At 43.9% G+C, this 56520-nt stretch overlaps 1 protein-coding gene across 6 annotated transcripts; it reads right to left on the bottom strand.

Moving 5' to 3' along the window:
* Positions 1-14855: 14855 nt before the first annotated feature.
* On the bottom strand, positions 14856-49814 carry DNAJC27 (DnaJ heat shock protein family (Hsp40) member C27). Of its 6 annotated transcripts, XM_066386320.1 has the most exons (9): positions 49540-49814; positions 43716-43798; positions 42077-42154; positions 39192-39261; positions 33464-33518; positions 32706-32899; positions 31950-32072; positions 29841-30001; positions 14856-18563 (listed from the first exon to the last, which is right to left on the bottom strand). In XM_066386320.1, the coding sequence occupies exons 1-9, from the start codon at positions 49624-49626 to the stop codon at positions 18431-18433; spliced, it is 984 nt and encodes a 327-aa protein (XP_066242417.1). In that variant the 5' UTR covers positions 49627-49814; the 3' UTR covers positions 14856-18430. The 6 variants fall into 6 exon arrangements, with proteins under 6 accessions (XP_066242417.1, XP_066242419.1, XP_066242418.1 ...); XM_066386322.1 differs by lacking the exon at positions 33464-33518 and having other exon boundaries at positions 32706-32870; XM_066386321.1 differs by lacking the exon at positions 42077-42154.
* Between the last annotated feature and the right edge of the window lie 6706 nt (positions 49815-56520).

The raw sequence follows: 56520 nt of genomic DNA, 5'->3' as shown, positions 1-56520 counted from the left end.
CCAACCTCAGCCCAAACTTGTCAGGGCTTTGATTCGAAAGGTGGAGGGAGATGACCTCAGATACTGGAGGAGGGTAATTTAAATAAAGCGGCACTTTCCCCATTGTTTTGTCTGGATTCCAAACATTTATTTATTTATTTTTTTATTCATTCATTTTTTTTAGAGAGGAGAGAGAAATGGAGAGAGAGAGAGAGAGAGAAGGGGGGAGGAGCAGGAAGCATCAACTCCCATATGTGCCTTGACCAGGCAAGCCCAGGGTTTCGAACCGGCGACCTCAGCATTTCCAGGTCGACGCTTTATCCACTGCGCCACCACAGGTCAGGCCATGTCCTTTTTAAAAAATAAAAATCATGCCTCCTTTAACATTGTAACAATTAAAAATAAATGTTTGGGGCCTGACCTGTGGTTCCTGCTCCTCCCCCCTTCTCTCTCTCTCTCTCTCTCTCTCTCTCTCTCTCTCCCCCCCCCCCCTCTATAATGAATAAATAAAATATTTTAAAAAAAAAGGACATGTATTAAAAGGAAAAAAGCTGATAAATACTGTTGGGGCCTGTTTGGGTGCAACGGACACCCACAATGTATCCTCTGATTCTCTCCCCCTTTCCTGGCGCACCTTAGCTCCTGGGATCCGTGGGTTTCCTGCTGGGTCTTCTGCCATCACTCATGCCCCCCACCCCTCGCTCCACCCCACTATGAAGGAGATGCCTCTGGTGGAAGCCCCGTTCTCCTGCCCTGACTACTGGCCTCACTGCTCCACTCTGCCCTTCCACAGGCCTCTTCTCTTTACTGTGGGCACCTGTTGGGCAGACATGCGCTGAGAGCATGCAGTGGATACTCAGCCTGGCCAGACATCAGGAAAGACCCGAGGAGTGACCTAGCCCCTGCCCTCAGGACACCTGCGAGCTCTGCCAGGTTACCAGATCCACCTACAAGACAGGCCGTCAGCTGTGTACAGGTGGCAGTAAGAGGGGACCTGAAACAGGGCCTTTCAGGGCTGGAGGGAAGTATCTGATCGTGTGTCTCGAGACTCCCGACAAAGGCTCAGAGCAAGAAAGCACCCCAAGCACATCCCCATTTCAGCTTTGCATTCTGGGTAATAGCCATGGCCCTTCACTGTGGGTGCGAGAAGGACAGCTGCAGCCCTCACTGGGTCTCTGTGGGAGCCAGAGGCTACTGAGTAAATATTCCAGGCCCTGCCAACAGAGGGAATCAGGGAAAATACAACTAAACTACTTGGAAACAGGCAGCCAGGCACAAGAGTCTCATCTGTCTCACTCAGCTGCTTCTCCAGTACTGGCACCTAATAGGTACTCAAAATAGTCATTGAATGAACAGATGATTGCCCTAAGAAGAAATGGCACTCTGTAAGCACTGGCTATCCCTGAGGGGAGCAACAGGCCTTATTGGTTGATGCTGAAAATGTCCTGGTCCAGGAACAGTTAAAAATAACCACACTCAAGCGAAAAGGGTGGAGGTGCCATCAGTTTCCAAGCTATACATTTTGTATTGTGATCTGAATGACTGGCATGCATGCTTTTGCAATTAAAAGATGCTGTAGATCCATCTTTAAAACAGACACACACACGCATACACCCTTGTAACCTGGGACCTTGAATGGCTACATGAGTGACTTGCCTATGAGGTACCCTAAAGTGAAGACAATCAAGGGCTTGGGTAGAAGCTTGAAAGGTGTCCTGAACCCACACCACCCCAAGATCTGCTCAGATAGGATACATCTTTCCCAAAGAAATCTTTTGTTTGTATGGTTTGAGACTAGAGATAATTGCTGAGAATGACCTGTTATTAGATAAACAAGAGTGATTTGCCCGCTGGGGAAATGTGGCTCCTGACTCTAGCAAACAATAGATCAGAGCAGAAACCTGGTGTCCTGGGAAAAGAGAAGTGGGAAGAGCTAAGATCATTGGCTCCCCTAGTGCTGCCCCAGGAGAGCCCTGATTGGGGCCTTAGCTGAAAACAGAGTTGGAGACGGACGGCCGGTGGTTTAATTGGCAAGTGACTCGGGAAGAGAAGACAGGAAAGCAAGTGGGTAGGTGTGAGGCAGAGCAGTCACTGCTGTGGGCAGTGGGGAGCCATCCCTCTGAGGCCCTCCAAGGAGCCCCAGAGAAGTCACCTCAGAATTTTCCACTGGAGCTAGAGGAGGGGAGTATTCGCCTACCTGCTTCCTTCCCCCACTGGTTAAGAGTCACCAGCCAGGGTGTCTGCTCCCCAGGGCTCCCAGGTGTGTGCAAGCTTCAGGGAGGGGAGGTGGTGGGTGTCTGGGCAGTTGCCTCCAGGGTGTACCTGCAGCAGGGACAGTGTAGACAGACGGCTGAGAGGGTGGCACACGACACTCAAATGTCTCATACAAGGACCAGGCCCCTCGTCGACTCCAGCCAGCTCAGAGGGCTGGACTGTATCACCCAGAGGAAAGACATGTGGTGCAGTGGAAAGAGCGGGCCCTCCTTAGCGAAGAAACCCAGCCCTGTGCACTGGCCTTGATGCCACGTGGGACCTCAGACAGATCACTCAGCCTCCCAGACTTCAGTGTGCTTATGGTGTGATGACATAGCGCTAACCCCTGGACAGGGTCATTGGGAGGAAGAAGGGATTAATAGGAACCCAAGTGGTTGGCAAAGCTCCACAGAACAAGTCAAATGGAAATTACTGTCCATCTCACGGCTGGTTCCCTGAGCGGCTCCGGCCGTTTCTGACACACACAGGGCTGGCTGGGGTGCCACCTCCCTCAGGCTCTCTGTGGTTCCGCTGTCCCTCTGTCTAGCTCAATGTCTCCTGGTGCTTCTGCCTCCAGTTTGGGTCTTCCTGACTCTGCCCGGGCCACTCGTCAGGCCACTATGTGTGTATGTGTGTTTATCAGGTGGGAGGAGAGATGTGTGAATGGGTGTGTTTATGTGTTATATGTGAGTTTGTGAGTATTATATATGAGTAGGTTTTTTGTGAAATGTGTCAGTGTGTGTGTGTAATCCATGTGTAATTAAGCATGTGTACAATCAATGTGTATGACCAGGGTGCACGTAAGCATGTGTGAGCAGGTGTGATGAGTGTGTGTGTGCACACACTCAGAGCACAGCCTCACTCACCGCCCTGTCCCTTGCAGATCCAACTCTGGCCCCCCTTCCTCTCCATCTCCAGCTATTCCACCCATCTGCACAGGCCTGGGCCCGTGCCCCTAGGGCACAGGGAAGACCTTATCCTGGGCTGAGCAGGTTTCTGGGTCTGTCCGCTGCTGGAGCCAATCTCAGGAGCAGGACCAGGCCCCCTGTGCTTCCTGATGGGTGAGAATGAGTGTTAGCTGTGCCCATTTCCTGGGAGATCCTGCCTTCTTGTATAAGGTACTACCAATGTCCCTGGTTGTAAAGCCAGAAGCCACGGCCACTATCACAGCAGCCCGTCCCATGCAGGTTCGCATTGGATTCGGACAGTCGGTAAAGAAACAATGGAGCCAAAAACTGATAGGCCATTTTCTTTAATTCTAGCTTGCACCTGGCGGGCAAGTAAAAATACACACTGGGCTCCAAAACCCACTCACATTCAGTGCTCTCAAAGCAACTGACTTATCCGAGTTTCCTAGAATCAAAGGTTTCTAGCTCACCAGACTTATTCACCTCTGTTCCCCATCTCCTTCCTTCTCCAGCGTCAAACTGCACAAACTGGCCTCTCACTCAATACTCCGCCATCTTGGCTGCTTCTCCTGGCCACATGGCCTCTTTCTGCTCTCTACTCTGCTCCCTCTGCTCTCTCATGCTAATCATTCCAGGAACCAAGAGAGCAAGCTCCCGTTCTGCCCCTATTTTATAGTGTAGAAATCCAAACCTTTAATCCAATATACAAAATAGGGAAGTCTCTACTACAAAGTCACCTTCTGAGGCATGATAGGATTGTACCACCCCACATCAAAAAGGGTGGGAAAGGCTTAATCCCAAAACCAAGCCCCAGGCTACAAGGATTCTGCCTGCCTTTAGCTCACCCCCAACACACATTAATATCACCTGGGCAACGTCCTCCTTGTGGGCAGCGCCATCTTTAACAAAGTGAGCATAATACAGTTTATCTGCCCAACACCGGTTTTTACAGATGAGGAGAAAAACTAGGGGCCAGACATGTGAGGTAACTGGCTCCTGGCCCCACAGCTAGGAGGAGGCAGAGGGAGGGTGGATTCCATGTGCACTGACCACGCACAAGTCCGGTTGAGCTCAGGAAGCTTCCTTCCTCTGGTCAGTTACTGCTTCTCCAACCAATGGGACACTGTGCTCTCGGGCTAGCACGGAAACCTGGAGAATCGTGGCTTTCTGGATGTTAGAGCTGAGGTTCGAAACATCCTTCTACTCCAGCCCAGACCTGGAAGCTTCAGCCCGGACAGGTCACACTGGGGGAGAAGAAGACACACACCGATGTATGGAGTGTGAAGCAATGTGTGAATGCTGAGTAATCCTGAAGCCTCTGAGGAAAAGTCATGTTTCCAAAAGCACTCAAACCGGGCCCTTCGGGAAGAGGCACCATAGAAATATGTGCTAACAAGCCCAGCCCAGCCTGCTGGGGATAAGGAGGAGCAGAAAAAGGTTTTAGAATAACAAGACAAGGCTGGAAAAGGTCCAGGTGGGAGGAGATGGAGCTTCCACCTCCACTGTCCTTCTCATGGGTGGAAAGTCACCAATGCCCAGAAGAGTCAGGCTGAGACCCCTGGTGAGGGGTGATGCTGGAGGGGCTTAGAGAAGGCGGGTGAAGACCCCCTGTTGGGCAGATAAAATGTATTATGCTCACTTTGTTAAAGATAACACGAGGAGGCCGTCGCCCAGGTGATATTAATGTGTGTTGGGGTGGGCTAAAGGCAGGTAGAATCCTTGTAGCCTGAGGCTTGGTTTTGGGATTAAGCCTTTCCTACCCTTTTTGGTGTAAGGTGGTACAATCCTATCATGCCTCAGAGAAGTGACTTTGTATTAAGAGACTTCCCTGTTTTGTATATTGGATTAAGGGTTTGGATTTCTACACTATAAAATGGGGACAGAATGAGAGTTTGGGCTCTTGGTTCCTGAGGTTAGCATGAGAGAGCAGAGAGAATAGAGCCAGCAGTGGGAGGAGGCCACGTGGAGAAGGCCAGGAAAAGCAGCCAAGATGGCGGAGTGCTGAGTGAGATGCCAGTTTGTGTAGAGTTTGTATCTGGGATAAGGGAGGAGATGGGGAACTGAGGAGAAGAAGGCTGGTGAGCTAGAAACCTTTGATTCTAGGAAACTCGGATAAGTCAGTGGCTTTGTGAGCACTGAGTGTGACTGGGTTTTGGAGCCCAGTGTGTATTTTTACTTGCCCGCCGGGTGCAAGGTAGGATTAAAGGCTATGGCCCATCAGTTTTTGGCTCCGCTGTTTCTTTACCGACTGTCCGAATCCAATGCGAACCTGCAAGGGCCGGGCTGCTGTGATAGTGGCCCTGGCCCTGATTACTGGCTTTACACCCCCCCAATGCAGAGAAAAACAATTACCATCTTAACAGCTGCTCCTCCTCTCTGCCCCCATCTCAGAAATCAGCCGGGACCCTACCTTCCTCTCACCTCCCCTTGCCCATTCTCTATACCCCAACCAACGCAACTGTTCTATATCCAAACCTAGCCTTGTCTCTATTTTCTTTAAAAATCTGGTCACTAGCTGTCCCTGTCCTGGAGTAAGAAGACTGCTCACCTCCCCATGTGCTAGGGGATTAAACAAGATAATACATGTAAAGTCCTCCAATGTCACCTTCCCTTTGAAGTTGTCCTCAAAGAACGTAGCCATTTTTTACTTAGAAACCTGTAGTGGGTTGATTAGTGGTTCCAAAAAAAAATAGGTCCATGTCCAAATCACTGGAACCTGTGAAAGTGATCTTACCTGGGAAGAGAGTCTCTGCAGATATAATTAAGTTGTGGATCTTGTGATGAGATCATCCCCGATCACCCGGATGGCCCTCACTCCATTGACAAGTGTCCTTTGGAGTCACAGGCACAGAGAAGGAGATGTGAAGACGAAGGCAAGGTGGGAGGGATGTGGCCACATGTCAGGGAACAGCTGGAGGCATGAAAAGCTGGCAGAGGCAAGGACGGTTCTCTTAACCTCCAGAGGGAGAGCAGCCCTGGGACCGTCTGGATTCTGGACTCAGGCCTCCAGAACTGTGGGAGAATAAATCTGTTGCTTTCAGTCACCCAGTTTGTGGTAATTTGTTATGGCAGCCACAGGCACCAAAAATAGGATTCAATCACATGGTTTCTAAACCCATACATAACAATGCTAGGGTTTGTTGTAATTTTACATAACTATTAAACTCCCTTCCCCACTGGACTTTGAGCCCAAGGTCTAACCCTATTCACCTTTGTACCTGGAATGCCAACCCTGATAGGTTGTAAAAAAAACCTTGTTGGATTTAAAAAACAAATAAACAAACAAAAATGAATCTCTTGGACCCTCTTCCCCAACCTTAGAGCTTCTTCAGTTAGGATCCTGCACCCCTGGGGCCACCCCAGGATGTGCTAGCAGGTGACAAAACCCACAGAACTTCACAGTTATCCCAGACTCCAATTTCACTTGAAGTAATCTTTTTCCTCTTTGGAGGGAGGCTGAGTTATTTAACTGGTAATTTTAATCGCTATTCTTATTGTGAAACCATGGGGGGTTGACTGTGGACTGGAATACACTAATTTCTCTGTGTTTTAAGGTACAAGAGAAGACTGCAGGAAAATGGAGACATGGTGGTCTCTGTGGATCACACCCCAGATCTCCTTCAGGGCTCCTTTCCTCCGTCTGCAGAAACACAGAAGAAGCCCAGGGTCCACACAACACTGGGACCTGCCCTGAGGCCCCCTCTGCTGCCTGGACCTCAGCAACGAGCTCCACAATTCTGAGCACGCTCTTCATGTCCTTGTCACTTTGAATATGCTGTTCCCTCTTTCCCGATCTCCCGTGCCCTCCTCTTCCACCTGACAAACTACTGTTTATCCTCAGAGTCCCGCCCCATGTCACCTGCTCTGTGAGGTCTTCTTGACCCCCAGGCAGGGGCGGCCCCTTGTGAACCTGCTGCGAGCACAGCCTGCTCATCTGCCTCCCACGGGTGAATCCCTCAAAGGTGGACAGTGTGTTCTCGCCCATCCTTCACCCTGCTTTATATTTCTCCATAGCATGTTCTGCCTGAAGTGAGAGTGTATAATTGTTCATAAACTTTGTTCCTCTCCCCTGGAATGTGAGTTCAGTTGGAGAACAGACCTAGTCTTGTGTTGTTTAACTGTGGATTCCCCTGTGTGTAGCACCAGCTTAGCCCACCGCGCATGCTTTTCTTTTCCACAGCTGCTGTAACAGACTACCAGACAGTGTCTGAACAAGATACGTTTACTACCTCACAGTTCTGGGGATCAGAAACCCACGATGGAGCTCACTGGGCCAACATCGCAGCATGGGCAGGGCCTTGTTCCTTTCTGAAGAGTCTCTGGAGAACCTTCCTCCTTTCCTTCTCCTGCTTCTAGAGACCACCCATCTCCCGTGGTTTGTGGCCCCTTCTTCTGCCTTCAAAACCAGCTACGTCTGGCCTCTCAATGCTGCACTAAATGAACCTCACAGGTTAAACAAAGACATTGTAAAGCATCTTAGAAGCCTGTGAAAAGGTACAATAGAAGAAACTTTCCCTCCCGTGGTCGCCCTGCCCCCGTTCCACATGACCTAAGCCTCGGGAACCAGTCAGCTCCGCTGTTGCGCTGAGGCTGTTAGGGAACAGGAAAGGGCACGGGATTCGGCCCAGCACACACACACCCAAACCCTCTCTTTGCTGCCATTGGAATTCTCTCCCAGAAGCGCAGTACAGACTGTTCCACCTCCTCAGAAATGTCTGAGGTTTCCTACTTCCTTCAGAGTCAATTCTGAAATACTTAGCATCCAGGATAATCCTTGGTTGGGTCCCCCCTTTCTTATCTCACGTTAGCTTCACAAGAGTCCTATGGTGTAAGTATAATTATTATGTCCATTTTACAGATGAGAAAACTGAGTCTAGGTTCGTAAGTTGCCCAAGGTTCCACAGTGGGTCAAGGGCACTACCCAGGTGTACACCCATACATCTGCCCACAGGGCCCAACACCTAGGTTCTGTGCAATCTGACCGCCCAGACCCATTGCTGGAAGAATGACAGACTGCAGCTTGCCTCTCTGTGGAGAGAAGTGAAGTGAGCCCTGGACCCCAGGGGGCCATTCAGGGGAAAGGAAAGGAGTGAGCAGTACAGCGGGCAGCTGGGCCTTCACCTTAAGGGCATGTCTGTTCAAATTCAGAGTCATCTTTTCCACCTGGTAGGCAGGAAGGCGGCCCAGTCAGCCAGGTGGAGAACCTGACAGCAGGTCCACCACAGGGCTACCCCGGGGGGAAGGCCTGTCGCCTGGCCAGAGAGGACTCCAGCCAGCCTGATTTACATTCTGCTGAGCCACTCTCATATAGTACATGCTCTGACAATTGCATTTATCAAGACCAAGCAGACCCACATGGGCCGAGCATCACCCCCTGGTGGGCATGCCGGTGGATCCTGGTAGGGCGCATGCAGGAGTCTGTCTGCCTCCCCGCTTCTCACTTTGGAAAAATACAAAAAATAAAAATACTGAGCAGAGTGAGCCCCAGGTTTGTGAAGCTGAGATTTATCTACTCACCTTGGTCTTAGGGCACCCTCGTTCCAACTCTCCAAGTGTCTGGGCCTCTCCCCTCCTTCTTTCCCTCCCTATCCTCACAACACAGTGTCAGGACCAGGTCCTAGTGATCCCGAGAGGGTGGAGCGATTTGAATGCTACTGTGAGGTCTCAGGACAATGATTAATTCCGCCTCTGCCCGCTCCCACTCCTGAACCACTTAGGAAGTGGACCCAGGATTCAGGAATATGAGGCCCGCAGATCGGCTTCACAGGGATGGAAGTTGAGTCAGAAGCTGGGGCTTGGGTGTGTGGCCACAGTCTGGGATAACACTCCAGTCCAGACCCCTCACCCAGTCCCAGGCATGTGGGGTGACCATAGCCTCACTGGAGGGGTGCAGCAGGCCCTGGGGAATAGGGAGATGAGAGGACAAAATGCACCCACTTCCTCACTCAGCCAACAGATGCAAAACGAGAGGGCCAAGCTGGTGGAACGCAGCTCCTGCGCCCCATTTCACCAGCGGAAAGGTTAGCGAGACCATGAGGCATTCGAGGGGGCTCTGAAGAAACAGAAGACCACAGGGAGAAAGAGTCTCCATCGACAGTGATCTATGCACACAGACGCATGCACACGCAAGCACACACAGGCATGTGCACACAAAAACCCACATGCACACTCCACACACACATATACACACAGGCACACACCTGTGATCCCTAGTCAAAGGCATAAGTCGAAGGAATAAGGCAGAATAGTGGCAATTCAGATTCCACTAAATAGGGAAGAAGGTATTTTGGAGCTAGGGTGGCCTTCCACCCCCTGCCCCCATCATATCATAGTGTGTTTGACCTGAAAAGTACAGCAGAGATTCAAGGTTCCTGCTTCCTGTGCAGGGCTGACCCCTCCCCCAGCCCTGGAACCCACCCCTCTGGTCCTTCCCTTCTCTCCTGGCCCTTTCCTCTCAAGAAATAAAGCTTCTTCCATCTTAAATCACAAATGACAACCCTTTCTGGCCCTCACCCCCTCCAGCTGCCACCTATGTTCCTCCTTCCTTCTGAGTCAAGTCTTACACATAAGTTTCCTAAACAGTATTCATGTGTTCACTTCAAGATCGGGGACCAGCAAAGGTGCTGTGCAGCAGGGTGCCCTGGAGAAGGGCGAGGAGAGAGGGTCTTTGCCCAGAGACGCGGAAAGGAGCCCTTGGGGAAATGACATAGTGTGAGCAAAGGCACGGAGGCAGGGAAGTCCCAGAAGGACATGGGAATGGGGAATGAAGATAGATAGTGAGAAGGGTGCAGAAAGGGAAGTCATGGCCAGGCAAGAATGGTAGGAAGGGGCCAGATTCCAGAAGGTCTCGAATGCCGAGCTAAAATGACCTGATGCTTTACAGTTGTTGACAAATTCATTTGAGCAAATGACATGGCCTGACCAGCCACATTATCTCAGAGGATTGATTTGGGATACAAGACGGTTCAGGGAAAAGAGCGAGACAGTTATGAGAAAACGGGCCATAAGGCAGAAAATAGAAGCCAGTGGTACAAATTTAAGTAACATTCTACGATTCATTCCACAAAGTCCTCACACCTTGCACATGCGAGGTCGTGCTGACTTACACCTCTTGTTAAGCATATCCATGTGTTTTTGCAGATAATAATTTTCATAGCTAATAAATAATTCATGCTGGCATTGTTTTCCCTCTTGCGTTCTTAAAAAGGATGCTGTTTACTGCTCCAGTGGTGGCAGGAATAGATTAGCTGCCCACTTTGCCATCCCTTTTCCGGCCTAGCTGAGCCACATGAGGGATGCCTGTCCCCTTTCTGAAAGTGTCACATTCAGTAGAATATATGCTAAGCTTTTCCTTTTTTTCTTCTTTTTTTTTTTAGCAAGAAAGAGAGAAAAACAGGCAGACAGGAACAGACAGGAAAGGAGAGAGGTAAGAAGTATCAATTCTTTGCTGCAGCACCTTAGTTGCTCATTGATTGCTTTCTCACATGTGCCTTGACCGGGGGCTACAGCAGAGTGACCCCTTGATCAAGCCAGCGACCTTGGGCTTCAAGCCAGTGGCCATGCAGTCATGTCTATGATTTTGCACTCAAGTCAGATGAGCCCATGCTCAAGCTGGTGACCTCGGGGTATCAAACATGGGTCCTCAGCATCTCAGGCCAAAGCTCTATCCACGGCACCACCACCCGGTCAGGCAGCTTTTTCAAAACCAGAAAAGAACCTGGTTACTTAAAAAAAAAATTCAGCTTTTAACACTTTCTCCCACTCTATGGAAAATCATCTCAGTGAAGTGGGTCCAGGGTGGGTCTCAGCAAGTCTGTCTCGCATGTTTCTCCCTTCTCGGATATCTCCGGCTTTCCGTGCACCAGCCCAGCCAAGTGGGAAGTGAGCGAGCGCTTTCCTCAGAGCTAAGCAAGGACCCAGGCCCCCAGTATAAGGCTCTCTGGTCGGTCAAGTTGGCTCTAACCTTTCCATTCATGAATAGCCTCACGGAGCCCACACTATCTGCCAACTTTAAATCTGTCTGGACAGGAAAGCTTATAACCCTGCTCTGCTATTTTTAGCCGCTGCTAGGTTGAGTCAGTCCTGCTGGCTTGGAGCCTTCTGCTCTTTCCTTCTCGTGCTGTCTGTGTCGTGCTCAGATCTTAGGGCCACGAGCATGTCCCCTGTCTCCCTCGCCCCCTCAGCTAGCTTCCACCTGCATCCCCCTCTTTATCCCTGTCATCACCAGGGCAGGTGAAGGGCTGTACTTCTCTGACCTCTTCATAAAGACCTCCCCAGAAGTCAGGTAACTTGGATGGAGCTAGAGACTTTCCGTCTTATTCACGATTGTGGATTAATGTAGCGATAAGTGGGATATTTTTAAAGTCAAGTCTAAGTTCAAATATGCCTCTAAATGAAAATAATTATATTAAAATAACTTTAGAGGGGAGGATTTAAATGTTAACTATAAATTGATAGTCATTGTTCATCATTTGTGATCCCAGGGTATAGCAGAATGACAGGCACAGAAGAGGCACTTAAGTGCTTAATAGAGGAGGGAGTATTAGGAATAAGTGAATACATTCTAAGGTGTTAAAAGCTCAGTGACTTAACCCTCTCAAGGGTAAAACTCGTCATTCAACACACAGAACTTTAATAAATTGCAAATGGTGCAGTTCTCAGGTGTGTCTCCTAGGGAGGGGCTAGAGATGATTTTGGCAGCTGGGATGATTTGTATCTTAAGTAACCTTAAACGCAACTCAAAATGGTTTAAACAGTAGAGAAAATGTATTACCTCTACAACAAGCCTTTGGATAGGACCTCTACCCAGTCTTTAGATAGAACAGGTCCAAGGGTATTCAGTGGCTCAAAACCATTTTTAGGGTCCATGTTATTTTCCATTTCTACCCTGTTCCTCTTATTATGTGGGATACTGTCATATCTGCATACTTAAGAAGGTACCACAATCTACATGCAAGTATGACACTGTCTCATGGAAGAAGAGGCACAGCTTCCTTCCATGCCTCACTTTTCAGGAGTAAAAATTTCTTTCTGAAAGCTTCCTAGAAGAATGCCCATTATGTATTTTTGGCTAGAAAAGATGGCCCTGGCCAGTGGATAGAGCATTGGCCTGGTGTATGGATGTCCTGAGTTTGATTCCCGGTCAGGACACAGAGAAGTGACAATCTGCTTCTCCCTCTCTTTTCCCCCCTTTTCTCCCTCTTCCCCTCCCACAGCCAGTGGCTTGATTAGTTTGAGCATGGCCTGGGGTGCTGAGGATAGCTCAGCTGGTCCAAGCATGTCAGCCTCAGGTGCTAACAATAGCTCTGTACTTGAGCATTGCCCTTAAGACAGGGTTGTTGGGTGGATCCCAGTCAGGGCACATATAGGTGTCTGCCTCATTATCTCCCTCTTCTCATCTTTAAAAAAAAAAAAAAAAAAAGAGCCACATGCCCACTTCCAAACCAATCATTGGCAACAGAACTGGTACCACTATGCATGGCTTCAATCACTCATGTTTGACCACTGAACTAGACAATGGAAGGACGGAGACCTGGGCAACATTAGGACTCTTCCAGCAAAGAATAATGGAGGAATAACTATTGGATAGGCCATCAACAGAGTTTGCTCTGATGTCCCTCAAAGGCCAGGCCCGATTCCTAGCAAAGCCAACTCTCTTATTCATTTTTCCAAGGAACTTCTATAAACCACAGAAATACTTAGACAAATTTTATTGAGAAAATTACACTAAGATTTGATTGGTTATTGAACAACATACCTGGGTGCTAGGGTACCCACACTTTTCTTATTTTTTTTATTCCAAGGCACTCTTTTTCTTAATCAACATTCAGTTGTGTTGTGTGGCTTTTTTCAGAATCTGTTGAGAACTATGTGGCTAAAGGATCTACAATCTATTTCACAGTTCAGCAAAGAGGTCATTCATCTATCAAATACTTACTATGCTTATTGAGCACTGAAGAGACAAACATAGGAAAGATAAGGTCTTTGTCTGCTAAGAAGTAACATGCTGGCCCCTACCCAGCTGAGGAGAAAATCTGCTAAATGGGCCTGGACAGCACGGGTGAGTCTAGAAAAATTTCAGAGAAGGCATTTTGAGCTGGATATAAAAGTTCAGTAAGAGTTTGCCAAGCAAAGAGGAGTGTGTGGGAGGAGTTAGCCAGGCTGCTATAACAAAGGAGCACAGACCGGGCAGCTCAAACATCAGTTAGTTATAGCTCCCAGTTCTGAAGGCAAGATGTCCCAGATCAAGGTGCCAGCAGAGTCAGTTCTTAGTGAGGGCTCTCCTCCTGGGTTGCAGACACCGTCTTCTTGCTGTGTCTTTACAAGATGGAGAAAGGAAGTTCTGATGTCTCACCCTCTCAAGCATACTAATCCCATCATAAGGGCTCTACTCTCATGACCTCATCTAAAGCTAATGATATCCAAATACTATCACACTGGGGGCTAGGGCTCTAATATATGAATGGGGGTATACATAAACATTCAATTCATAGAAGTGTGTCAGGGCCAGGGGCAGCAAGGACAGGGGCACAAGGCCATGGACTGCATAGTGTGTTCTGAGAACACCAACCAGTTCAGTGTGCCTAGAGCACAGGGAAGGTAGAGAGATGGTGGGCAGGGACAGAGGACTGGGCCAGGCAGGGGCAGTGTAGTGCTGTGGCAGAAAGCATGGGCCCTGAGAAGTCAGGCCCCAGTTTGAATCCAGGTTCCACTCTTTAAAAAGTTCCTTAGAGGAAGTTTGTTTCCACAGATCCAATTAGAAAGATCCCAGGGAGGGATGCCAGTTGGTTCAGCTTGGGTGACATTCCTGTCTCTGTCTCATGGACCAATCTTTGTGGCAGGGAGAAAGAATGGGGCACATGAGGACCTGACAACTCCCCTTTAGAACATGTTAGCAGTATGAAGGTAGAGCATTTCCCCCAAAAAGCAGTAGACATTCTCAGATGAGAATTAATGTCCTTTACAGTGAAAATTACAGCTCCTGTTTGAAGCCTTCAGCGATAGACCATCTTCTATGGCAGGGGTCCCCAAACTATGGCCCGCGGGCTGCATGCGGCCCCCTGAGGCCATTTATCCGGCCCCCACCGCACTTCCGGAAGGGGCACCTCTTTCATTGGTGGTCAGTGAGAGAAGCATAGTTCCCAATGAAATACTGGTCAGGTTGTTGATTTAAATTTACTTGTTCTTTATTTTAAATATTGTATTTGTTCCCGTTTTGTTTTTTTACTTTAAAATAAGATATGTGCAGTGTGCATAGGGATTTGTTCATAGTTTTTTTTATAGTCCGGCCCTCCAATGGTCTGAGGGACAGTGAACTGGCCCCCTGTGTAAAAAGTTTGGGGACCCCTGTTCTATGGGTTGACCCTATGAGGCTTCCCACTTTCAAATTCTGGGTTCACAAAAATCTGTTACTTTAGGATTCTTTTTGTCCAGAGACTAGTTAACTGAACTATTAAGATCTGCATTATTAAAATGAGATAACAGTTTTATCTGAATTAAAAAGGCAAACACAATATTAGTATCTTTCTCTAAGAGATCAAACGCTTCCATCACAACTTCATAAAGTTAGACTAGGCTGATGCACTGATAACCAACTGAAAACTAAGCTGGATGTCTTACTGAAGGACTTAGTGGATCAGGGCCTACACTAGCTTCTAGACTAAAGTGTTCTACGTTAAAGACCAATGTTTCAATGAATAAGTACAGCCCACAGACCAGTGTTTGATATTTGGCTTTACTTTATAAAAATACACAACTTAAATACATATGACACTCTCTATACAAGACATAAACAGCTGTTAGACTTAACATTTTTAGTTACTTCAATGGAAAGCCAATATGTAAATTACCTTGTAAGAGCAAAAGGTTTGTTCGAGACTCTGCCTTCACATCAATGCAGGAACTAACCCAAACTGTCCACTTTCCAACAAGTTCCATTCACCAACAGGGCTTTATGGCACAGCTTAATACTGCCCTGCTTGTCAGACACATGGTTATCTACCTCCCAAGTTTAAACTTCTGTTTTCTCTAGAGGTGTTTAACGGAAAACCAACATACAAATACTATTAACTATGTCTTACAATTGTGCAAAATACCAGTCACAAGAAGTTTGAACCCTTTTACTTTGCAAAATTTACAATGGAAGGTGGTTAGTTATACCTTGCAGCTAAATTCATGTTCAAAAGTTTTACCAAATCATTGGCAGACTTCGTGAGCCAGATGGAGTATCATGGAGAAGGGAGGGACATTCCAGCACCTACTGACATGTCCTGGAAGGAGGACACTGTCGCTGTCAAACACCTGTGCACACAGCCCCCCGTTCTAACTTGAGACTGAAATGCCCCCTCCCCCTGTGGCACTGTTCTGTGAGGGACAGCGGCTTCTTACTGATGCTGCACACTAATTCTGGTTTCCTTTCGGAAACTCAGCTGCCTTATCCATGGTTCATTTAACTAACAGTAGATTAGGTGTTAGTTTATGGGTATGAAGAAATAGTTACCAGCTGAGAATTCAATGCTGAGAACATACCAAGACGAGTTTCCTTTGGTAAATGTGAGCCTTGGAAAACAGTGTGCAAGCCGGAGAACCAGAGCAGTCTGTGCGGGAGCAGCGCGCCCCGAGCCTGGACGGCTAGGTCACCAGACCAACAGAACCACGGACACGCTGGTGTGAAGAGAAAGGTCAATGCTGAAGGAAAAGAGAGGCTGACAGCTGAGAACATCAATTCACAGGAGGCAGGAAAGGGGGACAGAGGAACAAAAGGAGGGTGTATTTTAAAGTAGTTGGGTAGGTTGGACGATTAATCTGAAATGCCTCCAGGGATATCTAACAAGTTTTAAAAGTGTTAATTCTTGATGACTCAGAGTGGAAGAAATGGCTTTTCTTTAATAATAGCTGTTCAAACTTTTTATTCTTTTTTGAAAAACAAGATTCTCTATAAAGTTTTTTTTTAGCCATTGAAATTTTTCTGCTAGTTGTTACTCTCACTGATGTATTTTTAAATCCTAAGTGGCTGAATAATTTTAAGGTTGAACTACAATGGACATATTTGCACCAACAAGTTAAATTAACGTACAGAGGTCTGTAAAGGTTTGTATTAAGTTAGTACTAAAAAACTTTTCATTGCAGATCATGCTTCATTATCTTTTGATATTCCACTCAAGAATTATGGAAGTCAGAAAAATTCTAGGACCCTGAAGTTTAATGATCTTCTTTTGTTTTGTTTTTTGTTATACATAAATGAAGTAGTACCTGGTCACCTCTAACACTCATAAGGAAGGTGCTGGATCCCAAGACCAAAGAATTAAGATCAGGCTAAATTTCAACAAGTTAGTCATTACATAAGGGTATGAATGGAAGCCCTAGAGAACTGTCCCCTGTATGTGCTCATCTGCACACTGTAATTGACTGAGGTGACCAATCAGTGTTCAACAGCAGTGATAAAAGCTGGCACCAGCTTTTTATACAGGGCCACACACTTGGTGGGCTGTCAGGAACAGGTCACTGTTCAGTTACCGTAGGCATGACAAAGGCCTTAAGCAACATTTAGGTCCAGGAGAACTTGGGGTTGGAATTCTGTCGTCCTAGAGCTAGTTAAAATTAAAAAGCTAAGGAACCCCCCCCCCCCCAAGAAGTCGTATCGCAGATCTCAATTCATCAAAGAGAACACTTTCAGTATTACCAAGATGAAACTCATCTAGAAAACAACACTCTCGTTTCCTGACAACCAACTCCTTGCAGCCGGGTGCAGCCACACAAACACAGCTGGTCTGGAGAGAGGAAGAATCCAGAAGGTTGCGCTGGGCTTGAATTAAATGAAAGTGGCTTTTCTCTTTCGGTGGTAAGGTACACTAACTGGCAATCCACACGGGATAGCTGTCTAAAAGTTACGAACAGTAACGTTTTAGGTATGTTAAAGCTCCACTGGGTGCAGAGCGGTCTCTGCTAAAGGTATGCGTACCGTAGCCAGGGCGAAGCTGAGAGCCACAGCGAGAACCGCTGTACCAGCTCTGAAAGCAAAGCCGGTCCAACACGCGACCTTCTTCCATCCCCTGGAGACTGGGGAGGAGACTATGGCAAGACAACGTATTTCTCCATGTGAAATTTTCATAATCTGTAGTTTAAAAATATTACTATTCAGAAATTTGGAACCCAAGCAAAATTAGGAAGATTCCTCCCACACAGGCTTTACAGTCTGTCCCTCCACCAGCACCAGAAGGATCCATACTTGTCTCTGGTCAGGCAGGCCCAAGTCAGGCTTGTCAGGGGGAATGGAGGAGGCAGTGGCTGGGAGCAAGGGATTCAAGAAGAGGGAAATGATGGTGAGGCGGTGTGTACAAAACAAGAGGAGGGGAGAGGGGACTAACACTGATGAGGAAGCAAAGAGGAGGCCTGGCTTGTTGAGGAGCACACGCCCTTCCCACCTGTCTGCAGCAAATGATGCAGAGACAGAAAAAGGTGCAGCCCCCAAAGGGGCCCTCCTAGGGCATCGGCAGGCCCATGCCAGGCTGGCTGTGCCCCTGGGGACGCACGCAACATCGTGTGGCCTGCAAGCACTTGTCTCAGGTCTGATTCCTGACTCGTAGGTGATGATGCTCCTACCACAACCAGCACCCATGTCCCAGCTAGGGCAAGGCCTCCGCTCCGGGAGCACAGCTGGCAGCAGCCAGTGGACCCAGAAGTGTGGCTGCCCATGTTTTCCTTCTCTTAGGACAGGTTTGTCTCCCCCTGGGGGCCGGAGAAGGAGAACAGACCGAATGTCAATAAAAGGACCGCTTAATTCAGAATTGCATTTGTTTCATAAACCTGTAAAGAGCTGCTAAGAGTTCATTAATTTTAGGTTGATGGTTAAAATACCACCTGAGGAACTCATTCTAAAAAGAGCAACTTGCTTGTGAGGTCACATTAAACTTGCAGGGGTTTCGATAGAATCTGCTTCTGTTTTTCTTGTTTTCTTCTCTAATGTTGAATTAAAAAAAGAAAGAAAAGGTGAAAAGGTCCTCCTGCCCCCCCTCCAGAGACCTCATGGACTTTCCTGAGAGAGGTGCCTAAGGGAGCACTCGGTTTCAACTTGGAAACATGAAATGAACCACAGTGTGAAGTGGCACCTGATTCTTGTCACTCCGTCTCTCTGTGAGATGGTCACAGGCACCTGAATTACTAATTTACAAATGACAGCACACGAAGATAAAGAGCAGTACAATTCTGTGGCGGAAAATCCATGTTGGTTATTTCACCGCTGGAGAAAGTCTGTTGGTACTCAGCCCCGGATCTGTCTTGTTTCCTACTTCCTACTTGACGTTTTTTAGCAGGGCCGTCCGGGCATTCACAACTGCTTTGAAGGCATCTTCACTACCAGGGGCTACGCACTTGTCAGGGTGAAGCAGCACAGCCAGCTTCCGGTACGCCTTGTTGACCTCATCCCTGCGGGAAGGAGCAAAGCTCTATGGCAGTGACAGGCTCAGCCCACACACTGCAGTTAGCGGTTTGGATAAAGTAATACCTCTCGCAATAAGCATATCCCAAATAATTATTTCCCTTTCCAAAGGTGGGACTAGAAAACAAACAAACAACAAACAAATAATATATAATGTATATACAAGTAGAAAAATATATAATGCAAAATGAATATATAAACACTAAGAAAATGCTTGGTAGAAAAATGATCAGATGAAAACAGACAGTTGGCACCGAGCAGGCACTCAGCAGTCTTTGCTGACGGAAGCAATGAGGGCAGGCCCCCTGAAGTGAAGCTCTGAAAGGTGGGGTTCGAACACAGGGTGGGGAAATACAGAGCCAGTGGGAGAACCGGCAGAGGCTGGGAACAGAGCATGTGCACGGCATACAGCTCCACGAGAAACCAAGCAGGCCAGGGAACAGGGGTCAGAAAGTGTAAGGCCGTGAAGGCAAAACAACAGAAAAACTGCATGTGATACCAGGGGTCAGAAATCTTTTTGGCTGAGAGAACCATGAATGCCACATATTTTAAAGTGTAATTCCATGAGAGCCATACAATGAATGAGTCATGTACTTTATGCATTATCCAATAAAAATTTGGTGTTGTCCCAGAGGACAGCTGTGATTGGCTCCAGCCACCCGCAACCATGAACATGAGCGGTAGGAAATGAATGAACTGTAATACATGAGAATGTTTTATATTTTTAACGTTATTATTTTTTTATTAAAGATTTGTCTGCAAGCCAGATGCAGCCATCAAAAGAACTACATCTGGCTCGCAGGCCATAGGTTCCCGACCATTGTGATAAACAATAACAATAGTAGGCGTTTCATGATAAAATGGTGCTGGGAATGCTGTTTCCTGAAGTTAGGAGACCGGTAGGAGGTTGTTAGGTTGTTACCACAACCCAAGCTTGAGTATGAGAGTTTAGTTTACAGCGTTTGTGGAAGGGAAGATAAGAGAAAATACAGAGGAAGATCTGGCAGAAGCAGGTGATGAGCTAGATATGCAGGTGGGCATGATATAAGAACAAGGGCTGACACAAGTCCCGGGTCATGGGGACTCTGAGGCCTAGGGAAGATGGTGACATCAATGACCAAGAAAGGGACATGGAAAGGGGAGAGGAACAGTTACAATGAGTATTTCTCCAAAGACCAGCAGAGCTCCAGGAGAGAGCATTAGGCTTCCGAGCTCCTCCATGAGCAGAAACTGGTTGCGGAGGGGCCTGGAGACCGTCCGTCCCTGGAACTTCCTACTCTTCACTATCCTCAGGTGTCAGGCCTCTGAGAGGCTCCATGCCCAGCCACTCCTGCTCAGTCGGCTCTGTCCCTACCAGATGGTTTCATTGCCCACCTTCATTTTGTAATTCAGGGCTCTCCTAGTATAAGCCTGGATATGGTGCTGTCTGTCCCTAATCCCTCGCTTTTCTCCTTTATCACTTATCAGAAGGACTCCGGGTTGGCTCTGCAAACCCACGGAGATGGTCTTTGAGATCTTGGATGTGATAAAAAGTCTTATGTGTCAACTCAGAGAGACAGAGGTCACAGGACCATGTGAACAGTTCTTCACAGCTTAAGCATACATTATAAGGTTTCTTCTGTTTTCTGCTCTTTGGGGAGTCCAGAATTTCCTTGTTTTAATCTTGCCTGTAGCTTTTTTTTTTTTTTTTCATTTTTCTGAAGCTGGAAACAGGGAGAGATAGTCAGACAGACTCCCGCATGCGCCCGACCGGGATCCACCTGGCACGCCCACCAGGGGCGACGCTCTGCCCACCAGGGGGCGATGCTCTGCCCATCCTGGGCGTCGCCATGTTGCGACCAGAGCCACTCTAGCGCCTGAGGCAGAGGCCACAGAGCCATCCCCAGCACCCAGGCCATTTTTGCTCCAATGGAGCCTTGGCTGCGGGAGGGGAAGAGAGAGACAGAGAGGAAAGCACGGCGGAGGGGTGGAGAAGCAAATGGGCGCTTCTCCTGTGTGCCCTGGCCGGGAATCGAACCCGGGTCCTCCGCACGCTAGGCCGACGCTCTACTGCTGAGCCAACCGGCCAGGGCCGCCTATAGCTTTTATACATCAACAATTTTGATATTAGCTAACAAGGATCACATTCTCCCTAAAAGACGTCTTGGAGGCAGGTATGGCATCCTCTTTCTTCCCCATGGGTGAGTCCTGAGGAGGGCCCTCCCGCCACTCTGCTCCCTGAGGGAACATGTCTTCGGGGGTAGAAGTGAGGCCTGGTCCTCTGCACTAAGAATTCTGGGTAGCAAGGGGGACTTTCAAGGAAAATTCTGGAGAAACAAGACTGAGTCAAGTATGTAAGAAATATATTAATTCTACTGAAGATGAAGATTTTCTTAAAGTTCAAGAATAGTAAAGTGGCCCTGGCCAATTGGCTCAGCGGTAGAGCGTTGGCCTGGCGTGCAGGAGTCCCGGGTTCGATTCCCGGCCAGGGCACACAGGAGAGGCGCCCATCTGCTTCTCGACCCCTCCCCCTCTCCTTCCTCTCTGTCTCTTCTTCCCCTCCCGCAGCCGAGGCTCCACTGGAGCAAAGATGGCCCGGGCACTGGGGATGGCTCTGTGGCCTCTGCCTCAGGCGCTAGAATGGCTCTGGTCGCAACAGAGTGATGCCCCAGAGGGGCAGAATATCGCCCCCTGGTGGGCATGCCGGGTGAATCCCGGTCGGGCGCATGAGGGAGTCTGTCTGACTGCCTCCCCGTTTCCAGCTTCGGAAAAATGAAAAAAAAAAAAAAAGAATAGTAAAGAGATGATGACAAGGAGTAGGCAGACGCACAGACTCCCAGCTCACACCACCAAACTGGCTTACAAATTAACTTAGGAACAATCAGTGTGAAAAACCAACTTTGGACTAAAAGAACAGGTCTCAAAAACCAAGGAGCAAAGAAGAAGCCACACTGAGCCTGGTAGGGAGTGTGGAGGCATAGTGGGGGCTCTGCTGCTTCCAGGAGAGAAGGGGGGGGTGAGGCTGAGAGCCCAGAAGGGCTCTCATTACAAGAAGAGAAACGCCAAGAGACAGGGGCCCTCAGTCTCAGAACCAGAAACCCAGCCTAGAAATCCAGACTGGAGGAGACAGATGGAAAGCACTGAGAGAGGGGGGAGAAGAGCAAAGACCTATGAGTGAGAAGAGGCGGGGGTGCTTTAAAGGGACATAGCAGAAAATATCACTCACAGCCACTTACTTGGGGCTCTGGGGAGGAGGAGGAGGGCTGAGAGAATGGGCTTGTCTTCCAAAAGGAAAGTGGGGAGAGCAACACAGACGGTGACTGGCAGAGGAATGCCTGGGATGACCTGAGAAACTGAGTCATCCAGTGTGGAGGCGGCCATAGCTGGGGGGGCGGGGATTGGTCACTCCACACAGCACAAGCCTAAAGTGGTTCTGGGTGACCCACCTCCAGAAAGTTCTCCAGCTCCAAACAGCGCAAAAGACACAGCTGAAAGCAGGAAGTGGGGAGGAGGGGTAGCAACTCAGGTCTCCATGGAGATCTGAGATACACCTCCTCCTACTGAAGCTGAGAAAGCTCCCTGCCCCTGGAGAACAGCTAGCAGAACATGCCTACAGATTCTCAGAGGTTACACTCACCACAATCCTGGATACAGTTTCAAATAAGCCCCCTGCTGAGATCAGTAAACAAGATTACCACTGAGTTAAGAAAACTGAGAAGAAAACAAACAAATCAAGACTTCAAAGTGGCTCTACTAGGTAAGGAGACCACAACTGGAACAAGCCTACAAGCCATACACAGAACAATGGGAAGGCAGAGAAACATAAGTCATATGCTTCAAAAAGACAAATCCTCAGAAAAAGTTCTGGATGAAACGGAAGTAATCAAATTACCAAATGCAGAGTATAAAATAATGATTGTTAGGATGCTTAGGGATCTCAAAGCTACAATGGATGGACTTAATAAACACCTCAATAAAGAAATTGTAAGAATCAAACAGGACACGGAAATCATAAAGAAGAACCAGACAGAAATGACAAACACAATATCAGAAATGAAGACTACACTGGAAGGAATTAAAAGCTGGCTGGATGAAACAGAGGATTGAATCAGCAACTTAGAGGACAAGATAAGCGAAAGCACGGAAGCAGAACAGCAAAAAGAGAAGAGGATCAAAAAGTCTGAGGAAACTCTTAAGAGAGCTCTGTGACAACATGAAGAAAAACAGTATCTGCATAACAGGGGTTCCTGAAGGAAAAGAAAGAACAAGGAATAGAGAAACTGTATGAAGAAATTATAGCTGAAAATTTCCCTAAATTGATGCAGGAAAGAGTCACACAGGTTCAAGAAGCAGAGAAAACCCCATTAAAAAAGAACCCAAAGAGACCCATACCAAGATATATCATAATCAAAATACCAATGCTAAGAGATAAAGAAAGAATATTAAAAGCTGTAAGAGAAAAACAATCACCTACAAAGGAGCCCCCATAAGGATGACATCTGACTTTTCAACAGAAACACTTGAGGCCAGAAGGGAATGGCAAGAAATATTCAAAGTAATGCAGAACAAGAACCTACAACCCAGACTTCTTTATCCAGCAGGATTATCATTTAAAATTGAAGGAGAAATTGCCTGACCTGTGGTGGCACAGTAGGGTAAAGCGTTGACCTGGAACACTGAGATTGAAGGTTTGAATTCTGAAACCGTGGCCTTGCCTGGTCAAGACACATATGGGAGTTGATGCTTCCTGCTTCTCCCCCACCTCCCTCTCCCCCCCCCTCTCTGAAAAAAATATTGAATAAAGTCTTTAAATGATTTAAAAAAAAATTAAAGGAGAAATAAAAAGCTTCCCAAACAAAAAAAACTCAAGGAATTCATCACAACCAAACCAATGCTGCAAGAAATGTTAAGGGGCCTGCTGTAGACAGAACAAAGCGGGGGGGGGGGGGGGGAATACATATATATAGTAAAAAAGGAATGTAGACTTTTAAAAAATGTCAATAAACAACTGCATATCGATAATAACCTTAAATGTAAATGGATTAAATTCTCCAATCAGAAGACATAGGGTAACTGATAAGAAAACAGTACCTGCACATATGCTGTCTACAAGAGACACACCTCAAAACAAAAGATACACATAGACTGAAAAATAAAAGGATGGAAAAAAATATTTCATGCAAATGGAAATGAAAATAGTTTGGTAGCAATAATTATATCTGACAAAATAGACTTTAAAACAAAGACTATATAGTAAGGGATAAAGAAGGTCACTACATAATGATAAAGGGAGCAATCCAACAGGAAGAGATAACCATTATAAATATCTATGCACCTAATATAGCAACACCTAAATATATAAAGCAGATTTTGATGAATATAAGGGAGAGATCAACAGCAATACTATAATATTAGGGGATTTCAATACCCCACTAACATCACTGGATAGATCCTCAAGAAAAAAAATTAACAAAAAAACAACAGAATTAAGGGACACACTAGATCAACTGGATTTAATAAATAACTTCAGAACCTTTCACCCTAAAGCGGCAGAATATACATTCTTTTCAAGTGCGCATGGTACATTCTCTAGGATAGACCATATATTAGGGCATAAAATGAGTCTCAACAAATTTAAGAAGATTGAAACCATATCAAGCATCTTCTCTGACTACAATGGCATAAGACTAGAAATCAACTACAATAGAAAAACTGATAAACACTCAAAAACTTGGAAACTAAACTGCATGTTCTTAAATAACGAATGGGTCAACAATGAGATCAAGGAAGAAATAAAAAATTTCCTTAAAACAAATGAAAATGAGCATACAACAACTAAAAATCTGTGGGACATAGCAAAAGCAGTCCTGAAAAGTAAGTTCATAGCGTTACAGGCATACCTTAAGAAGCTAGAAAAAGCTCAAATAAACAACTTAATCCTGCAACTAAAAGAACTAGAAAAAGAACAGCAAGTAAAGCCCAGAGGTAGTAGAAGGAAGGAAATAATAAAGATCAGAGTGGAAATAAATGACATGGAGACTAAAAAATCAATACAGAGGATCAATGAAACCAAGAGCTGGTTCTTTGAAAAAGTAAACAACATTGATGAACCCTTAGCCAGGCTCACCAAGAAAAAAAAGAGAAAGGACTCAAATAAATAAAATTAGAAATGAGGGTGGAGAAGTAACAGTGTACACAACAGAAATACAAAGGATTGTAAGAAAATACTATGAAGAATGGTATGCCAAAAAATTAGACAACCTAGGTGAAATGGACAAATTCCTTGAAAAATATAATCATTCAAAAATCAATCTGGAACAATCATAAAACCTAAATAGACCAATTACAACAAATGAGATCAAAACAGTTATCAAAAACTCCCAACAAACAAAAGCCCTGGGCCACATGGCTTCACAGGCAAATTCTACCAAACATTCAAAGAAAAACTAACTCCTATCCTTCTCAAGTTATTTCAAAATATTCAACAGGAGGGAAAACTTCCAAGCTCCTTTTATGAGGTGAGCATAATTCTGATTCCAAAACCAGGCAAAGATAACACAAAGAAAGGAAGGCCAATATCCCTGATGAATTTAGATGCTAAAATTCTCAACAAAATATTAGCAAACCGGATCCAGCAATATATGAAAAATCATACATCATGATCAAGTGGGATTTATTTTGGGGAGGCAAGGCTGGTAAAATATTTGCAAATCAATCAATGTGATTCATCAAATAAACAAAAGGAAGGACAAAAACCACATGATAATATCAATAGATGCAGAAAAAGCATTTGATAAAATCCAGCACCCATTTATGATCAAAACTCTCAGCAAAGTGGGAATACAGGGAACATACCTCAACATTATAAAGGCCATCTATGACAAACCCACAGCCAACATCATACTCAATGGGCAAAAATTAAAGCAATCCCCTTAAGATCAGGAGCAAAGCAGGGGTGCCCCTTTTCACCACTCTTATTCAACATAGTTCTAGAAATCCTAGCCACAGCAATCAGACAAGAAGAAGAAATAAAAGGCATCCAAATTGGAAAAGAAGAAGTAAAACTATCATTATTTGCAGATGATATGATATTGTATATAGAAAACCCTAAAGTCTCAGGCAAAAACTACTGGACCTGATAAATGAATTCAGCAAGGTGGCAGGATATAAAATTAATACTCAGAAATCAGAGGCATTTTTATATACCAACAATGATCTAGCTGAAAGAGAAGTTAAGAAAACAATCCCCTTCATTACTGCAACAAAAAAATAAAGTACCTAGGAGTAAATTTAACCAAGGAGGTTAAAGATTTGTACTTGGAAAATTATAAAACACTGATAAAAGAAATCAAGGAAGATACAAACAAGTGGAAGTATATAGCGTGTTCATGGTTAGGAAGAATAAACATCATTAAAATGTCTATATTACCCAAAGCAATTTATAAATTCAATGCAATTCCTATTAAAATATCAATGACATACTTCAAAGATATAGAAAAAATATTCCCAAAATTCGTATGGAACCAAAAAGAACATGAATAGCCTCAGCAATCTTGAAAAAAGAAGAATAAAGCGGAAGGTATCACACTTCCCGATATCAAGTTATACTACAAGGCCATCGTACTCAAAACAGCCTGGTACTGGCATAAGAACAGGCATATAGATCAATGGAACAGAACAGAGATCCCAGAAATAAACCCACACCTTTATGGACAACTTATATTTGACAAAGGAGGTGACAGCATACAGTGGAATAAAGGCAGTCTCTTTAAAAAATGATATTGGGAAAATTGGTCAGCTACCTGCAAAAAAATGAAACTAGACCACAAACTGTCACCATTCACAAAAATAAACTCAAAATGGATAAAAGACTTAAATGTAGGTGAAGAAACCATAAGTATCCTAGAGGAAAACATAGGCAGTAAGCTCTCTGATATCATTCGCAGCAATATATTTGCTGATTTATTGCCACAGGCAAGGGAAACATAGGACAGGATAAACAAATGGAACTATATCAAACTAAAAAGCTTTTGCACAGCTAAAGACAATATGAACAAAATAAAAAGGCAAACCACACATGGGAGAACATATTTGACAATATGTCTGATAAGGGATTAATAAGCAAAATTTATAAAGAACTTGTAAAACTCAACACCAGGAAGACAAACAATCCAATCAAAAAATGGGCAAAAGAAATGAATAGACACTTTTCCAAAGAGGACATACAGATGGCCAATAGGTATATGAAAAAATGCTCAACATCACTAATCATCAGGGAAATGCAAATTAAAACCACAATGAGGTATCACCTCACACCAGTCAGAATGGTGCTCATCAACAAAACAACACAGAATAAGTGCTGGAGAGGATGTGGAGAAAAGGGAACCCTCCTGCACTGCTGGTAGGAATGCAGACTGGTGCGGCCGCTGTGGAAAACAGTATGAAGACTCCTCAAAAAATTAAAAATCGAACTGCCTTTTGACCCAGCCATCCCACTTTTAGGAATATACCCCAAGAACACCACATCAATGATTCAAAAGGAGAAATGCACCCTGATGTTTATGGCAGCATTGTTTACAGTAGCCAAGATCTGGAAACAGCCCAAGTGTCTGACAATGGATGAATGGATTAAAAAGCAATGGTACATATACACAATGGAATACTATGGGGCCATGAAAAAGAAGGAAGTATAACTTTTTGCAACAACATGAATGGACTGGAAACTATTATGTTAAGTGAAATAAGCCAGGCAGAGAAATAAAAATATCATATGACCTCACTCATATGAGGAACCTGATGAACAATATGAACTGAGAAGCGGAATAGAGACAAAGGCAAGATCAAAGGGTCCAGAGGGAATGTGGACAGAGGGAAAGGGGATGATAGGATGACAGGATGGGAGGAGAGCAGAAAAGCAAATCCTGGAGGGAAAAGGGGAGGGCATTATGGGGAGGGTGACAAGGGGGATGTACTGGGGCACATAGGGGAGGAGAGGATGCATTTGGGGGGACACTAGAATCTATGTAAACACAATAAGTTAAAATAAATTTCATGTAAAAAAAAAAGAATAGTAAACAGCACTGAACAAACATTAAAATTCTCTATAACTTAAAAAGTGTTTTTAGGTTTTGCCTAAATGTGCTGAATGCCATACAAAATCAGTTTGATGTACCCAGAGGAACAGAAAGTATGTGTTTATATTGGTTATGGATATGGAACTTATGGAGGTCCTGTAAATTTTGGTTGATTCCAGTGAATTACAGTGAATAAGTAAGAAACCAAAGTTTCTTTTTCCTTAATAAATATTGTTCTAAGTTAATTAGTAAGTAAAGTAATAGTTTCTTAGTTTTAGAGCCAATATCCCTTGAGGATGAAATGGAAGAATTTAGAATGAGATCCTGGAAGTCTAAAAGGACATTTAAGAAACACCAGTTAGCCTGACCAGGCAGTGGGGCAGTGGATAGAGCATCGGACTGGGATGCGGAAGACCCAGGTTCGAGACCCTGAGGTCGCCAGCTTGAGCACGGGCTCATCTGGTTTGAGCAAAAAAAAAAAAAAAAAGCTCACCAGCTTGAGCCCAAGGTCGCTGGCTTGAGCAAGGAGTTACTCGGTAAGCTGTAGCCCCACAGTCAAGGCACATATGAGAAAGCAATCAATGAACAACTAAGGTGTTGCAACGAAAAACTGATGATCGATGCTTCTCATCTCTCTCCGTTCCTGTCTCTCTGTCCCTATCTATCCCTCTCTCTGACTCTCTGTTTCTGAAAAAATAAAAAGAAGTACCAGTTAACTTTGTGCTATGTACACGGGGCCAGCTGAAGGCCTTCATGTGTTTAAGGCATCCTCAGTAATCCTGGCAACTGGAGGGTGACCAATAACTGTCTTTTTCTTCCCTTTCCCTCTTTCCTTCTGGACGTAAAGATATGCTATAAGAGCAAAATGGAGAAGAGATACTTAATGCTGTTGAGATGTACCTTTTTTTGGTGGAAATCAAGGTGAAAAAGTGGAAAAGGAGAACCATGGAAAGGAAAGCTATGCTGCAAAATAAAAAGATCTGAGAACTCATAAATTGTAATGTGCATAGTAACAGTAGTATATAATAATTAGAAGTTATGTAAACAACAAAAGTTCTTAAGAGAATAGATCACAACAGTTCTCATTACAATGAAAACCTTGTCTTTTTTTCTGTATGAGATGATGGCTATTAACTAAACTTGTGGTAGCTGTTTCACAAGCTATGTAAGTCAAATCATTAGGCTGTACACCAGGGGGAGTCAACCTTTTTATATCTACCGCCCGCTTTTGTATCTCTGTTAGTAGTAAAATTTTCTAACCGTCCACCGGTTCCACAGTAATGGAGATTTATAAAGTAGGGAAGTAACTTTACTTTATAAAATTTATAAAGCAGATTTACAGCAAGTTAAAGCATATAATAATAATTACTTACCAAGTACTTTATGTCGGATTTTTGCTAAGTTTGGCAGAATAAATCTTTATAATACAACTTACTATAGTTAAATCTATATTTTTATTTATACTTTGGTTGCTCCGCTACCACCCACCATGAAAGCTGAAATGTCCACTAGTGGGCAGTAGGGACCAGGTTGACTACCACTGCTGTACACCTTAAACTCATACAATGCTGTATGTAAATTATATTTCAATAAAACTAGAAGTTATATAACCATAATGAATGACGATTAATTCTTGCACAAGCAACAAAGAGTAGTGATTGTATTTCCTTGTCTCCCAAATAATCCTTTTGGCTAAAATAAAATAACGTAAATACACACAGATGAGAAACTAAGCAGGATTTTGAAAGAGAAAGACAGACACACACACACACACAGTATTCAGGGTCAAGAACCATTTCTACCACTAACTCTTGAAGTTCCTGAACATGTTTAGTCCCACTTAGTCCCAATTTCCCAGCTATAAAATGAAATGTTTGGATAAGCTGATTGCTAACATTCTTTCCTCCTCTAAAATTCTATAATTTATGAATTCTCTTTCATAAGGTATTTTTTAAGGTTACACTAGCTTTAAGCCTCTTATTCAACAGAAGCAGAACATACAATTTCAGAAAGTATTTATGCATATACACTACAAAGAAACAACTTTGCTCCTGATATTCAGTTAATTCAGTGAAAGAGCATTATTAAGTACTCTATTTTCACACATATTTATATTTCTAGACAATTACAAGAAGATATATTGTATCTCTAATTTTGACAATTGAGTCTTTCTAACAAAACTCAGTACTAACATCATAGAGTACTGCTTACCTTGAAGCCCCAGGTTTGACTCCCAGCATGTCCCAACTGTTTTTACTACTTCGAATTCTGCAAATGGTGTCTGCTTGTTCTTTGGTGAAACTAACACTGTTATTTGTGATAGGACGTTTCCCGCCATTTTCACATAATTCAACTATGGATGCATAAAAGGTCTATAAAAAAAACACATTCCACAGTAGAACTGATTTTTGTGAAAATATAAATTCCTTTTAAATATCAACTTAAAGATTTTAGTATAGTCCAATTACTCTTGAAATTCATAATAAAACAAGTATTTCAGAGGTAAAGAAAAATATGAGCAAAGAAGTAAGGAAAACATACTCTTAATGAGTGAAGAGAGAATCTCAGCAGAGAATTGGGAACTAGACAAAAGAACCAAGTGCAAATTCTATAACTGAAAAGTACTGAATTAAAAAATTCAGTGGATTTAACAGCAGATTGAAATCAGAGCAATAAAGACTATGCAATCTGAAAAACAGAGAAAAAAAATTGAATAAACATAAACATAGCCTCAAGGATTGTGGGACAAAATCAAATCATCTAATAAATATAGCTGGAGTTCCAGAAAGAAAAGAGAGTGAAAACAGGACATACACACACACACACACACACACACACACACACACACACACACTTATATTCACACACACACGAGGAAATTAAAGGTAAAAAAAACCTTCCCAAATTTCATGAAAAACACCTGCATACCAATCTGAGAAACATGACAAGCCCTAAGTAGGATAAATATAAAGAGAACCACACCTAGGCACAACTGCTGAAAACCAAAGATAAAGAGAAACTCTTGAAAATAGCTGGAGGGGAAAATAAGACATTATACACAAAGGAGTAAGAATAAGAACAGACACTAACATTTCATGAGACACAACAGAGGCCAAAAGAGAATGGACTAACATCTTTAAAGTGCTGATTTAATCTCTAACAATTAATATTTATAACTCTTGGACAAATTACTACTACTCTCAAGTACCTTCATATCTGAAATAAAAATGGTAACTGCCATACATTAAGAGTCTTCAATGTGATGAAATATGTAAACTCCTCCAGAATTGTAAAATACTACTCAAATGGTTAAGTACAATTATTGCACATATATAGGTAAAACCCACATAGGTCTGTATACTGAAAATAACAGAAATATGGCAAACCAACATCAACCTTATTTGATCTTGAAATAGAAGCTACTGATGCCCAATTTAGCCTGTCAGCCATGGATGAAAGCTGTCTTCTAATAGGAGGGGTGACAGCTTGTGAGAAGAAAATTCAGCATAAAAGATTAAGTAAAATCCCACTCAATAATTAAGAACAACTCTTTACAGTATAGCTACATTATTTGAAATGCTAATAATTCCCAAAATAAGATATATTATTGAGAAAAAAATGTATTATTCATGCCACCACTTACTTCCAAATGGATCTATAATTAAGGGTCGACTTGACTTTATAACTTAGTATTTAAATAGCCTCTTCTCCTTAAAAATTATTCAAGATTAATAAATTTTAAAAAGTGACCATCTATTCAGGTTGCAATGTGAATACATCCTTCTGGCGCCTACTTTATTGGTGAGACCTCATTTTTATGTGTGATTGGCTGGACCCTACAATGATAGCCTCCTATCTCTAACTGCACCGGCATGGGCTACAATAGAGGATTACCTTACCTGTGGCAATTCTGTCAAAGTATTGCTTCCATTTGGTGATGTATACAAGTGTAACCAACTGTAGTTTAGAAGAAATTCTTTGTCTCAAGTAAGTGTATAATAACTGTTGCTAAACTTGATAATCATCAGATTCACCTAGAAAGCTTTTCAAAATATAAATTCCTGGATCCTCTCAACATTGAGTTTCCAGTAGGTCTGGAACCCAGCAATCTATATTTTAAAGAATTTCCCCAGGTCTGGTCTAAAATACAGCAGACAGATATCACTCATGCACATATATTCGTATTCATATTCTTTTTCTAACCAGCTTCTGAAAAGAAATTTCTAATAAGAAATTCCTTTTTTGTTTTCCATAATTTAAACTAAAACTTGGCATGGGCAGCCCTGACACAAATTCTAAAACAACAAAATGCTGGGTTACCTGGAACATCTCATTAATTCCTTCTCCAGTTTGTGCTGAAGTTTCAAAGTACAGGAACCCTTTGCTTTCGGCCCAAAGGCGCCCTTCACTTTCATCCACACAGCGGTGCTTGGTACCATCAATCTGAAATAGCAAATTGAGGGGCAGAGAAGATGCCAACCTTGTCCCCTTGGAGAAGGGCCAGTTGAGGTCTGCAAATTCTTTACTATTCTTAAATGAAGCCCAGCACTAGTACATAAAATTACCAGGACCAAAAGAGACCAAAAAATTACTAATATTAAATTTGAACTGATTTTCTAAAACAAAACAAGTGCCTGTTACCACACTTCCCACCTTATCTCTTGAGAAAACTGCTGCTCACTTCTCTGAATGCTGGTGTTGTAACATCAGCCACACGCAAGGGGCTATGGGCTGCTTTTTATAGCTTTCTGTAGTCCACCTTTCACCTAACTACTACCTCTCCTCCAATCAGATCATAGTGTGATGACTGGGCTCCATCTCTCCTGCTCAGCAACCAGTGACGTGTCACTCCTCAAGTATGGCACCAGGCACAAAAAAGGGTAGAACTCCTGACAGACCAGGTTTGAGGGTTCTTCATTTTTCTAGTTTTAGGTATATATGTTTTGAAAAGTTGTTGGTTCCTATTTACCACATAAGGAATTTTTCTTTTCTTTTTATCTGTTCCCCAAAACTCAGAGCTGTACTCTTTCCCAAAATAAAGCTAGAAAATCAAGCAACCATTTCCAAAGCAGTTACCTTGTTGGCACACACAACAAATACAATATTTTCCATGTTTCCATGAGGTCCGAGATCCTGCTTCATTTCTGCCAGCCACGCATCCAGGGCGTCAAAGGAGTCTTTCTGCCCAACGTCATACACCAGTATCACACCCTGTGTGTCCTTATAAAACTCGTTACGAACCTTCACATAAAAGAACAGATGCACAAAATCTGAAATGGCAAGTAGGGGGTTTTGTGATTTTATAAAAGTATATCTAACAGTCAGTAACATAGCAAAACATGTTCTTTTGTGTATTGAAAGTATTTGCTGTTGTATCTCAATATCTGCTGGTCTTTATGGGACTTTTTATAAAAGCAAAGTAACATGATAAAAAAAATCTGTTAGTGCAGAGGGCTTATAATGAAACAATGGCCGCCTGCCCTGCCCTGCCCTTCCTCACCTCTAGTTCCACTCCCCAGAGGCAATCAATCTTTAAGTGTTGTTAACAGATCTTAAAAGAATAAGATACATAAAGCTTTTCTCAGGAAAAGCTTCACTTGGAAGGTGAATGAACAATTAAAAAGCACCTAAGGCAAAAATGACACAAAAATAAGCAATAGGTACAGCCATTTACGCCTCACATCCCAAAGCTGGCTTTCCCCAGGATGCTGGCCGTTTCCCTGTGACTCCTGATCAGGATGGCATGTTCAGAACACCGAACTCAAAGCCCTGGTGTAATGGGGAGAGAAAGGGCACAGGCTCTGTCAGACAGACCTGGGTTCACACTTACTTACTAGTTGTGTGATCTTGGGCAAGCCACTTAACCTCTCTGCGTCTCAGTTTCCTCATCTGTAAAATGGGGATAATACTACTTACTCCACAGGGTTATTATGAAGATTGAATGAGATAATGAAGGCCCAGCAAATAATATGCATTAGCACCTTCTTCTTTCCTTCTCTGTACTCATTCTGATTGTCCTCCTCTGATGTTTTCATCAGAAATGGCAACTCACCACTGGGGCATATCTACAATCCTGGCAGGAATCAGCATGAAATGCAGGGCACACTAAAGTGGCAGAAGCAATGACAGGTGGAGTGGGTGAGAAAGAGCACTGATAGACATGGGGCTACAGTGACAGAGGCCATGAATTATACCTTCTTTTCAAAGTATTCCAGCATATATTCAGTCTCACAGTGGATATGTAGTAAGAAACAAAGACATCTTAGACACATCAGGCATGAAGTACCTATAATTTTCTGAATCTGGACCAAGAATGTAAGTGCCTATTAATCAGCAGAAACATAAGAAGCTATCCCCTAAAACTAAAACCAGCAAAAATGAGTAAGAATGTAAGGTGCTCAAGACAAGGAGTCTTCTCCCTTAGTGTTCACAGCGCTTAGCCCTTCTACAGTTGTGAAAATGGGGCTCCCTTCTTTCCTGAAACCTGTGCTGCCTTGGCCCCCATACACCAAGTCCCCCAGGTTCTTAACTGACCTCTCCTCTTCCTCTTCCCTCCATGGCTCCCTCTCTGGCCTAATACCATATGCCCCAAATCCTGTCCTGCACTCGCTTCCCAACTCAGCAACGTCAACCACACTCAGCTGAAAGATGAGCCAAGATGTGCCCTTCATCTCCGCTTCCAGACCCGTATTTCCAATTAGCTCTGGACTCTGCCAGCTGAATGTGATGCAGGAATCTTGAATCCAATATGTACAACAGAAAACCCTCTGACTTACTCCTCCTAACTCTTCCTTCTCTTGAACTTCCAGTGATGGAAGAAGCAGACCATTCTCTCAGTGATCTGGGTTAAAAGCCTGGTGTTCACTTTGCTGCTTTCCTCTCCCTTTGTCAACAGATTTCAAACAATCCTGTGGAAGCCACCCACTTCCGCCATTTCTTCTGCACCTGTTACTTCCTTTCCATTTTCATTGCAAGCGTTATCATCTCTCCAAGTCTTTTAAGCAACACTGCACACTGTGCATAATTATCTTTTTAAAACTCCGGCTCAAGAATTCTTCAGTGTTTTTCCACTGTCAGCTCCCCAAAGTTTAAACTCTCTAAATTGACATTAAAAGTTTCTGATCAGTCCTCCAACACGTTCTTAGTCTGATTCTCTTCCTATCCTTTGTACGTCAACCTAGACAAGCTCTCATTCCCTGACCACGCCCCGTGCCCTCCTAACTCCATCTGGAAACAGATTCTTCTTTTTCTTCAATCTCCCAAGGTCTAGTTATAATACCATATCTTATATGTAGTTTCTTCCCTGTTCCTCACCATCTAATTCCCTACCCTGCCAAACAGAATGTGATCTCTAAATCCCACAGAATACCAGAGCATTTTGTACTTCTAACAGTGCTCAGATCACTTCCCATCTTAGTTTTACACTGAGAAGCACATCCGGCTGTCCTCCTCACTGGACAGTGAGCAACGTGAAGTCAGCATCTTGATACGCCCATTTTTGCATCACCCACTGAGCCAAGGAGGTATAAATATCTGAGACACATTTGTTCAGTCAATGGCTGAATGTGCTATAGTAGAGAACAAAAGTAGAGGCCAAAGGGGAAAAGAATTTCAAAACTTAGATCCTGCAGTCCACAGGGAGAATTGTGTATAACAGGAGACTTAATCTTGAGTAAGTGATTTTGTTACTGCAAGACTTGGTTTCCTCATCTGTGAAATGAAAAGGTCAAAGTAGATGTCTCTATCATCAATGGTCCCCTACAACTCTATTACTCCTGTCTCCCCAAACAGTTTTTTTTTTAAATTTATTAATCTGAGAGAGAAATGAAGGGGGAGAGAGAGAGAGGAACATTGATCTTTTCCTGTATGTGCCCTGACTGGGGATCAAACCAGCAGCCTCTGTGCTTTGGGATGACGCTCCAACCAACCAAGCTATCGGCCAGGACTCCCCAAACAGCTTTCTAATGTTAGTCTTGGCAGACTTGCTACATCCAAAGTTTAATTTAATAGACATTACTTCTCGGCCTTTTGGCTAAGATCAAATGTAGTATTAAACAGAATGCTACAGGAATTGAGACAATTTAATTCTTACAGCAAAGATGGCAAACTTTTCAGTTGGTTAGAATGTTGTCCTGATACACCAAGCTGTGGGTTCAATTTCCAGTCACAGCACATACAAGAATCAACCAATGGCCTGACCTGTGGTGGCACAGTGGATAAAGCGTTGATCCGAAATGCTGAGGTTGACGATTTGAAACCCCCTGCTTGCCTGGTTCAAGGCACATAGCAGAAGCCCACTCCTCCCCTCTTCTCTCTCATCTCTCTAAAATCAGTAAATAAAATCTTATATAAAAAAAGAAACGGTGAATGTATAAATGAGTGGAACAACAAATCCATGTTTCTCTCTCTCCCTTCTTCTCTCCAAAATAAATAAATAAATAATTTTTAAAAAAGCGATGGCAAATTTTCTAGCTTGTAGGCTAGAAAAAGCTGTTAGTTTAATATCACTGAGGCTTCAGAAAGTTTCCATGGGCCCTCTAACTTATACCACTAAACCCCAGTGGGAGCCAGACTGGTGGAAAGACAGGCCCCATCACTCCCTTGACCATCCTCTCTTCAGCACTGTCCTCTGAGGTTGTTATGTCACCTTCTCAGCAGACTGTCTTTTCTCAGTAGGCCCTTTGGGGAAACCTGTCAAGAGAACTGGTGACAGTGGTGGCTTCAGTGGAAGACAGGCAACATGAATTTGAGGAAGCCAGGGATCACAACAATGGCTGTGTGTCTCACGAACTGTGTGCTGAGCAACGAGGTAACTTGGTCATCTTGGAGCTTGGAAAGAAGATAATGGCTCAGGTCTTGTCAAGAAAGAGGGTTTGCATTACAGACAGGCAAATGTTTAACATCAAAGGAGAGATCAAGGCTATTTCGGAGCTGTTTTCTCATGAGAAGTCATGGAGGCCAAAGTATTTTTCAAGTATTGAAAGAAAAGAAATACCAACCCAGAATCCTATAACTGCAAAAATACAGTATTCTTCAGGAACAAAGAGGACATCAAAACATTCTCAATTAAGGAAAACCAGAAGAATGGCTAAAAGAATTCTCTAAGCAGAAAGAAAGTAACAGAAGAATGAACCTTGGAACATAACAGAATGAAAGAACAGAGTAAGCAAATACGGGTGATACGATAGACTTTCCTTCTCTCTTGAGTTTTCTAAATTACGCTTGACAGTTCAGAAAAAATTAAACAATGTCTGTCTGATGTGGTTCTAAATGTATGCAGAGAAAATATGTAAGACAGTTATAAACGGGGAAAATAAAGGAATATAAAGGAAAGAAAAATTACTATACTACGCTCAAACTGTTACAACGATGACACCGGTCAACTGTGATAAGTTACATTCACTAAAAAAGCTATATAGCAAGATCTAAAAAAATACTACAGAAAAATCAAAATGGAATTCAAAAAGTGTTCATGTAGCCCACAAGAAGGCAGGAAAATGAAAACAGAAATGAAAAACAGGAAACAAAAAATAAAATGGTAGCCTTAAGCCCTAAATGTAACAATTATATTTGATGTAAGTAGTCTAAATATACCAATTAAAAGACAGAAATTGGCATAATAGATTAAAAAACATGACCCAATTATGTACTGTCTATAGGAAAGTCACTTGAAATACAATACTATCAACAAGCCAAAAGTAAAAGGATAGAAAAAGATGTATCGTGTAAACATTAATCAAAGTAAAGAAGAAATGTCTATGTTAATGTTAAATAAAGTAAACATTAGAGCAAAGAAAATTGCCAGAGAGGGGACATTATATAATAATAAACTTATATAATGAAGACAACACAATCCTAAATGTGCATTTACCAAACAGAGTTGCAAAATATGTGAAGTAAAAACTGATAGAACTGAAAGGCGAACTAGAAAGCCCAGTTATAGTTAGAAACTTAGAGACTCTCGCTCAGCAATTGATGGAACAATTAAACAGAAAATCAGCAAGGATATAAAATAATTCAACAGCACCATTGACCAATAGAGTCTCATAAATATGTATTTATAGAACACTCCATCCAAAACAGCAGAATACCCATGGAACATATAGACCAGGTGTCCCCAAACTACAGCCCGCGGCCCCCCCCCAGGCCATTTATCCACCCCCACCCCCCCACTTCTGAAAGGGGCACCTCTTTCATTGGTGGTCAGTGAGAGGAGCACTGTATGTGGTGGCCCTCCAACGATCTGAGGGACAGTGAACTGGCCCCCTGTGTAAAAAGTTTGGAGACCCCTGATATAGACCATACCCCAGGCCATGAAAAATAAAAACAAACTCTTAATAAATTTAAAAGTTTCAAAGTCAAACACTGTGTTCTCTGATCACAATGGAATCAAAGTATTTATAGAAATCAGTAACAGAAAGATAACAGAGAAATCTCTAAAGGCTTGGGAACTAAAACATTTTTTTTTGTATTTTTCTGAAGCTGGAAACAGGTAGAGACAGTCAGACAGACTCCCGCATGCGCCCGACCGGGATCCGGCACGCCCACCAGGGGGCGATGCTCTGCCCCTCCGGGGCATCGCTCTGCCTAGACCAGAGCCACTCTAGCGCCTGGGGCAGAGGCCCAGGAGCCATCCCCAGCGCCCCGGCCATCTTTGCTCCAATGGAGCCTTGGCTGCGGGAGGGGAAGAGAGAGACAGAGAGGAAGGGGGGGGGGTGGAGAAGCAAATGGGCGCTTCTCCTATGTGCCCTGGCCGGGAATCGAACCCAGGTCCCCCGCACGCCAGGCCGACGCTCTACCGCTGAGCCAACCGGCCAGGGCCAGGAACTAAAACACTTTTAAGTTATCCATTGGTCAAACAGAAATCTGATGGGAAATTAAAAAAAAAAACCCACATTGAATGAGTGAAATGAAATGTGAATGAAATTTAAAACACAATTATATCAAAATTTGTGGGACACAGCTAAGCAGTGCTGGGAAGGAAATTTATAGCACTAAATATACACATAAGAAAAGAAAAAAGTTTCAAACTAATAATCTAAGCTCCCACCCTCAGGAACCTAGAACAAGAACAAAATAAACCCAGAGCAATCAGGATGGAAAAAACAGAGATAAGAACTGAAGTTAAATGGCCAAATTAGAAAAGAGCAAAAGCCTTTTAGGGAAAACGAAAAACCTAAGGAAGAAAAAGAGAAGAAAATAGTCATGAGGTTCCTTTTGAGAATATTTAGATGAAAGTATACCAAGGTGGGCTTCCCTGGGGAGAGAAGCCCACAGCTGAGGCGGCTGAGGAGTGGACCGGAAAGGTCACGCCGGACCCTGCTGTGAAAGAAGTCACGCTACTGAATTCTTCTGTCCAGGTATGAATGTCATTATCTTTTCACAATCTGGGCTAAGGTATAAAGTAAAAAGCAACAGTCCTTTGAAGGTTAAAATGCTCTATACCAACTACATTACTTGTTTTTACATATGATTTGAATATGCATTATTTCAGATAATTCAGGATCTTTCCCTAAACCACTGACGATCCGGGATATAGGTTTTCTCCGAAGGCTTTCTTACCTCATAGAAGAAAGGATGTCCAGCCATATCAAAGATGTTAACTTTGATTTCTCTGTCTCTGACTTGTACCCTGGAATGTTCAAATGGAAAAAAATCCCAAAGGTCATGGTTTCTGCATTCACATTAATATTATTTATGTCACTTATACATTTCAAAAGTGTATGAAATTTAGAAAAACTTCTTAGTGCCTCTTCTCAATTCCAGATAATCTTTAGAACAAGAGCCAGCCACATGGCAGACACTCCTGCAGCCTTATTTTAACAATACTGAACCCATTTGGAACGAGCAACCTCCTTTACCTTCAGTTTACCTCCTGACACTTCAGTCCACACCCCTTAACTAATAAACAGTGGCTATTACTCTGGCACTACGAAAAACTGATTTGAGACAAGTAGAGTGAGATAAAGAAAAACAAAATAGTTTATATTCCTTAGTAAGGCATCTTAATTAACAGTGGTTATATTTGGTTACTATGCAGAACAATAACAAAAATTATATTACTAACAACATCTGTTTAATTTTCTTGTGATCTCCAGTTGCGCAAGAGCAATAGACCATTTGTTTTCAAAAATTTGAAAACAGAGAAAAGAACAAAAAGGGAAATAACCATTTATATTAGAATTAACTACTGTTAACACATAGCATATTTGCTTCTAGTCCTCTTTTGTTAAAAAAAAGAAAAGAAAAATTACTACTGAAAGTGAATGAATAAAACATTATAAATAATTTCAACACTGAAGAAAAGATGTTTAAAAAGAAACCCAATCATACCCCTCAGAAAAAAACCTTCATTAACACACATGAAAATCACTGCAGACTTCTTTCTATGCACAGATAAGAATAATAAACAAGTGTTTAAATAAAAATGGGATTATACTATTTTAAAATTAAAAGCATAAAATTTACTTTCTGTTGAATTTAATAACAAAAAAGAAACTGAAGTGAACTGGGAGGAATTAGTGAGCTTTAACTACAAATGTGTCCTCACCACTGAAATATTTTCTAAAAGATCCCTCCACGGTTAAAGACTAGAGATTATTAACAATAAATTAACAAATGAGAGGTTTTTTGTGTGTTTTCTTTTTAAATAACACATTTCAAGTTCAGACAGCACTGACATTGCGCCCTCCTGTGGAATGTAAGGACATCAGCACTTGCTCTCAACGTCCTTATACTAGCTTCTGGTTTATTTAGTATTACTACTCTCTGACCAAATTTATAACGTCTACTTTCAGTTCTGAAACTCTAATTCCCACCACTGTTTTATATTATTTGTATATTTAAGTCAAACTAATCATCTTATCATGATTTCTTCATTCCTTACTTCTCTACCATATTTCATCAAGTTTAAGATACACATTTGTGAAACCAGAATCTATTTCATAAAAGAGTGTGTGAGAAAAGCAAAACAAATCAAAATACTATCAGAGTTTGACAGCATCTGGAGAAGATCTGGTATAATAATTTTTATTAGAAAATTTTACCTTAAAGCAGGGGTCCCCAAACTTTTTTTTTTTTTTTGTATTTTTCTGAAGCTGGAAACGGGGAGAGACAGTCAGACAGACTCCCGTATGCGCCCGACCGGGATCCACCCGGCACGCCCACCAGGGGCGCCGCTCTGCCCACCAGGGGGCGATGCTCTGCCCCTCCGGGGCATCGCTCTGCCGCGACCAGAGCCACTCTAGCGCCTGGGGCAGAGGCCAAGGAGCCATCCCCAGCGCCCGGGCCATCTTTGCTCCAATGGAGCCTTGGCTGCGGGAGGGGAAGAGAGAGACAGAGAGTAAGGGGGGGGGGTGGAGAAGCAGATGGGCGCTTCTCCTATGTGCCCTGGCCGGGAATCGAACCCAGGTCCCCCGCACGCCAGGCCAACGCTCTACCGCTGAGCCAACCGGCCAGGGCTGGTCCCCAAACTTTTTACACAGAGGGATAGAGAACTGTCCGTTGGAGGGCCACCACATACAGTGCTCCTCTCACTGACCACCAACGAAAAAGGTGCCCCTTCCGGAAGTGCGGGTGGTGGGGGGGAGATAAATGGCCTCAGGGGGCCACATGTGGCCCTAGGTCTGTAGTTTGAGGACGCCTGCCTTAAAGAGATAGCATTGGAGAGGGGATGGAACTGAAGTACATAAAGTCAGGAAGTAACACAAATGTGTTCACACACTGAAACTCATAAAAGGTCAATTTAGTTTATAAGCCAGGGAAATTTACCTTAAGAAAAATGGTAATTCATTACCTCAAGGCAGTGCTTTCCTAAGCTGTGGCCTGAAGACCACCTGCTTCATGATTATGGGGGCAGGGGGTTGTTACAAATGCAGATTCCTGTACCCCACGTCAAACCCAGTGTCTCAGAATCTTAGTGTGTGGGTCCTAATAATCAGCATTTTGACAAATTCTACAAGTAATTGTTAAGCATACTGAAATTTGAGCTCCACCATATTGAAAATAGGACAGATGGAATGGACATCTATTGTTTCGATGGGCCAAAAAGTACCCCTCCACTCCTTGCTTCTCCCAACTGTGGTTCACATGGACTCTTCCATGTTCTCGGTGATCCCACAGCTGAGTTGGGGAAAGGCATCTGCCCCACCCCCCAAAAAAGTCAAAAACTTCCCTGGAATTTTTAAACTTGGAATACTAGTTTCGGTCCCTCTCTGGAAGTAAAATATACCATGTGAGCTTGAGAACTGCTGGTAGCTGTGTAGATAAAGCAAAGGGAGAGAGAGGTAGTGAAATGATTTGGCTACTCTCTGTGCCTGGTTCCAGACATCTCTGAGACCCAGCTACATCTGTGTAATCAGATTATGTGAATCGATTAATGTCCTTTTTATTTTTTGGCTTGAGTTTGTTTGAATTGAGTTTCTATTAATTATACCCTCCTGACTCACCATGGCAGGGGTCGGGAACCTATGGCTCGCGAGCCAGATGTGGCTCTTTTGATGGCTGCATCTGGCTCGCAGACAAATCTTTAATAAAAAAAATAATAACGTTAAAAATATAAAACATTCTCATGTATTACAATCCATTCATTTCCTACCGCTCATGTTCATGGTTGTGGGTGGCTGGAGCCAATCACAGCTGTCCTCTGGGACAACACCAAATTTTTATTGGATAATGTGTAACGTACACGGGTCGTTGTATGGCTCTCATGGAATTACATTTTAAAATATGTGGCATTCATGGCTTTCTCAGCCAAAAAGGTTCCCGACCCCTGCACCATGGGATGACCATTTTCTCAAAAATATTTCAGCTAGAAACAGAAAAGTTTGTTAAATAAACCACAGTTCTATGGCATAATATGGTGATGCTTATTTATTAGATGAATAAACTAGCTACTCATATGATTTAAAAGAAAACTGCCTTAATTAGGATATCCTGCTGTACCATTGATGAAATCCTGTGCCCTGAAATATAGATACACCCCACCACTTGATCTACCATAGTCTGATCTTGTTCTAATAGTCTAACATTGCACACTTCCTACTTAGATTATCTGTCTTGCCTAGCAATAAATATTTATTGAGCATCTATTATGTACAAATACTGTGCCAAGCACTTGGAGATAATATACACTAAATTCCCACTAGTTCACAAAGTTTATAACCTAGTGCAAGACATTAAACATATAAAGATAATAATAACCCAAGGCAATTTATGATAAGTACCATAAATAGCAGAGAATTTTAATATTTCTGTCATTTGCAACCAAAATGAGTCCTGACTGATAAAGGAGGGGTTCAGAAGGTCTTATGGGAACAGGAGCATTTTATACGTTGAAGAGACTGACAAGTGGAAGGTGAGGTGAAAGGCCATTTCAGGGGACACACTGAATAATGGAACAGAGACAGGAACGCATGATGGCAGTTCAGTGTGGACAGAAACCGAGGTGTATAAAGGAAACGTAATAGAGGGAAGGGCAGGGCAGGCTAGGGCCAGAGCAGTGAGCCTAAGATTCCACTTTGGGAGTGTGCTGTCTACCTCGATTCTACTCTTTGGCAGTATTATTTCCCATAATATAATATAATCTCCCCTAGCTCAACCCACTCTTAATTCATCTACAAATAAGTCCCCAATTATATCCAATTTCACTCTTTCTGGGTCATTTTTTCTTGAATCTAATAGGCTATAAGGATCACAAATCAATCAAGTTCTCTGACAGAAAATGTTCCACATAACATTTAGACTTTTTAGAGAGAATATTTTAGAATGCTCTAAAAACATACCTGCTAATAGGACCTCCTTCTCTAGAAACAAGTTTCCTGAAAAGTGATATCTGCCCATTAGGTTTTGTGTTGACATGCTCAGCACTGGAGCACCTGTACCTAACACAAGGTCTGGAGAACAGAATGTGCTAAGTGACCACCTGACAGGACCTAAGAGTGACAAATGATACAGTCACTACCCATCTGGAAAGGTCCTATTATTCCTATTCCTTCCCAATTTATGTTCAGAATCTATTTCAAGACAGATCATTTTAGAAGGGTTCTGAATTCCTGCGTAATGTATAAGCTGAAACAATGTACTCACTTTGTGACTCCATAGTCAATGCCAATGGTTGCAAGGTATTTAGAAACAAATCTTTTCTCACAGTATCGCTTTATAATACAGCTCTAAAAAGGCAAAAATATATGCTTTTAGTAAATACTCTCTGGGAACATATACAAAATAAATACATTTCTTTCTTCATTATGGTTTCTTCATTCATTACTGTGAAAGAGAAAGCATTTTTAAAAGTCAAAAGTATAAAATAACTGAAACAAATGCTAAAATAAAGATTTTAAAGAAATATTACTTTTAAATTCTCCCCTAATATCAAATATGGGTACGCTTTTAGCTTAGTTCTCAGTCCTTGTGCTCTTTCTTTGAAGTCCTCGTCTATTTTCAACAAAAATAAATTAGATGAATTTATGACTTAAGCACTTAAAAATAAAACAATACAAATTTCAGAAGAAAATGTGCAACATAAGCACAATCTTAGAGAAACCTTCTCAACCAAGAAAGGAAGCCCAGAAACCATAAAAGAAAAGATAGACATATATATAAATAATAATAAAAACCACTGCATCGCAAAATATCTATAAAAATATTAAAAGATAAATAACATATTTGGACAAATATTTGTAAATAATATGACTGGCAAAAAGTTAGTATCTCGGCCCTGGCCGGTTGGCTCAGTGGTAGAGCGTCGGCCTGGCGTGCAGAAGTCCCGGGTTCGATTCCCGGCCAGGGCACACAGGAGAAGCGCCCATCTGCTTCTCCACCCCTCCCCCTCTCCTTCCTCTCTGTCTCTCTCTTCCCCTCCTGCAGCCGAGGCTCCATTGGAGCAAAGATGGCCCGGGCACTGGGGATGGCTCTGTGGCCTCTGCCTCAGGCGCTAGAGTGGCTCTGGTCGCAGTATAGTGAAGCCCAGGATGAGCTGAGCATCGCCCCTGGTGGGCGTGCCGGGTGGATCCCGGTCGGGCGCATGCGGAAGTCTGTCTGACTGTCTCTCCCCGTTTCCAGCTTCAGAAAAAATACAAAAAAAAAAAAAAAAAAAAAAGGTAGTATCTCTAATGTCCCTAAACCTGAAAAATTGAGTAAAAATTGGTCAATACACAGAAGAGCAAATCCAAATATCCAAAAAACATATGCAAAGATGCTCCACTTCATCTGTAGTTAGTGAAATATATATCAACCAGGAAACTTCAGATCCTAAAGGACCCTGAGAACTGGGCTGCGGCTTTGGGAGCAGGCTGCCAATGCTGAAAGTTAACTCGAATATAAACAGAGAATACAGAGAAACTTCAGGGGATAGAGGATATTAAGCCCTTCAGAATCTCCTTTTTTGTACTGCATCTCTAGAACATCTAAAAACCATGCTAAATAATAAAGGAAAATAGCAAGTATACTTGTTTGTACTTCTTTGTATTGGGACTGGACTTAGCATTTTACCATTTGGTATGTTTGTTGTTGGTTGATAACATTGTTTTATTATAAAGTGATTATTAGAATTGACTTGATTATATCAAATATTTTTACAGTACTGGAAATATTTTTCCGGTAATCTGTTGATATAACAAATCATCTTAATAGTGAACCATGTTTGCATTCATATGATAAACCTCACTAATATTGAATTAGTTTTGATATATTGCTGAATTCTATCTGTTGATATTTAGAAATTATACATCTCTATGTATATGTGAAATTGGTATATAACTTTTTTTTTTAAGTGAAAGGAGGGGAGATAAACAGACTCCTGCATGCACCCTGACCGAGATTCACGGGGCAACCCCTGTCTGGGGCCTATGCTCCTTAATGGAGGTATTCTCAGTGCCTGAGGCCTATGCTCAGACCAATCGAGCCACTGGCTGCGAGAGGAGAAGAGAGAGAAAAGGGGGAGAGGAAGGGAAAGAGAAGCAGACGGTCACTTCTCACAGTCCCCTGACTGGGGATCAAACCTGGGATGTCTGCACACTGGGCCGACGTTCTATCCACTGAGCCAACTGGCCAAGGCTATACTTTTCTTTTTTGATACTACATCAAGTTTTGCTATTCAAGTTAGTATGACTTTACATAATAAATTGGAGACCCATTCATATTTTCTTTGCCTTATTCATAAAGCCACCTGATCCCGATACCTTTTTTAAATGGTAAATCTCTTCATTTCATTTCTTCTGGGGTAACTGGTCAATTGGGTTTTCCACATCTTTCTGAGTCAATTTTGGTCATTTATATTTTATTAGGAAATTCTCCACTGCCTCTCCATTACAAATAAGTTCCCATAACAGATAGTATTCTCCGATCATTCTCTCAACCTCTTCCAGTATGTGACTGTCTCTTTTTCAATACAAATCTTGTAATTTTTTGCTTTCTTTATTTTTTCTTAAACAGATTTTTAGGCACTTTTCTTTTTCATTAATCTTTCCAGAGAATTCCCTCTCTTTTTTGGTTTATTTTGTGTCTTTCTGTCCTTTTTCTAATGTATTAAGCATTAAGTTCCTTTATACCATACCATAAAATTCACACTTTTATTTTTATTTTTTTAATTTTATTTATTCATTTTTAGAGAGGAGAGACAGAGAGAGAGAAGGGGGGAGGAGCTGGAAGCATCAACTCCCATATGTGCCTTGACCAGGCAAGCCCAGGGTTTCGAACCGGCAACCTCAGCATTTCCAGGTCGACGCTTTATTCACTGCGCCACCACAGGTCAGGCCATAAAATTCACACATTTAAAGTATACACTTCCATGGTCTTGAGTATACTCACAAAGTTGTGCAACCTTTAAATTCTTTAGTTTCCATTCCTCTTCTTTAGAAATAAAATAATGCATTTTCCTTTGACTACAGCTTTGATATTGTCTTGAAGGCTTTGGTATAGCTTCTACCCTTTCCATTGCTTTATACTTATTTTGTCATCTGTTTTAATTTGCCTTTTAATCCGAGGATTACTTAATTTTTTTTTTTTTTAGAGAGGAGAGAGAGAGGGAGAGAGACAGACAGACAGACAGACAGAGAAGGGGGGAGGAGCTGGAAGCGTCAACTCCCATATGTGCCTTGACCAGGCAAGCCCAGGGTTTCGAACCGGCGACCTCAGCATTTCCAGGTTGACGCTTTATCCACTGCGCCACCACAGGTCAGGCGGATTACTTAATTTTTAACTTAAAATTGTTTATTTTTATATCTTTCTATATTTTCCTAATATTTCAAAATGAGTATGTGCTACTTTTATAACTAAGGAAAAAAATTAAGTTACATTTATATCTTTTAAATAATTTTATTGATTTTAGAGAGAGAAAGCGGGGGGGGGGGGGGTAGGTGGGAGGTGCGAGAAGAATCAACTCATAGTAGCTGCTTCTCGCCTTGACCAGACAAGCCCAGGGTTTCGAACTGGCAACTTCAGCATCCCAGGATGATGCTTTATCTACTGTGCCACCACAGACCAGGTACATTTAAATCTTTTACCCACCTAAAATTTATTTTTGAGAAAGGAATGCAATAGGAATCTACTCTACTCCCAAATGATAGGTACTTATTTCAATAGTACTTATTAAACGGTCCCTATGTTCCCATGATTTTATTATATTTGTTGTAAACCGAATTTCCTTACATGTTTGGGTTTATTTTTGGACTCCATTCTGTTCCAATGATGTCTCTGTATTTCCTTTCCAGTATCAACAAAAAAAGCTTGGTAACCTCTAAAATGTGTTTTAATATCTGGTAGTGTTAGTCTCCTCTCATTTTTTTTCCCACAATTTCTTGGCTATTCGCATGTTTAATTTTTTATTAGGACTTTAGTACCTTTTATTATGTTCTGAAGAAAAAACCCCATTGGTAATTTAACTGGAACTGTATAACCTTTGTGTATTATTTCAAATAACTGACATGTCTACAATATTGAGTGATCCTAATTAAGGAAAACAAGCTTTCATTCGCCTAAGTAATTTTTTGTCTCTTTGTATAGTCTGAATTTTTTTTTATATAGGTCCTACCTATTTCTTCTCAATTTTAAATGCTAGGCACTTTATTTTGGTCTTTATTATAAACTAAAATAGTTCTTTAATTATATATTCCAAGGAATTATGATCTTATATAGTAAAACTATTATTTTTTGTATATTAGTTTTTCCTTATTAAATTTTCTTATTGTTTCTAATAGCTTTTCAGTTAATTCTCTTTGGGTTTCTAGATAAGCAATTATACCATTAGCAAATAATGATAACACTGCTGTCTTCTCTAGTAATTCATATTTTATTTCTTTCTCTTATCTAATTGCACTAGCTAATAAATGTAGAACAATGTTAAATGAATATAGTGACACTAGGCATTTGGGGCTATTTCTGATGTGACACATTAAGTTAGTAAAATTACAAAATCACTTTGCCAGTTTAGTACATAACCTTCTAGAGGCATTTTATGCTAAGCTAGTACTTACCTATATACATGTATATACATAAATAGTAAAGGATGCTGCCTAATAGAGAGAAAAGACATTAATAAACATTTAATGAGCATTAGCTATGTACAAAGCACTGGCCTAACTAAGCACTCTCATTAATGGCTCTTTTAGCAGGGAGATCCTATTCCCTATTGATTTTGTTGATCCAAATCCCCAAACATGTGAAGAGCTCTATAGTGGGCCTGTGAAGACCCAGGTTCTAATTCTGTCTCTGTCACTAATTCAATAACCTTGAGAAGTTCTTTTTTTCTTTTTCTTTCTTTTTTTTTTTTTTTTTTTTTTTTTTTGTGACAGAGACAGGGAGAGAGACAAGGGTGAGGGACGGATAGGAACGAACAGACAGGAGGGAGAGAGATGAGAAACATCAATTCTTCATTGCGGGACCTTAGTTGTTCAATAATTGCTTTCTCATATGTGCCTTGACCCGGGGGGGCTACAGCAGACAGAGTAACCCCTTGCTTGAGCCAGAGACCCTGGGTCCAAGCTGGTGAGCTCTGCTCAAACCAGATGAGCCTGTGCTCAAGCTGGCGACCTCAGGGTCTCGAACCTGGGTCCTCCACATCCCAGTCTGACGCTCTATCCACTGTGCCACCGCCTGGCCAGACACCTTGAGAAGTTCTTAACCAACAGCTTCCACTTACCCAGAGGAGAGACAATCTGGGCAAAGAAGAGGCAGTCTTAGAATTCATTTGAGTCAAGACCTCTGCTCACCTCTTGTCCCAATCCCCCCCCCCCCCATACAATGGCAGAACTTACAGGTGATACTCCATAGACTGAGAAAAGAAAAAAGCAGAACTAAGCCTTTTTTGAGAGAACGAATGTAGTGACACTACCAAAAATAAAAACAAAACAAACGTGCAAAACAGAATAACACAGGCTCCTTGACACCCACTGCACCACCTGTGAAACATGTCAGCATCAGTTATACTCTCCTACAAATGAAATGTTAGATTCTGGGTTCCAGATCTGCAGAGAAATATTTTACAAATCCCCAATCCTCACACGTACCCCAGTAAGTTCCCTTGGCTCCCAAGTACTGCCTGGGGTAACTAAACTTTTATTCGCCACCTCTAAGTCCTGGATGGGTCACCTAACATTGATAGGGTATCTAAGCACAGGTTCTTTAGTTAGGATCTAGGCCTCCTTACTCTCTTTGGGGTACACTCAAGGATTAAGGGCCACAGGAGACACCTTCTTAGGGGGAGTGACGTTGGTAAAGGAGGTGACAACCCAAAGGTCAAAAAGGTCAGGAGAGTTTTCTTCGAGGAGCCCCGAACCCCTAGAAGGAGACCCAGGCCTTCCCAGGGGCGGGGAGGAGGCTGGGCCCAGGCTATTGAGTAGCCGCCCTCCCAGCCAATCGGCACGTCGCTCCGCCGAGCTGAGGTCCCGCCCCTCCTAGCGCGGTACGTACTCACTTTTCCCACTTCAGCGTTGCCCATGGAGATGACTTTGATGCGCAGGGACTTGCCAGGCTCCTTCCGCTTCGGCATGTTGGCCTCCATTACCCTCGCTCTCTCGGGGCCACACGCCTCGGCCTCTCCTTGCTCACCACGCTGGCCCGTCCCTCAGGCCTCCTCCTCCAATGGCGGAACCGCGGCTGTCATCACCGCCCGAGCTCCGCGGCTCGCCATCTCCGCAGCTGCAAGGCGGCGGGAGAGGACGGTTGGGAACGCAGGGAACTTGGGGGAGAGGGCGGGGCGGGATGGCGGGCGGAGAAAATAATCTCGCGATGCTGGAAAGGGTGTGTGTGACGTCATCCCAGGCCATGGAGATGAAGTTGTGGTTAGCTGGATTTTGGGTTCAGGCCACAGTGTCCCTGGGCAGGCTAGCAGGTGGCATGCAGGGGTGGCTGGATATATTCTTCATGCATTGTGCGCCTTTGTGCCCAGGGACGCCAGGACATAGGCATTTGTTACTTTCACTGCCAAGTGGTAGAAATTTATTGGCTTTTTAGGGCAGATCCTCTCGTTAGTAGTATCAGGAACTACAAGGCTCAGCAAGCTAAAACTTTGAAGTACACCATGGTCCATTTGGGGGTGTGTTCTTAATTCTTCAGTCTGCAGAGCTGGTCCTCTCACCCCTTGCTTTCTAGTATTATGTTTCCCCTACCCTGGCTCCCAAAAGAAGCAGTGTCAAGAGCCAGGGAAATGAGGTAGTTGGGACCCTGGTTCTGGAAGAGGAACCGTTGACAAAAGGTCTCTGCCGCCAATCCATTGCCAACAGGAGTCCTCAGTCTGGGGTACAGAAAAAGAAAGAACTACTGGGTGGACAATTCACAAGCTGAGGCAACAAGGCCTCCCATGAAAACAAATATTGCTCCCAAAAGGGAGGCTCACTTATAAAAGGAAAGTGGTTGCCCTGGTCCCTGATTGGCCCTTTTTTATGCAAATAAGGAATTCAAATTTTCAGTTTCAGGGGCCAAACAGTACTGTCCTGATTGGTTGGAAACATGCATTCTGGCTCAGCTCTGATTGAAGGGTGGGTAGGTCTCTCAACTCAATGCACAAAACACGATTCCAAGACCTTCCTAGGGTACTGTTTGGGGAGGAACCCAGTGCAGGAAGCTTGGCAGGTTCCTCTGTGACTCTTCCTGTGAGGTCGGTTGGCAGTAGGGAAAGGTCACATGAAAAACCAGGTCCTGGAACTTTTGCTGGAACTGCCCACACCCATGCACGCCAAAAGAAACTTCCCAGGAGCCCTTTGAGAAAGAACGACTGTCAGCCAATGAAATTTTGCCATGTCATATCAACCTGACCACCCTACCCATGCTATAAATTACCCCCAAACAGGGGAGGCGGCAGGACTTCTCCCACCCGGGGCCTGTCTCGCGGACCAGAGAACCTCATCCGGGATGCACTCTACTAAATAAAGCTTTTGCTATTCTACACTTCGTGGCTATGTCTTTCTTTCTTCCTCGGTGGGGAAAATACCTTATATTTGGTGCCAAAACCCAGGAGTTGAAGCCTGCTGGGGCCACTCCTCTCCCTTTCCCTTCCAAGGAAGAACCAGGATCTCCGACTTTCCACCCACTTCGACACATGGTGCGGTAAGTTCTCTGCCTCCAGCCTCCCCTCAGTTCTTTCCACCAAGACTCACTGTCCGTAATCACAGCTGCATCAGGGACCTCTTATCTGTTCGAGTGCCTGTGTGCCCATGGAGACATCCCGGACAGTCCCACTCTACCTAACCGTTCATGACCAGAGCTTGAGTTGCGGGATGCCAGTTCTCATCTCTGATCACTCCAAGAGCTGAGGGCGGCCATGGGAGGCACAGGAATCTAAACCTGACTCAAAAACACTCCTAGAGTGCCTTATCCAGAATCTCTCCCTCCCTAAAGAAGAAACTGATCTTCTCTGCTGTGGCCCGGCCACAGAACCCACTGGATAATCGAACCAGGTGGCCTCCTGAAGGGACTTTCGGTTTTAACACCCTCACCAATTTAACTACTGCCAAAGAACTGGGAAATGGTTGGAGATCCCTTACATTCAGGGCTTCTAGTATTTGTGCTCCTGTCCTAATCTCTGTGCTGCCTGTTCTACGGTGCAGGCCTTTTTTGGCCAGAGAAACCTCAACTAAACCCTTCGCTCCCAATCTTTCCTCCTTCGCCAACCCCCAGCTCTCTCCCCCTCCTGTCCGACCCCTAGGGGCGCCCCTCTCTCAAAACCCCTCTTTGATCTCTCTGCGGACCTTTTCCACTTGAGTCTCTTCCCTCCAGGAAGCCCTCCTCCCCTGCTGGCCAGGAGCCCCTCCCTTCTCCGCTGTGTTCTTAAGCCCCTCTCCCATCAGGCCCTCCTCTGCTGGCCATTGGCCCTCACCCGAGTTTGCAGGGCTCCTGACCCCACAGCCCAACCCTGGTCTTCTTGCAGGAAGGCTTGGCCCTGTCCTGCCTCTGGCTCCGGCATTTTTGGCCAGATCTGGGTGCCAGGCTCCTCAGGAGCCCCCCCCCTCTTATTCTCAACCCCCAAACCCCTAACTGAGACCTGGTAAACACGGCATTTAAAGTTTTTAATGGTCGTGGCTAGTAGAAAAAGGCCAAGGCTACTCGCCAGGCCTGCATGCAACAAAAGGTGGGTGACGCTCCAAACCCAGGCTCTTGTGGCAGCCCTGAGGCTGGCAGAGCAACAGGGGCAAGGCATAGAAGGTGCCCGACCCAAGTCCAGGCTGCAAAGAGGAACCCCACCAGGAGCTTGCTTTAAATGTGGCAAGGAGGGTCATTGGTCTCGGCAGTGCCCCTGCCCGCGGCCACACACTGAGCCCTGCCCTAACTGCAAGCAGCCCAGTCACTAGTGGAGCGATTGCCCCTTTTGGGCAACAGGCTCTTACAAGCCACCCAAATGGGACATCAAGCCAGCCAGACTGGCCCACTGCTCAAACTCCTAGACCTCATGGATGACTGACGCGGCCCAAACTCAAAGACTCCCTTCACCCTCACCGAGCCCCAGGTAATACTGCAGGTGGCGGCGCCGCATCCACGAGGTTTCTCAAGTCACGATCAACCAGATGTTCCTACACCCATATACTGACTCCCCTTGCAGGGGTCTCAAACTTGCAGCCCGCGGGCCACATGCGGCCCACCCACCAATTTTGTGCGGCCCGCAGACTAATCAAACTTCGTGGATTAGTCTGTGGGCCAGTCTGCGGGCCGCACAAAGTTGGTGGGCGGGCCGCAAGTTTGAGCCCTGCCTTAGAGCCACCACCTTCCCACCTCCCTTCCCCATGATGCCCCTAACCAGCAGGAGCTACCTAGACGAATAGCAGCGCCCCTATCTAACATAAAAGGTCGGAATGTGAGGTCCATTGGCAATGGGGGAAGGTCACGTGAGGAACCAGGCCCGGAACTTTGGCTGGAGCCGCCCACACCCATACGCGGCAAAGGAAACTTCCCAGAAGCCCTTTGAAAAAGAACAACTGTCTGTCAGCCAATGAAATTTTGCCATGTCATATCAACCCGAACACTCTACGGACACTATAAATTACCCCCAAACAGGGAAGAGGCGCAACTTCTCTGGCCCAGGGCCCATCTCACGGACCAGAGAACCTCGTCCGGGATGTGCTCTATTAAATAAAGCTTTTGCTATTCCACACTTCGTGGCTACGCCCTTCTTTCTTCCTCGGTGGGGAAAATACCTTACACTTCTCTAAAATGCAGTGTATATGGGGCACTGTAAAAAATGGCTGCTAGGCTCTGCATTATGAATTTGGATCCAGTTAACCACAAGGAGTCCTTTTGGGCTGGTACATGCCTTCTCAGGTTCAACAGGCCTTAGGCAAGACCTGAATCCATTTCTATCATTAAAAAAAATTGTCCACTTGAAGTCAAGATGGGTTGAAGTTTAGTCCTTATACTTCTATTATGTAGTTCTACACTCTTCCAGTTATATCAGATAGATATATGAAATTCCAACTGCCCTTTTGTTGTTCCACCCAGTCTGACCTCACCCTTACTTACTGGACAATCACTCCTGAGGCAGAAAAGTTCCAAAAAGCTGATCAACCACCCAAGGAGGAGCATTCCAGAAAGCTGAAATCCTAAAACCGCAGAAGGGAACATACCAGAACTTCTGACTCAGTACCACCTCAGGCTCTCCCAAACCCTAAAAAATTCACCCTTTAGTCTTTAACCGGTGCTCTTCTCCCCCAGAGAAGTGCCCAGCAGGGTTCCTTTCTTCCTTTCAATAAAAGCCTGTTATTCTGGTCTTTTTGAACTCCCATGGATTTCAAGATTTGGTGCCGAAATCCGGGACAGGGTACTAACTGCCTGGACGATCCCTCTTTGCCATCCAAACTTACACCCAGGGAAGCAATGAGCAGCGGCAGCTCATCCCGGGCTTACTCCCTGATTCTGTTTGGACGTGTAATTGTATGTTGGTTGGCCAGCAGTCTAACCCTGTCCTGAACCCCTACTGGATCAGGAGGCAAGGACTTTCTCCCTCCCCTTCCCCAGTTGGCCTCCAAATTTCTCTCTAAGAACACCCCTTCCTGGTCGAACGGTTTTGACTTCGAACCCCATATCTACGAGTGGTCTGCCTCCACTCCTTTATGGACTTCTACGAAAGTCTAGGCGTGCCTAGCCAGGCCCCTCTCCTACGTCCTGGGATCTCAGCCTTGGGCTGACGATCTCCTGTCTGAGACTCTCTTTCTATGGAGATTTTCTCCTCTTGGAACTGTGACTAAAGGCGGGGACACCCCTTTCTCTCACCAGTCTCCTCTACTGTGGGCTCCTCTCAGTCCAAACCGTCCAGCCAGACTCCCCTCAGAACATGGACTCCTCCCAATCTCAGGCCTCAGAGACTACTCCTCTACTCCTTCGGGACTACTCCTTTGGGACTCCTCTACTCTTTTGGGACTACTCCTTCAGTACTCTACTCCTTCAGGACTCACTCTACTCTCTGAGGTTCACAGTTTGGGAGGTTTCTACTCTGAGCAGCCTGATTCTATGGACTTCCTCAAAAGTCTAGGCACCTAGCCAGGTTGCTTTCTACTACCATTACAATATCCTAAGAGATCTTCACAATTTCTGCCACCAGACGAGGAGGGCATCAGAAATTCCTTATGTGCAGGCTTCCTTTTACTTTTGCTCTTGTCCTTAATTTCTGTGCCGCCTGTTCTACATGAAGGCCGTTTTTTGGCCAAAGAAACTTCACCTAAAACTTCCATCTCTAATCTTTCCTTCTCCGCGGACTTCCAACTCTCTCCCCTTTCTGCCTGACCCCCGGGGGCACCCCTCTCTCAGGACCCCTCTCTGGTCCCTCTGCAAATCTCTTTTTGCTCCAGTCTCTTCCTCCAGAAAGCCCCCTCCCCTCTCTTTGCTGAATCCTCTCTTTTTTTCTTTTTTTTAAAAGATTTTATTTATCCATTTTCATTGGAGAGAGAGAGAGAGAGAGAGAGAGAGAAGAGATAGAGAGAACAGAGGGAGGAGCAGGAAGCATCAACTCCCATATGTGCCTTGAGCAGGCAAGCCCAGGGTTTTGAACCGGCAACCTCAGCATTCCAGGTCGACACTTTATCCACTGCACCACCACAGGTCAGGCCTGAATCCTCTTTTTAATTCACTTGCAAATACCATTTTCTCTTTCACCTCTCCTGCTGGCCAGGGGCCCCTCCCTTCTCCACTGTGTTCTTAAACCCCTCCTCCCTCCTTACAGACAGATGGCTCTGTCTCTTTTTCTTCTTTGACCCATCTTTCCCCCTCCTCAGAGACTGACTGTGTCTTCCACTACCCCTCGTCCTCACCCCTCTCCTCAGAGCTCTAAATCCTTTGACTCCTCTGTCCACGTGGTGCCACCACCAGCACTTTAATCCCCTCCTCCTTCTCCTGCAAATTCTGACCCTCCTTCTTTCCATCTAGCTGTTCACGTTGTCCATCTGTCTGCTTTCTCTCTTCCTCCCCTCTATGCTGACAACTCCCTGCCATTTAGAAAAGCTTAAAAAATCAGAGTTGTCTATTGAACTGTGTGAGTGAATAATTTGTCTTGTCTCTTTGTTTGTCAGAAAATATCTTTAGTATAATTTGAATTGAAACAAGTAAAGCATGCTCATTTAAATTTCTCAATTTATAATTTATATGTGAAGTCTTTGTTTAATGTGTAACTGTGTCTGTTTCTAAGGCCTTAAACCAATAATTACCCACCTCTTAAACCAGACTTATTCATCCCCACGGACTCTCCCTGCAATACCACCATCCTTCCTGTTCAAAAACCTTCAGGGGCTTATCACCTTGTACAAGCCTTACACCTAATCAATGAGGCAGTGATTCCCCTCCATCCAGTAGTCCCTAATCTCTACAGGTTACTGTCACACATTCCCTCAAACACCACTCACTTCATGGTCCTAGACCTCAAGAATGCCTTCTTTACTATTCCTCTACACATCGACTCTTACTTTCTGTTTACCTTTACTTGGACTGACCCAGACACTAATGCAACCCATCAACTTGCATGGACTGTCTTACCCCAGGGGTTCAGAAACAGCCCACACCTGTTTGGGCAGGCACTAGCTCAGGATTTAGCAGCATGCAATCTCAAAACTAGTACTCTCTCATAATATCTAAATAACCTACTCCTCTGCAGCCCTTCCCTGCCTGCCTCAACGAGACACACTGCCACCCTTCTTAACTTCCTCACTATGAAGGGATATCCTGTCTTCTCTGCTAAGGCTCAACTTCACTCTCAGTCCATAGTCTATCTGGGCATCATCTTAACCCCCACCATCTGAGGTCTCACCCTAGATCGAACTCAGACCCTCCGCAGTCTCCAACCACCTAACACTGCAGATCAAATCCTTTCTTTCCTCAGTCTAATAGGCTTCTTTAGACACTAGTTTCCCAATTTTGCTTTCTTAGTCAAGCCCTTCAGTGAAATCTTCTGAGCATGGCTTTTAAGGTCTATAATGGCCAA

Source organism: Saccopteryx leptura, chromosome 5 (assembly GCF_036850995.1).
Source record: "Saccopteryx leptura isolate mSacLep1 chromosome 5, mSacLep1_pri_phased_curated, whole genome shotgun sequence".
NCBI classification, from domain to species: Eukaryota; Metazoa; Chordata; class Mammalia; order Chiroptera; family Emballonuridae; genus Saccopteryx; species Saccopteryx leptura.
Note: the sequence above shows the minus strand (reverse complement) of the source record. Positions and strands in the feature narration are given on the sequence as shown.

Bases quoted from the DNA above. Each gene is read 5' to 3' on its own strand.
- DNAJC27 (XM_066386320.1), bottom strand. From the start codon at position 49,626: ATGGAGGCCAACATGCCGAAGCGGAAGGAGCCTGGCAAGTCCCTGCGC. The intron at 30,002-31,949 runs GTAACCCAGCAT...TTTTTTTTATAG, and splicing joins GAATTAATGAGATGTTCCAG to ACCTTTTATGCATCCATAGT. The intron at 18,564-29,840 runs GTAAGCAGTACT...TCCTTCCCGCAG, and splicing joins GTCAAACCTGGGGCTTCAAG to GGATGAGGTCAACAAGGCGT.